This window comes from Podarcis pityusensis (genome assembly GCF_964106645.2).
Source record: "Podarcis pityusensis genome assembly, chromosome: 1".
Lineage (NCBI taxonomy): Eukaryota > Metazoa > Chordata > Lepidosauria > Squamata > Lacertidae > Podarcis > Podarcis pityusensis.
Window position 1 is genome coordinate 108,656,372 of NC_138028.1, and position 71,059 is coordinate 108,727,430.

At 47.0% G+C, this 71,059-nt stretch overlaps 2 protein-coding genes and 1 long non-coding RNA gene across 10 annotated transcripts in view; all 3 read left to right on the forward strand.

Moving 5' to 3' along the window:
• The first annotated feature begins 404 nt into the window (after positions 1-404).
• TBR1 (T-box brain transcription factor 1) lies at positions 405-14,579 on the forward strand. 2 transcript variants are annotated; one of them, XM_081022738.1, is made up of 7 exons: positions 1,312-1,678; positions 2,926-3,080; positions 3,566-3,687; positions 4,360-4,518; positions 5,693-5,754; positions 8,855-8,935; positions 10,959-14,579. In XM_081022738.1, exons 1-7 carry the CDS (start codon positions 1,353-1,355, stop codon positions 11,923-11,925), a joined length of 1,872 nt encoding a protein of 623 aa, XP_080878864.1. In that variant the 5' UTR covers positions 1,312-1,352; the 3' UTR covers positions 11,926-14,579. The 2 variants fall into 2 exon arrangements, with proteins under 2 accessions (XP_080878863.1, XP_080878864.1); XM_081022737.1 differs by lacking the exon at positions 8,855-8,935 and having other exon boundaries at positions 405-1,678.
• A 3,554-nt stretch (positions 14,580-18,133) lies between these two features.
• Positions 18,134-23,150, forward strand: LOC308474811. 2 transcript variants are annotated; one of them, XR_013984976.1, is made up of 4 exons: positions 19,743-19,791; positions 20,026-20,164; positions 22,125-22,201; positions 22,708-23,150. It is a non-coding gene; the product is annotated as an uncharacterized lncRNA (long non-coding RNA). The 2 variants fall into 2 exon arrangements; XR_013984975.1 differs by lacking the exons at positions 22,125-22,201; positions 22,708-23,150 and adding an exon at positions 18,134-19,190 and having other exon boundaries at positions 19,745-19,791; positions 20,026-20,144.
• Positions 23,151-66,133: 42,983 nt separating this feature from the next.
• Positions 66,134-71,059, forward strand: part of SLC4A10 (solute carrier family 4 member 10) — a 165,934-nt gene continuing 161,008 nt past the window's right edge. For 2 of the 6 annotated variants that reach the window (XM_081005915.1, XM_081005919.1), the window contains exon 1: positions 66,134-66,530. In XM_081005915.1, the coding sequence (XP_080862041.1) occupies positions 66,483-66,530 (48 nt within the window). In that variant the 5' untranslated portion in view covers positions 66,134-66,482. The remainder of the gene's footprint in view (positions 66,531-71,059) is intronic. The other 4 variants (XM_081005916.1, XM_081005920.1, XM_081005918.1 and 1 more) reach the window with 2 other exon arrangements.

A 71,059-nucleotide genomic window follows, 5' to 3' on the forward strand; every position in this document is an offset into this window, starting at 1 on the left:
AAGGGAGCCGAAACTTGCGGTGGAAACACATTGTTAGGAGTCAGGACATCGCGGGTGGGCGCTTGGACCCCTGGCCTGTATGGCGTCAGGTGGGGACTGACCCTAAAGCCCAAATTCTCTCCCTCTCTCCATCTCTCCTCCTTAAGGTGCTCTTGAGTGTCTTTTCCTCCTCGTCCCCCCAACAAAAAAGGTCACACAGTTATGACAAACACAAACAACCTCTCACCACAGCCTTCCTATCCCCTTCCCACCCCCGCAATCATATTAATAATATTTATTTTATTTTATTTTTAAAAGTCTCTCTCCATCCATTTGCCTTGCTCGTCGCGACCGGGAGCCAGGTGATTATCCTAATTAATGTCTATCTAATTAAATTACAGTCAGCGGTGAACCAATGGCAGGAGCCGTTTCATGCGCTCCGCAAGCAGGGAGATCAAAAGTGTGGCTTGGCTGATTGCTGCGCGGTGTCAATTGGCCAATCTCTCCTCCCGGGGAGAAATCCGGGAGAAGGAGAAGAAGAAGGAGAAGAGGAAGAAGGAGGGAGCGTGGTGGTGGTGGGGGCCCCGAGAAAAGAGACTGCAATCGTGGCTTCAGTTTGGGACCAGCCTTGGGTGGTGGGAGAAGCGTCTCTGGATACCTCGCCGAGGAGGGGCCCCAGGATGAGGGCCCGGCGGTGGTGGCCTTAAGAAAGCAAAGAAAAAACCCAAGCACCACCGCTTGCTTTTTTTGGGGGGGGGGGGAGGCGGGCAGGCAAATCGAGAGCGCGGGCTGGGTCTGGAGCGATGCAGCTGGAGCATTGTCTGTCGCCTCCGTCGATGATGCTCTCCAAGAAATTTCTCCATGTGAGCGGCGGCGGCGGCGCTTACGCGTCGGGCGGATCCGAGCTTGCCTTGCACGAGCATCCGCACCATCACCATCCGCACCACCACCATCCCGCCGCCGCCGCCATCCTGTCGTCGAGCGCTGACAACCTGGAGAGGAGTTCACCTCTGAAAAAACTCGCCAGGGGGGGGATGACGAATCAGGCCGAGGCAGACAATTTCTCTGACTCCAAAGACCCGCCAGGGGACGCGCAACAGCAGCCACCGCCACAGCAGCCTCAGCCTCCGCAGCAGCAGCAACAGCGCGCCAAACTCTCGCCCGTCGTCTTGGACGGCGGCGGCGGTGGTGGCGCCGCGGAGCAGTTGCGCCCCTCCTTCGATGGAGCGGCCGCGGCTGCGGCAGCGGCAGCAGCAGCAGCAGCAGCGGCGGCGGCGGCCGCGGCCGATCGCTACCTGCTCTCGTCGCCCTCGGCCGCAGCCGCGTCCAGCGCGCCTCCGGCCGCCGCGTCGGCTCCCCCGACGGCCGCCAGCATGTTCCCCTACCCGGGCCAGCACAACCCGCACGCGGCCGCCTTCTCCATCGCCAGCCCCAGCCGATACATGGCGCACCACCCGGTCATCGCCAACGGAGCCTACAACAGCCTGCTGTCCAACTCGGCCCCGCAGGGCTACCCGGCCGCCGGCTACCCTTACCCTCAGCAGTACGGCCCCTCGTACCAGGGCTCTCCCTTCTATCAGTTCCCCTCGGCGCAAGCCGGGCTTGTCCCGGGAAAGGCGCAGGTCTACCTATGCAACAGGCCGCTCTGGCTGAAGTTCCACCGGCACCAGACCGAGATGATCATAACCAAGCAAGGCAGGTAAGCGGCGGCGGCGGCGCCCGGAGGAGAGCGGGAGCGGCGGGATGGGGAGGGCGGGAAAGAAATGCCAGCGAGGCGCAAGGCAAAGGCGGCGGGGAGGGTGGAAGATGGAATAAAAGACGCAAAGGCAAAAACCAAAACAACCCCTTCGAACTCCAAGAACCTTTCCGCTGGAAGAGCTTCCTTAGCTCCAACCGACTTTCCTTCCTTCCTTTGGGGTTTGCTCAAAACTTTTCTCGTTCTTCTTTACGCACACGCCTTCTGCGTTTTTCTTTCCTTTTGGACAACGCACCGAGTACCAGGAACTCGTCGAGGAGTTCACACCAGCGGCTTTTTCTTTTTTTCTTTTTAAGGCAGAAAACAAAAAAGAAGTGATCTCCTTCTTACTTTTTTTTTTTTTAACCTTCCGGGCGCTTCTTATTTTAGTACGCACCTTTTATCGTGCAGACCTCAATTGTTTTCTCCCTCGCTACAAAAATCTATTATTATTATTATTATTATTATTATTATTATTATTATTATAGTCTTCATTCTACTTCATTTTTTAGCGGGCGCTGCGCTCCGCTGCCGCTCGTTTCCTCGCTTTCCTCTGGCGACCTGAGAAGCGGCTTGTGCCTTAGGGAGAGCGGGAGCCCGGTGGCCAGCAGTTTAGGACAGGAGCAAGACATTTTGCAACCGGGATCGCGCTCGACCGGTTGCATATTTTCCCCGCGCTCCGTCCGGATCAGAAACAGCACGGCCTGAAAGTAAGCTCCACTGAAATCACCGGGATTTGTTTCCGAGCAAATCTATTTCGAAACAAGGGTAGCTACTATTTATTAAAGCCATCGCGGTTCGGACCAGAGTCTGACTGCCTGGTGGCAACCCTGTTTCCTCGGAAGGAGGTCTCCTCCATTTCAGCCGGCTTTACTTGGAAGCGTGCGCTTTAGCCTTGTGGCTTAAGGAGAAATACGCAGGAAGCTGTTACTGCCTTGGGCACACGATCCGAGAGAGGGAGAGAGAAAAGATCACAAATGTGCTCATTCAAAACTGAGGTTCCGTCCCGGTCCGATGAGGTCCGTTTAGACACTATGGGGAAACTACAGTCTGCAACTCCCTAAAGCGGAGAGCAAGATCGACGCTGGCTTGGAAGAAATCTAGTGAGAGGTGTGGTGCGTGCTAGGGCATCCAAATGTATTTTTAAAATATTGTTATTGTGATTATTTTTCCTCCATGTAAAATCTCTTTCCTCCCCCTCTTCCAAACAGGCGAATGTTCCCTTTCTTAAGTTTTAACATATCTGGTCTGGATCCCACGGCTCACTACAATATTTTTGTGGATGTCATCCTGGCCGATCCAAACCACTGGAGATTTCAAGGCGGCAAATGGGTGCCTTGCGGCAAAGCGGACACCAATGTACAAGGCGAGTCCTTCCCCAATTAACACGTTCGCTCCCCCCGTCTCTCTCTTCTCCCTCTCCGCATCCACACGCGCGCACGTAGCTTAGGTGAGAAGGCTTAATTGGAGCCTGGCTGGACTGCCTTAGACCGAGGAAGCGACGCCAAGGAGGGCGGGTGGGGTGGGGGACCTGGAAAGCCTGGTGAGGAAAGACAGAGTGGATTTATTCTCTCGTGTGTGTGTGTGTGTGTGTGTGTGTGTGTGTGTGTAGAATGGCTATTTTAATCCTTCCCCGCGTTGAGATTTTTAAAATCAAATAAAGATGAAGCGAAGGGGAGTCGCCGCGGCTCCTGAGCGCTGTCAATTTCCACTGGGGAATTGAATGGAGCCATCTGTGAAGGGCTTGGGGAGGGGGCGCAGGAAAGAGGCGCACCTCGTGTCTTGCTTTCCAAAGTGGTCTCTCTCTCTTGTTGTTTTGTTTTCAAACGTGTCCCTTCTGCCTGCCTTCAGGAAATCGAGTTTATATGCACCCAGACTCCCCCAACACAGGAGCCCACTGGATGCGCCAGGAAATCTCCTTCGGGAAGCTGAAATTGACTAACAATAAAGGCGCCTCGAACAACAACGGGCAGGTCAGTTGTTGCGCCCGAGAGCCAGAGAAAAGGAGGAGGAGGAGGAGGAGGAGGAGGAGGAGGAAAGAGGGACTTTGATTTCTTTCATCCCTTTGCAACCTCGCCCCATGCCGATCTGCAGCTCTGACTTGGGACTGCCTTAGAACCCGATCGACTTCTCGCTTGTGGATCCTAAGGGATCCCCAACACCACCTTCATTCGCTTTCCAATTGAGCCACCTCACCCACACCTTAAGGGCGGCGGATCATAGCATCCCCGCACCTTCGCCCAGAAGCCGAGTAAGAGCGGATCTGGTTTCAGTTTCAAAAGAACTGAGCGGATCCACCGAGCCACCGCGAGGGAAAGGAAAAGGCAAATAGGCGGGATCAGGGAGAACAAAGAGGGGTATTGGGAAAGGCGAAGGAATCCGCGGTGGATCTCCGAAGGTGAGCTGGGTAGGTGCGCGAAATTACTAGTGCGATTGGGGGGGGGGGGGTTGAGCGGGAAAGAAAGATTTCGGATCAAAGCTTGCTCCTACACTGCTGGCTCCCAGACGCTGCAAGATCCCCGGTGGATCTTGCTTCCCCTTTCTTGTTCCTCTTATTTTCCTTAAAAACAACCGCGGTCAAGCCTGGGCTCTTGTCTCCCGCACCCACCCGCTCCAACCCACCCTTTCTCTCTCTCCGCCCGCAGATGGTGGTCTTGCAATCCCTCCACAAGTACCAGCCCCGCTTGCACGTGGTGGAGGTGAACGAGGACGGCACGGAGGACACCAGCCAGCCCGGCAGGGTGCAAACCTTCACTTTCCCGGAGACGCAGTTTATCGCCGTCACCGCCTACCAGAACACCGATGTAAAGAGCTTTTCGTCTGTTCGCTCCGAATCCCGCTCTGAATTCGGGACAGAGGCCCGCGGTGGAGGGGTTGGCAGGAAGACAGGGATCTCGGAGGGCGAAGTGGTGGCGTGGGTTCTCCATAGCTGAGCTCAGTTATTGTGTCCCTAACTCTGAAGAGCATCTTCAGGGATCGCAGGGCAGCCAGTTCCGCGATTTTAATATATATATATTATTTTAAAATGCTAAAAATCTTCCCTCATCCCAAAGTAGGGAGAATAATTAGATGTTCCAAGGAAGTAAAACAAACAAACAAACACCAGCTTCAAAAGACCAAAAATAGATTTCAGCGTTTGTCACCCTGCATTGGCCACTTGATAAGTATTATGGCAATTCTTGTATGTACAGTTTTAAGACACAAACACACATTTGAACTGGCTTTGCCCGTGTCTGTATGCGTAAGAGAAAGCGGTAGGTGTCATATTGCTGGGGCGCTTTAGTAAACAGCTTTCTTTAGGCTGCAGTCCAACCCCCACTTCCTTGGGATGAAGCCCCATTGTACTCAATGGAACTTGCTTCTGAGTAGACGCGGCTAGGAGGCCGCTGTTCGCGCGTCCACCAGCTCTGCTTGAATGGCTCGGGTTTTTGTTTTCGTGCCAGTCTGTTGGGTCCTGGCGCTGTAAATAAAGCACGTGGCTCGAAGTGAGCTGCCTTTGCAGCCCGATCCTGAGCCGAGTTTACTGGGAAGTCAGTCCCCCTGAGTTCAGCGGGGCACTTGCTGAAGTGAGGGAGCCCGCATCCGCGCGCGAAGATAAGTCGTTTGAACGGCTGGATCACACCGGTTGAAAAAAAGGGAAGTGTAGCGTTTCTAGGCTGAGTTGCAAAAATAACTGCATTTGAAAGTTAATTTAGAACATTTTAGCCCATCAGGGTAATGAAATTCATCGGTGGGAGGATATGTACGCGTGTTGGCGTGTTCTGTAGTGCTGCTGATACTATATTATTACCATTGCTATGACTATTATTCCTGTTAGGGTGGCAATCCCAGAATGAAACAACAGAACCCCCCCCCCCCCCGCTTTAAATGATGGTGGTGTTGGGTGGGATTTATATTTATTAGTAGTACTAATCCTCAAGTGTGAAATGTGCTATCCAAGGAAGCACCTCTGACTCTTGCTTTCCCTCCCCTCCACAGATCACACAGCTGAAAATAGATCACAACCCTTTTGCAAAAGGCTTCCGAGATAACTATGACACGTAAGTCAACTGTGGACTTGAGTCTTTTTATTGTCTGCTGGCTAGTAGTAGGGAAATGTTTAGATCGGGGTAGCCTTCTTCATCTCCCTTGAAAAGAACGGCTCCGATAAATGTTCGTTGCCTTTTTCCGGCTTCCCCAAAGAGGAACTAACCCTGGGCTCCTGGAATCCACTCCGTTTCTCTCCCCCTCCCCTTTGGCGAGGCTGCTGTATAACTAGGACTTTGGGAGTCTTCCGCACCCCTAGCAGGCGCTGGCAGAGTAGGTCGTGCGAATGATGCTCCCAGAAGTGCGCGCAGGTGGGCACACGCAGTTTGGTCGTCCAGCTCATATTTTGGTGCATGACGAAGCGGGGGGGGGGGAGGAGTAGGGAGTGCAGGCTCATCTCCTTTGCTTACCCGATTCCCAATTGTAACAGTTGCACTTTTGGAGGCGTGACTTCAGTTCTGTGGGTTTACTCGCAGGAGGGTGCGCTGTGCCTATTGACACAAGACTTGTGAAAGAAGGGGCAGGTTACTTGTGCGAAGAAATGGCTCTTTAAACGACCCCGAGTGCTTTGGGTTAGAAATAAATATTGACCTAACTACCTTCGTATCCCGCTCTTCCTCCAATCACACAACAACCTTGTGAGGCAGGTTAGGCAAGGAGATCACGATCTTAGGGAATTCACCGGCTCTGCGTGATCCTAAAGTTTCACTTGAGCCAAATGCAGTGATCGCAAGCTTCCTTTCCATAGAATAAGTCAGTCAAATAGGACTTACTTAGAATCGAAGTAAACGCGCTTGCAGGCGCGCTTTTAAAACCCGAAAAGTTGTCACCTGTCTTTAAAACAACACCCCCATCCTCTGACACTTCTTGGATTTTGCTGTCTAAAACAGCTGACTGTAGTCATTGCTTTGAGATTTGGCTGATAGCGGAGTGCCCCTTGTACAGACAAATTGGTCAGGTGTGCGACGTATTCATTTCCAAACAAAAGGAGAGGATAAGGAAAGTTCGGCAGACCCAGTACTAGAATTTTATCTAATCAGAAGTTTGCCAAGCAAGACGGTCCCTACTCCCCCCACCCCCACCTAACTACAAGTCAAAGGAAAAGGAGTGTTAACAGAAGCGAAAGAAGAAATGGCTACCAAATAGGTGATGCGCTTAGCCAGGTTTTCGAGTTATCCAGAATTTCTCAGCCGGCGGCCCTGAAGAATAGCTTTAGGTGCGCCTGTTCCCACAGGGACAAAGGCTGCCCCCGGGAGAAGACCTTCGGCTGATGTTTGCTTGTCTCTCTTCCTAGAGCCACCAATTATCCCCCGTTTTGCCTCAAATTGTGAGATGTGCTTTTTTAGACTTTTCGCAAAACTGTCGGTGATTTCCCAGACGCCCTGATTTCACCTCTAGGCTTCGCACCAGCGAAATCGATTTTAGAAGCAACCTGACTCTTTGCTGCTTCCTGTGACCCACTCCTCCCCTCTCCAAAAACAGCACCCCCCTTCCTCAAGATCCTGACTCATCCTCGACCTTCCTCCTCTGTCGGGAAGACACCAACCACACGCAGATCTGTGGACTGGTGTTGGTAAAGGGGGCAATGTTGCGAGAGGGGCTGCCATTGCCATTAGACCCTTGGGAAAGGAAAAGCACCATCTGTGCTGGGAGAAGGCCGTCTGGGGCTGATGCTAGAGACCCAAGAGGACCCCGTAAGGCCAGCAGCGCAGCCCCATGTGTGCGCGCGTGCGTGTTACTCGGGAGTAATTCCCGCTGTGCGCAGTGGGGTTTCTCCCAGGTAAACGTGCAAAGGATGGCAGGCTGATGGAGGCTAGTCACCAGGTGGCCCCGAGGTCCTCAGGGCTGTAGAGGAAAAAGTATGCTGACCCTGCCTGTGTTCCCTGGGCCTGGCTTTTGGAAAGGTTTACCCAGCCTTCCAGACATGTGTTGGAGAAACGTGCCTTGTCTGGGGCCTGAAGGGACTCTTTCCTCGGCTTCTTCGTCCTGCTTCAGTGGCGATTTAGAAGCAACCTTTTTAGCTCGCAATCCACAAACAGCTTCCAAGAGGGCGTGCAAATCCGGATGGGTAAAGTCAATGGGGGAGCTAGCACAGTGCAAGCAACACTGAAGTCACTCTCCAAGGTACTGAAATTTGTTGGAAACAGATGCTGCATCGCTCCTTTCTGGGCGGAGCAGGAAGTTCCCTAAAGCCCAAATCTGACCTAGAATGTACAAACAGTTCCCTACATATGATGAAGGGTATTTGCCACTAAAGGCTTTATTTCCCCTTCCTCCAGGCGCGCAATAGCAATTTCCCGCAGCGGCAGGGGACAACTATCCCTTAACGCGCTCCAACCACCCCGCTCTCTCCTCTCCTCCAGCTTACAATGCAGGATTTATTTCGAAAGTTCCTAGAGATTTAAATCCATGCGTAATGTAAACAGCCTCGACCGCAGGGTCATCCAAAGAAACAGGTGGCAAGTTAGCAAGAGTTAATCAGTGCGGGCCCTTCCCTCAATTACGGCGACAGAGTCGTGCACAAAGCCATCATACAGGCGCAACAGCACCGCGCGGAACTCGGTTCTTGCTGGCTTCCCGCGCTATAGATCTCCTCGTTTTCCGTTGCGCGGCGATCCACCGTTTCTTATTAGCAACCTCGGGAAGAGAATAAAAGGGTGTGATCGTGTGCCTGCCCCCTCAGATGATCGGAGCGGTTGCAATTGAACGCCGCCTGGCTGGTCTCTGCTCGCACAGCCGCTGGCGCTTAGCTCGTTAAGCAGCCTATTCAGGGAACCGCTCAGAGGCTGCCTCGCCTGCTGTTTGCTACAAATGGCCCCGGAGTACCTGTTGCGTGTATTTGGGCCTGCGTCGATTTACCCCACTGGCAGGCTTATTCTTGCAGGACGGGTGGGGTGCCTTGTTTAAAATAAAATGAAAAACCGGACTTAACCTTTTGCACGCTGTTGGTTTCCTTTTTATGGTAATAAATAAATCTGGCCAGGGGAAAAAAAAGCCCAGTCTAGTTCTCCCCACCCTACCCGCCCTCTTTAAAAAAGGACGCCTTTTAAAACAAAAGTCGTACGTGTACTTTAGTGAATCTGACGTAATCCAATGTTTCCTTGTCTGGGTTAGTTATCAAGCAGACGAGGACTCAGTTGATTGGATTCTGGGCTCCAAGCCAGGCAGCGATCCTCTTCCTCTCTGGATCTCCAGGTGCGCTGCCTTGTCTGAAGCTCTAGGCTTCTCCTTATCCACGGGGCTCCGTTGATTTAAGGGGTTAGGAATGCTGCCTTTTCGTGGGGTGGTTCCAGGTTATTTTAAGGGTTCTGGGTCCCTTGGGTTTTGTTTAGTTTCTTGGATCCAAGGGGCAGAAATGTAGACTTCCCTTGTGCTAGTTTCTCTCCGCGAAATAACCCCACTGGATCCCCTCTCCCAAGCATTTGACTGTCCAGTGAAGTTGCTGGATCCAGTGAAGTTGCAGGGATGTCCTGAAACACCGTTTTCTGGAAAGGGAGATTCCTTGCACTGTATAAAATTGTGGTGTTTTGCAGTAAAAAATTACCCTTAAGAGTAATCTGGTCACGTCACTTATCTAGTCCCTTCTGACCCTGCAGTTTTCAGCACTGACTCTTCCTGGGCTCGTCTGTCCAGCTGTTGCTTACTGCAATCCTCAGAACTAAGTCCCGTTGAGTTTCAGGTTCTCGAATCAAATGTTTTTGGATTGTTCATTTCCTGAATCCTCTGTATTATGACTATAATAGAATAGAAAAACAGGTGCTTTCTTAGAGCTCGTGTAGTCGATTCCTCCTTAATCTCCTGGACCTCCCAATAATCTAGCTCTACCACAGGCGAATGGTTATAGAACTATTGCCCCTGGATACATCCTGAGGTTTAATCTCTGGTCTCCTTGATTCCCAAGGACACATATTTTGTTCTGCCGATACCTCGCTCAGAGCCTTAGACTTGTCAAGAGTCTAGAGACAAGAGGGCCTTATCCAAGGTCCTGAAGATATTGCAGTCTTACTATCCCTTATTTGTGGTCCTTATTTGCTAGGACAGCCACTTCCAGATGCTTTGGACTACAACTCTCATCAGCCTTAGGTTGAGCAAGGCTGCCCTAGGAATTATAGCGGTGAACTCCCCCATCCTTCCCAAGACCCTCCTGTTATCTGCAGCCCAACCATCATTTACAGGGAATTTGGGGAGTGGGGACCCAATCATTCCAAGATCTGTTCATTTTATTTATTTCTTTTTGGAACCTAACGGTTCTTAACTGGCCCGAATTCTTCATTTTAGAGCAGAGTCTGGTGTTTGACTTTTATAACTTAAGAAGGCTCCTGAGCTGCAGCCCCACATATTTTTCTCTCTCCTTTTTAAGCCAGATGGGAAGAAATGAGCGTTACCCCCCATTTACTGCTGTGGGACAGAGGTTGATTGTCCTCCCCTTGTTAAAAGGGAGGAGAGTGGCAACCCTAGCACAAAGCCCGCCTAGGAAGTCAGGTTGTCACCTAGCTGCTCTTCTCCTTTATGTGCGTGGTGGGGGTGTGGCTGCAGAGAAACTTGACGCATGCTCAGATGCCTTGACGACTTGATTTAGGAGATTAACTTAATCCAGGGATTGGAAACCTGTGACACCCCCCCCCCCCCAATTTTCATCAGTGCTGACCAATGGCCACGCTGGCTGGGACTGATAGGAATTGGGAGTCTTGGAGCACCTGAAGGGCTGCTACCTCCCTAACTACAGGAGGGACACTAGAATCCCATAGGTTGAACACTAGTCATGCATACGATGCTTATCATTAAGACTTCAGAGAGGCGTGCACACGACCCCCCCCCTTTAACCACCACAGTCCCGTGAGGTAGGCCTGAGGTGCCACGACAGGAATATGAGTCAACGCCTAGGAGCTGAGGGGTCTTCACCCACCAAAAAAAATATTTGAGGGGGCCACTTCTCCAAAATTGATGGACATTGCCATTTAAATGCTGTGCATGCACCATGTTCACATGATCGATTATGCAGGGCCCTCAATATTTTATTCAAGTTGGTACCCCTGACGAAAGTAACGCCCAGTGAGTTGAGCAAGGATTGGAGGCCCGAAGCGGCTCTCTTGACGTTGTTTTTTTGGGGAGGGCGGCGGTTAAAGGGCGGCCACGTTGCTCTGCGTCCTCTCTCCCGCCGACTGACCAGTCACCCACACGTCTCCCTTCCTCCTTCCCGCTCTCCCCTTCCCCTCAGGATCTACACGGGCTGCGACATGGACCGCCTGACCCCGTCGCCCAACGACTCCCCTCGCTCGCAGATCGTGCCGGGCGCCCGCTACGCCATGGCGGCCGCGGCGGCCGGCTCTTTCCTGCAGGACCAGTTCGTCAGCAACTACGCCAAGTCCCGCGGCTTCCACCACCACCATCACCACCACCCGGGGGCCGGCGCGGGAGCCGGCGTGGGCCCCGGAGGGCCGGTTCCGGAGCGGGGGGTGCCTCACCCCAACGGGCTGCTGTCCCCTCAGCAAGCCGAGGAGCCCGGCGCTCCCTCCCCTCAGCGTTGGTTCGTCACGCCCGCCAACAACAGGCTGGACTTCGCCGCCGCAGCGGCAGCCTCGGCCTACGACCCGGCGGGCGATTTGGCGGGAAACGCCGCCACCCTGTTGTCCTACGCGGCGGCCGGAGTCAAGGCGCTCCCGCTGCAGGCCGCCGGCTGCACCGCGCGGCCCCTCAGCTACTACCCGGACCCGTCGGGCTGGGGAGCGCGCAGCCCGCCTCAGTATTGCGCCAAGGCCTTGTCGTGCTGGCCCAACGGCGGCGGAGGCGGAGGGAGCAGCTCCCGCGCGGGGGGCAACCCCTATTTGCCCACAGGGGCCGGCGGCGGCGGCGAGGAGCCTGACAGCCTGGCTCCCCCCGAGCGCTCCCCCTTGGTGGCGCCTCCGCCGCCGCCCCCCTCGGCCGGGCAGCCCCCCGAGGACTCGAAGCCCCCGAAGGACTTGTCCGACTCGAGCTGGATCGAGACGCCGTCGTCCATCAAGTCCATCGATTCGACCGACTCTGGGATTTACGAGCAGGCCAAACGCCGGCGGCTCTCCCCGGCGGGCACGCCGGCTTCCGAGAGCTCCTCGCCGCTCAAGAGCGAGCCCGCCCTGGCGCCCAGGGACTGCGACAAGACCTGCGCCAAGGACATCGGCTACTACGGCTTCTACTCGCACAGCTAGAGAGGCGGCCCTTTACCCCCTCCACCCTTCACCACACATACATACCCCTCCCCCTCCCCTCAACGGTTCTCCTTTCCCGCCAATTCCTTCCCGCCAAGCTTCGGCGCCTGCGCGAGAGGCTGGGCGCTTAGTTAGGCGCGTCACTCGAGCGCCTCGCTTTCTCCGGGAACCTGCGCACGCGCAGTCAAAGCACCCTCTCTTTCGCTGCCCTTCCGCCTTTTCTCACTCACGCACGCGCGTTAGGGCGCGAGCGGCACATCGGCGCACGGAACCCACTTTAGCTTCGCAGTCGGGGGGGGGGGGAATCGGCACCCCCGACGAGAAATCGTTGTTTTTCTCTCTCCATCTCTCTTTCCCATCTGAAGTGGTGATTTTAATCGCCTCGCCCCTGGCAAAGGCAAAGGGAACATAGGGAACGCTCCCCAGCTCCCACCCGCCATGTTGTTTGTACCCAGGTCCCCAAACTCCTGCAGGGAGAGGTCAGAGGTTTCCTTGATTCGTATTAAGTCACTCCACTTAAGGGGTAACCCATTCGGATCAAGGCAACGAGAATCGTGATCCCGTTTAGCCATCTCAACTGGTCCTTGCAGTGAAGATGGTTAAAGGCTGAGAGTGCGGATCCTAACCTTCATCCTAAAACTGCAGTCCTAGGCATACAGCTTTGTTTGGGAGGAAACCCCTTCCTCGCCGCTCGAGCCTAGGACTATTTTGTTCGGAAGTCAGTACACTGTTCTCATTTGGCTTACTCCCAAGTGGCTGCGAACTGGTCTGCATCCTAAGTTAGGATCGCACTGGCAGAGGTTTGGCTATCAACCCGCCCAGTTAACAGTTATTCTGCGGAGCACAATGGGACCTTTTCAGCGCCATGAAAGCTAACTTCTGTTAGGGTTCGCACAGCGCCCTCCAGTTGCTTATCCAAATTTAATTCTGTTAAGGCTGCAATCCTAAGCGTCCTTACTAAATGTCCTGGTACTTTACCCGGCAAACGCGGATGAAAAGAGAGACTTGCCGATAGTTTTGAGTCTGCAGACTAAGCCCACCAGTTTAGCCTATTTCGTAACGTTATTTCGCGCTCTCTCACTGTAAAAGAAAAAGAAAAGGGACTCAAAACTTTCTAGAAGGATGTTAGTGGATTTAGTGGGAAACTTCTTGTCCTTAGTTGAGACATAAATAGGCGCATACTTGCCTGTATTTAATATCCTGACAAATTGATTTTTAAATATTAAAAAGGCATCTTCCTCTTTTCTAATGTGAGCTGGAAGCGGATTCCCAAAACAGTGTTAAGGGAATTAAACTACAACAATGAAATGAACACAACTAGGCATTAATTAAAGTTAATATGAATGGATCCAGAAATTCAGTTAACACTTCTGTGGAAGTAAGTTTCGCAGAAAAGAAAAGGACTCGTCGCCTATTACACTTGCATAAGAATGGTGTGTGAATTCCACTTACCTCCGTTTTTCTAGATTGTGGATTGGTGGTTTAATTGGCACCTTAGTCTCAAAGGGGTTAAGAAATTGAGTCCTTTGCGCATGATCCATTCTAAAGTTAAACACTTTTAACGCCCTGTATGAGATCGTTAAGCGAATATTTCGCACATTCGCAGTGAAATGAAGGGGGGAGTGTAGTGTGTAATTTTGCATGCACTACCATTTTAGGGGAATTTGAATTCAAGTATACGTGGCTAATTGCTACAATTTCGCAGTTGAGAAATTATGTGACGATCGACCGTAAGCTTATTTAGAAGCAGAGCCTACTGTGAATTTGCAGTGGGACCCTATCGAATTTATAGGACTGCAATATTGGTGGGAGATGCATAATAACTTCTTTGGGAGCGATCTAGTCACGTTTACAGCGCAATCCTAGTTATACTTACTCGGGTGTAAATTTCAAACCCCCCCCCCCCTTGTGGAGGTGCATAGGCTGCAAAGAATAATTCGCTTAAATCCCTCTAATTGAAATCAATGGGGCTCTTTAGTTCGCGATCCTATGTGCACTTACTTGGAAGTAAGACCCATTGAATTTAGCGATATTTCCTTTCGTGTAACTACGCACAGGATGTGGATGGATGGATCTAAAGTGTGCCTACAACCCATCTATTCTCTGTTGCAGAAGTTGCACTCGGATCATGAACAGCTTGACTAGTAAATCCCACCGATTTCCAAAGAGTTTTCTCCGATTCTGTGTCACTAGGATCGCTGTTTGCAAAGCGTTATGTACACAGGTGGCCAAATCACAACAATACCAACCACCACCAAATGTATAATACTAATTATAAAAAGTATCAGTGGGGCTTCCTTTCACATAGTGAGTGCAGTCTCGAAACAGTTGTTAGGTGCTTTCAAGCCTCGTTTAATAAATCAATGGGTCTAACAACAGCCAGAGCCTATACTCTATTCCTTAGAAAGCAACAGTGCAGTCTAATACGGTGTCTATCCAGAAATAAGTCCCAAGGAGGTCAATGAAACCTACTTCCAGGCAAGTGTGTATGTATAGGATTATAGTCGGCAAATTCCTCTTCAGTCCAAAGCATTCTAACTCCGTAATAAGCATGTTTAGGATTGCAGCATTTATAAACAGCCCCAGATTTCAATCTTGAGCGCGCTTCTCCCCGAATTTCTTTCGCTGGGCATGTTTAGGACTAGGATACTGGATACAGGAAGCATTCTAACTCCGTAATAAGCATGTTTAGGATTGTAGCATTTATAAACAGCCCCAGATTTCAAACTTGAGCGCGCTTCTCCCCGAATTTCTTTCGCTGGGCATGTTTAGGACTAGGATACTGGAAATAAAGATTGAGAACACGATTCAGCTCAAGGCTATTGTTTTGCGCACCCTTACACGGGAGCAAATGTTTATTTGAAATCGGTGGGATTTCTGTCTTGTAGCGATGGATATGAGTGTGCTGTAAATTAAATCAACTGTTTAACATCCAGTTGATTCTAACTCGCGGGGAGGGGCGAGTTAAGCATGTGATTACTGGCTAAGCATGTGCTTAACTCTGTCAGTGAAATCTTTGGGATCTACGGCGTAATCCAACGCCTGGACATAAGCCCTATTAAGATTTTAGTTTGTTTAGGCAGCGCTTTGTAAGTGTGAGCACTCATTCAAGAAAAGTTAGCTCAGATTAAGACCGATCTAAATGCCCACTTTTCAAGCAGACAATCAGTGAATGAATGGGGGGATTCGTTGCAAACTTATCCCACTGATCCTCTTGGTTTTAATCCATATTTACATGCACCACTATTCTTTTCTCTGTCTGCTTCCTCTGCCTGCTCTCCCTCCCGAGTCCATTGCTGGTTCGCCTAGAGAGGCCATTCAGTTTCTCTCTCTCCCTCTCTCTCTCCATTCTCGTCGTCCCCTCACCCCGCTCCAGTTGATTTCTATTGCTGTAAATCTTTGTAATGAACAAGCTACAACCGATAATAGACGACTGACTTGTTGGTACCCATAGTGTAGTCCAGTGAAGATGACTTCGTGAGCTGTACATTTTAAAATTGCATTTAGTTTGGATTTTTTTTTATTTTAATTTAATTTATATTTTTAATGGAAAAGTAAGTACCTGAAAACAGCCTTCCTGGGGAATAATAGACTAGGTGGTGCCAGTTAAGAGTGGTTTTCTTTTATTTTAAAAGAAAAAATCCTGTTAATTCGAGCATTTAATACCTGACCGAGTCCCACCCACCCACCCACCTAAGACCCTTGTTGATGTAGAGTAGCCAGTCTTCGAATTTTGTGTAGGAAATCTATACCTTTTTTTTTTAATATGGGGGTGGGAAGGGAAAGAACCTTGAAATATGCATCAGGCAAAATTATGTACTTTAGATTTCAATCGACAGAGGGGCGGGAAAAGTTCCCAAATAGAAATTCAGGGTTTTAACCGTGTGTATATTTTTTTGCTCTTCTGTAAATGATTGTTGTGATTTTTTTAAAAAAAACAAGCAAACAAAAAAAGGAAAGAAAACAAAAACAATATTTGTTCCTGTTATGTCTGTGCACTTGAATACTTATTTCTACAAGTTGCGAACTCCACTGGAAAAAAAATGTTTTGGTTTTTCGCCCGTTTGTATTGTCTGTGTATACAACAAGCATAATAAAACCTGGCAAAACGTTAAGACGGTCTTTGAACACAACACGCTGCCCTTTTAGGAAATTTTGGGAAGTCGAGCAAGGAAAGGTGTAGCAGAGGCGTCCGATCTCTGCTCCCCTCAAGTTGTTTCCTATCCCACCTCCGGCCTCTTTTTCGACATCGAAAATTAACTTGTTTTTGTCCTTCTCACTTCTACAGTCTCAGTTTTACGTGCTGCTTCTTGGGCTTGGTTTCCTGCCCCGCCGCGCAAGTAATTTTTCCTGCAGTTAGGAAAAGAGTGGTGGGGTTTGATATGAATCAGGAAGTCAGTGACTTTTAGGGGAAAGTATGATTCTGATGTTGCTGCCGGATGTTTTATTTGCTTGTCTTTAAATAGAATGCCAGGAGCCATTGAACTCAGTTGCCATTGGCTCCATCCAGCAGGATGCAGATTTTGTTGGTGGGGTAACGCTGCTTGGATAAGAGAGCGTGGTGCAAAGGTTGTTAGTGAGCAATCTGTCTCGGTTTTCCCTTCTATATCCCACTGGTTGGAAGCAGTTTCGTTCGTTTAGACTAGAGTCGTCTTCTTACACCCTTTTCCTATGCTAGAGACACCGCCGACTCCTCTGGCTCAAAAGTCTCTCCGCCCAAGGCTCCAAGAAGGCAAAAGGTGTGTCTATTTATATCTATGCAGATTTTTGAACCACACTCAGGAAGCATCTGAAAAGGCCCGGACCCGTCTCCTTCCATCCATTGCGCATCCCCTTCCGAGAGTTATAAATATCCTCAACAACTTGAGGCTATCATGCTGCTTCACCGATTAGCAAACCTACCTGGTTTCCTAGATTTCAGGCCACCTGAATACTCCCAGGAACTATTTGTCTTATATAAACCAGAGAACTCTAGCATTTGAGGAAATATATATAATCAAAGATGTAAACAGAACCTCGAGCGAGTCAGACTCCGGCTGCTGGGAAGTTTCCAGCGATGCTACGACTGGCCACTAGGCGGCTCTGCATGGTTAATATAGCTAGTTTGTCACGAAGCGCAGGATGTTATTACTGTTAATGAAAGGGCATATTTAAATAGAGGAACAGTGGAACACTCTCCCCACACCCTGCTTAAAAATGTGTTATATTATTTCCCAGAGACCAGGTATTCTAAACCGTCACAGATATTTCAGGAAAGTATTTTCTGCAGTCCAGAAGCGACAGAAAACAGGGAGCGCCACAGCTGTTTAGAATTATACCGTTGCAGTTGTTACATTATTAACAATAATTATATTCAGCAATTCGCTTAACTGCTATTATTGATACTTATTCTGTGGTCGTCTAGCCATCTCTCAAGGGCTAAGGACAGTTTGTGATAGGATCTCTCTCACACAGCATTCTTAAATTGCACATCGCTTGAACTTAATAAATCCTATTGCAGCAGGTGACTCGTGCGCAAAAGCACTACGAGGCTTTATCTTGTATGTCCTTACGATGAAGTAAGCGACCTTTGTTCCACTTTGTCAATAAGCCCAGAGGAAGCGGCTTTTATAAAATGCGCCTCCTACTTCCAGGTCTGAAGCGCTTGTCGGAATCCAGCTTCACTCTTGCTCAAACACTCCGGCTCTCCAAATTGCAGGCCACACGCTGGAAGAGGAGGTGGTGGTGAGGTGGCTGCCTGCTTTGTTAGTGACGCTGGCATTGCGGGTAGCATTAAAGAGGAAAAGCAGGAGCCTTTGGGGTTCTGATTTGTTGTTGTTAACAAAAATCCAAACTAACAAGATGCACTTATTTAGTTCAACAGATGTTCAGACTCAGATCATACGTGTTTGTGGTAGTATATGGTAGCCTGTTGCAGCAAATGTGCCTAACGTGTTGCCATTTGCTGTTTGGCCAGTAATACCCAAATGAAATTCATACCTTGAGGGAGGCACACAAGAGAGAATAGTTCTAGTTACAGGTAGGTAGCCGTGTTGGTCTGCCGTAATCGAAACAAAATAAAAAATAAAAAAATTCCTTCCAGTAGCACCTTAGAGACCAACTAAGTTTGTTATTGGTATGAGCTTTTGTGTACATGCACACGAAAGCTCATACCAATAACAAACTTAGTTAGTCTCTAAAGTGCTACTGGAAGGAATTTTTATTATTTTTTATTTTGTTTCAAGAGAGAATAGGTTCACCTTTAAGAATGAGTACATGATTGTTATATAACAAATGTTTATCTTTGTTAATGAGTAAAACAATTGCTACAATGAATGGTTGCACAGCATCGTGAAATCCATTTTTGTCTGAGACTTGGTGTTTTTCGTTGTTTTCTTGTTACTGTTTTTAAAATGAAAGGAGTGCGACTTCGAAGGCGGGCGCAGTCAGTTTTCCTGCTCCTCCTTTTTCTTAGCTATAGACCTGAATCCAAAGCAAATTGCCCTTAACTGGCTTTTCTCCGAATAAGAGCTCTGTGCTCTGGGCAGAGAAGAGTGCTTAAAAATAAATAAACGGGGGGCGGTGGCGGCAGTTTATTTCAAGGAGTTGGGCGGATTCAGATCAGGAAGGACCAGCAAATAAGAACGGGGAGAGGAGGGCAAAGAAAGAGAGTTGCCCGCTTTTTGCGAGTGCTCCAAAATGTCTGGCTAGGCGGAATCTTCCCAAGGCAAATAATATGGGGTTGAGGGAGATGTCTTTTCGCTGCGGCAGGATAAAGAGACGCAGACCTGATATTTCCCTCGTCTTGAAATGTTGCTCTCCTAAACTTCCGGGGGAGGATGGCAGCTGTCTTGCGAAATATGCATCACAGTGCAAGCTGTAGGGCAACAATTGGAAAGGGTCCTTGGCCTCCTGCTACACACAGGCCTAGAGTGTGTTGTGCTGATCCACCTGGCCTGTCCTTTTCCCCGGGCAACTGTCCTTTCCTCACCCCAGTTCAGCTGGAGGTAGTTGGATTTTTGTCGTTGTTGTTGCTCAGCTGGGTTGTAGATCACAGGAACCTTTGAATTAGAAGGTACCCCAGATTCCCTATACACCTAACATCGGTTAAACCAGTGCTTCTCCAACTATCAGACGTGGTGGCAATTTCCCACACCCCTGTGTGCCAGGGCCGCTAATGTATTTGGTCCCTGAAGCGTCCCAGCCACCCGGAGCTGTGGTGGAATCGCCAGTGACAGTAGGTGAAAGTTCATAAAGCGGTACTGATCCGCAGACCAGCATTTCGAGTAAGCATTGCGCCAAACTATATCTTAACCTTAGACATCCAGCTGCTCTCTCAAGGACAGAATTTGTGCCCTTGTGCATTGCCGACTTTGCACAGGCCAGAAAGGGTCTATTCTTTGCCTTAAGAAGAATTTCAGGACCTGGGACAGCGCAGTGCCAGACGCAATGGGCAATACAGCAATACGCAAAACAGCTTAGCGAAATTAGTGCACCGCTCCGCCAGTCTCTTTAGACCAGTAACCCGTTTCACTGTGTTTTAGAAGCAATTCCACCCCTTCCTTTTCGTTTCGAAGCCAGAGAAGTATCCTGCCAAGTTCCCGCAGATCCTGGAGGCTTCACGGCAATTTCTATCTTGGAAGGGACGATTCTTAACTTTCTGGTCTGTTACTAGGCGGATAGAAAGGGCTGAAGTGTTGGGTCACGGGATATCCAGGGCCTCACTGGGCACGTGGTCAGCATAATAACGCCAGGGCCCACTGCATGGGCGAGCTTACCTTGCCCCTGATGCGGTCCTCAACTTTGTAGGTTTTCTTACTTTCCCTCTTTTCCGCCCTAGGACAATGTAAAGCTCCCATATGCGCTTGAAGGTTGGAGATACTGTAGGTAGGTGGAACTGGCATGGGCAAGAATTAAACAACATAAACGCAGGGGGGTGGCGATCTTCCCAGCAATAAAGGTCCTACCAACTTTTTTATACAGTATATAAAAAAATCAAGTGGTTACAATAATAAGCTTTGTAAATCTGTGGAACATCCCTATGTCAGAAAAGAATTATTTTGAATATGTAATCAGTCCACTGGCGTATAGCCCTCTCATATCCAATCTCTTGTTAAACAGAACCTAAATCGGGGTTTCTGCCTTTTCAAAACAAAAACTCACCCCGGGTTCAAGCAGCGTTTCCGCTTTCAGCAAAAGAGCAAGACTGTTTACGGGGAATGGCTGAAAGAGACACCAGCATACTAGAAAGAATGGCTGGGTAAGTAAATTACGCCTAATGAGTTGGCAGCAGCTGCTGGGCCAGGAGAGTTTATAGACTTCTGTTTAGATTGTCGATTTGTGTGTGACCTTAACTGTACAGGTGTACAAAACTGTACATTGGCAATTGTCAAGTGTTTGGATTATTTTTATTTTCCACTATTTTTTATGCACATCTGTTATTTCCTGATAACAACTGCGTCTGCAATCCTATACACACCTCGGAATGAGTCCAAATGAACTCAGTCGGACTTATTTCTCGGTAGTGGCTTAGAGGATTGTAGTGCGGGGCGGCGATCCTATGCACATTAACCTGAAAGCCTCCAACCCCAAATAGATTTTAATGGCACTTCCTCCCTAGTAAATGTGCAGGGGCTTGCAACTCGAGTATGAGCAGTTTTCAAATTTACTTATTCCTGCACTTAGTCCATTCATATCCCGAATGCTCAGCCCCAATGAGTATTAAAATATATAGACGTGGCTATGCCTGCTTGGTGAATGCAAAGCCGGTGATGTGTCCGGGATTTCCGAGGCAAGAAACAGATCCCTTGGATTTTGCCTAAAACTGCCTGAACAGAACTCAATCCGGGCTCAGTTTGATTTATTGTCCAACTGTTCCGGGGTAGGGGGTGCGTGGGTGGGGTGATGTTCAACCCCCCCTCCAACAGGACTAAAATAAACTAAAGCAGAAACACCGCCTGAAACTGACAAGGCCCCCTCGCAAAACAAACAGCTGCAAGTAGTGACGGGCTGCCTGGAGATCTCATTTCACGTGAATAATGCTCTTACAAGTCTAAGGCTCACACACACACACACCGGCCTTTGTGCGTCTTGGAGAAGAACCCGCATATTTTTGGAAGGCTTTTTGAATCACCGATGAAAAAGGCGAAGTGATGCTCTTGAATGTCGGCGTCTTGGGTGGGAGAGGAGGAGGGGCAGGAGGCTAAGTTGACACATCATTGACATCTACCGGTGAAGGGGCGGTGACTGCTGGTAGCAAGGAGCCTGGTGTGGGGGAGAGAAAGATATATTTGGCACTGTTTAAAGCAGCCCTTTTTGTCCCCTGCCCCTGCCACCCCTTCCGTCAGCCTTGCCACGGATTATGCGCTTCCTACCCAGCCCTGTTCTCTCGATCCTTCTGATGCGATTCCTCACAGAATCTGTAAATCAGATGCGAAGTTATCTAGGGAAGAAGAACGAGGGTGACCTTTGAGTCGTGCTCCTGTTATCGATACGGGCCTCTTTCTTTGCATTTAAAATGGGAGCCCCGAGAGGCTCATTTCCTGCGCCTTTAACAGCAAAGCATATAGACAAAAGACATTGGCCGTATTTTTTGGGGTGTGTGGGGGAGAGTGATGTAGTTAAGAGAGAGAAAGAAGGAAGGAAGGAAGGAAGGAAGGAAGGAAGGAAGGAAGAGAAGGTTGAAGGTATACCGTTTAGCATTACTCTATTGGCTTGTGGTCCACTGGGCTACTCAAATGACACAGCCTGAGCTGCAGCGAGCAGGGTCCGTACCACAGGCAACGATGCCTAGTATGTTTGCTTATACACTTACTTAAAGAATTTGCTTCCCACCCCTTCCCAAGAAGGCTCGCAGAGATTTACAGACCTTAAGGCCCACAATCTAAAGCAACATAACACAGAAGGAAAAAGGTTCGGGAGAGAGGAGGAGGAGGCAAGAAAGCTCAAGCCCCAGTTAAGTTAGAAGAAATTCAGATATTATCATGACACCTCCAGCTCTCTGAAATTAGGAGAGTCTTAGCTCTGGAGGAAGTTGAATAGATGCTTTTCTAGCTTGGCGTCGGAAATAGGTCTTCTCTCGTTCCTAATAATTCTCATTTCTATTAATTAATTAATAATAATTAATTAACAATTACCTGCACCCCAGTCCTATGGACATTTGCTCGGGAATAGGCCCCGCGGTGTAAGGCCTTTGAACACCCCTATCCACCCTTTTTCAGGGTCCTCCTTATCACATCTCCACTCAACTCCTGGTGCAGGATTATTGACATGAAGGCGATTTATAGCTCGAGCCGAGGTAGGTTTCCTCGAAAGTAAGGCCAGTTGCATTTCGTAGGGCCTACCCGCAAGTGATTGCTGCTATGCTTGCAGCCTTAATTTCCAGGAAAAGGGGATTTAGAGGAGCACATTGTGGGATCACCGGGATATTCACCGGGATATTCCCACCTCTCAGGGTAAAATTGTCACGGAATAATTCGCACCCTCAAAATAGGGCTAGTGGGGCAATGCTATGCTTAGGAATAAGTCCCATTAAATTAGGGGGGGGGGGGACTCCGTAAATAGACTCAGGAGCTGGCCACAGCTACAGCAGCACATGGCCTGGATTAAAGAAGAACGTAAAGTACGCGGTAGGAACCGTTGAGCAAAGGGACAGGACTTCTGCCAGTCGCCCCTTCCGCATAATCAGCGCGCTGGACGAAATGTTAGGCTTGTCTGTCTGGCGAGTCTGTCCCGCGAGTCGCTGATTGGCATTTCTGAAAGCATACGCCACGCTTCGTCGTTTCACGCTGTGCAAAATTTTAGGCTGATCGCAGAACGAGCATTTCTCGGAGCAGCAAAACTCTTCAATGACTGGAGAAGTCTAAGAGCAGGTTCGCATGTGCGTCACTCCGAGACGGGAGCATCAAATTACGACTTGCACGTGTGAACGCGCCATCACTGATTAAACTGCTGCAAATTCAATTTTTATATTTTCTCACTCCTAACACAATCCTAGTAAAGGCAGGTCTCAGTTCCGCTGTCCACCGATCAAGTGCTGAATAGCCTGGTTCTAATAATTAGCATGCTATAAAATGCAATTATATACGTACTTACTCAGAAGCAAGTCCACTGAGTTCTAGGGCCTTTACTCCCAGGTAAACGAGTACAGTATTGCAGCCACAGACCCCAGTCTCCAGTGACCCATATACACGCTACTTCAGTTATAGGAAGTGGTTAAAAATATATATATTCTTAGTGTATGTTTTTCAATCCAGGAAAGTTTAAAATGTGAATAACAAAGATATTAGAGACTAACTTGAACTCCATCTCCTGGGAGCCCAAGCCAGCCCAGAAGATTGGTTCGGTAGCACTCAACTGATGACTGCCTCCTTTTGTTTGTTGACCTACAAATGTGGCAGGGACAGAAATGGCTCTGACCATCACTCCACAGGCTGCCATGAAGAAATATACTTCAGATTCTGCAATGACCAAGTCAACTTGGCTGTGGGGCCCCTCACTGTTTGATAAGGAGAAAGAAAGAGATACCATTACAGAAGGGGAGGAGAAGCTCTTCCAACTAGAGGCCCACATTCCCTTCTGGGGGCCACCTGTCAGTGGTGGGCAGTCCCAGAGGCAAAAATGGGTGAAGCAACAAAGGTAGAATTTTGCCTTTGTTCAGTAGGCTAGTTTCTACACAGACTCACACACTCTCTATCCTCGCATCAGTCAAGCAAGAGGCATAATCAGACTTCAAGGACACATTCCAGCCAGGCAAAAGCATTTCTGGTGTGAAACAGAATCAGTGAGCAGTGTGGTCAGGGGAGAATCCCAAGGGCCAGATAGAGATCACTAAGTAGAGAGGCTCCCAGGTGTAGTTCTCCACCTCTAGGTTACAGGATACGAGCTAATATAGGAGACAACTCTTAGGAGCTGATGTCCCTTTGCACCCCCAATAAAATATTTGAGCCCCCCCCCCAGTTGACAGGCATTGTCATTCAAATGGTGTGTGTGCGTGCCACATTTTGTGATTGATTATGTGGGGCAGGGCTTACTTGCTCCCCCCAATATTTTATTCAAGTTGGTACCCCTGGGGGCTAAAGCGAAATGTATGTATTTGGGGTGAGAAACAGGGTTCAAACTTTGCTGAATATCCAGCATAGTCAAAAGGTTAATTTCAGATACAGTGAAATCTCGGGTTACATATGCTTCAGGTTACATACGCTTCAGGTTACACACTCCGCTAACCTAGAAATAGTGCTTCAGGTTAAGAACTTTGCTTCAGGATAAGAACAGAAATCAGGCTCCGGCGGCGTGGCAGCAGCAGGAGGCCCTATTAGCTAAAGTGGTGCTTCAGATTAAGAACAGTTTCAGGTTAAGTACGGACCTCCAGAACGAATTAAGTACTTAACCCGAGGTACCACTGTACTCTAGATGAAGACAACCCCCATATTAGCAAAACACACAGGATGTGGGAGACAGGCCTATTTTAGTGTGTGTGATGCATTTCCAGAAATCTTTGAAAAAACTGACAGGAGGAGTGCTTTCTATCAAAGTCAGGTGGATCCCAGCCCTGTGGAAAATACTGTATGGGTGTGCTGAATTTACATTGTTTTGCATCCAAGTAATTACACCACACACACACACAATGTCCAATACACTACAGACATATTATCCAATGGTTATGTAATCTGGACCTATATTGTTATTATACCCATTTTGCAGATGGGTAGGCTGAGCCCAAGAGAATTTGGGCTTGCCTAAGGCCATCTAATGAGTTCATGGCTGAGGTGAGATTTGAACCGTTATATTCCATCTCATAGCTTATATTAACAAATACACTTCACCAACTTTGGGCTTCAGTTTTCTCTTCTCATTAACACTCATGGCGGAAGGTGCTGTGTTCTTAATGTTAATGTTTTAATTTAATTTCTTGGGAGCAATTTGCTATTAATTACATGTGTGTAAGTAACATTGAATTCACTTGGATTTATGCCTGAGTAACTGCAATCTGAATTTCAGCCTTAAATGGTTATTGCCATTTACAGTACTTTCGATGCAGTGATGATAAGGAGGCTGTATGGTAACAATTAAAGCAGATCTTAGCTATCCTTTTTCATGTTAATCACATGAGATTTCAATGCTTTTTTCTTTTAAAAAAGCTCATTAATAAAGACAAATAGCTGTTTTGTCAGGTCTTCCTCTGTCCCGTGTCTTATGGTACTCTGCATCTGAAGAATAAGGTGGAACAGACATTAAAGTAAGTCACACATCTTTAAGGTCTGTGATCAGCAGTGTGAGCTATGGGGCAGGAAGTCCCTGAATTCTGCCATAGATTCTTCAACCGAGACCTCACTAGGACTAAGAGACCTCAGGCAGGTACAGTCCCAATACAACCCTTACTGGCACTTCTGGTATTTGCTTGAAATCCTATGAAATCGAACTATTTGCTACTCTAATAACACATGCAAGGCATATAGGACTTTCAGCCATAGAGATATAGAGACAGGAGCTCAGAATGTAATGGCAAATGGTAGCTCTCAGTTTAATACAGTACTGCTCATTCAGGTTGGGTGGGACTGCAGTGCTTTAAAATTTGAGTGGGTGTCCTTAGACAAACCTTATATTTGGCCCCCTGCTTCTACAATGTGGGGATGACAGTACCGAGTTCCCATAAGAATGACTTAGATAATGTATGCACATTGCTGCACACACTCTATTTGCTTCAGTGCAAGACAGTTGTTCCCCAGGACCACCCCTTTGTTGGGTGATAACACCTAGGCCTGGTGCCTCCCCCCAACGCAGCGTCCCCCAGGATTCATCACTCCGGTCTCCCATCACGCTGATGCGGCCCATATCCCATATCACCTCCAGGCTTGACCACTGTAATTTGCTCTATGCTTGGCTGCCCTTGAAGCTGTCCCAGAAACTCCAGCGGGTGCAGAATGCTGCAGCGAGGCTCCTCACGGGGTCTCTGCCATGGGAGCATATTCACCCAGTGCTTTTCCAGCTGCACTGGCTCCCGGTGGAGTACAGGGTCAGATTTAAGGTGCTGGTTTTGACCTTTAAAGCCCTTCACGGCCTAGGACCCTCGTACCTATGGGACTGCCTCTCCTGGTATGCCCCACGGAGGACCTTAAGGTTCATAAATAGCAACACTCTAGAGGTCCCAGGCCCTAAGGAAGTTAGATTAGCCTCAACCAGAGCCAGGGCTTTTTCAACACTGGCTCCAGCCTGGTGGAACGCTCTGTTTCATGAGACCAGGGCCCTGCAGGTTCTGATTTCTTTCCGCAGGGCCTGTAAGACAGAGTTGTTCTGCCTGGCCTTTGGCTTGGAGTCAATTTGACCCCCCCCCCCTTTCTTTTTCCTTTCTCCTCCTGTGATAAGGCTGCATTTTAATTGTTTTAATGTTTTAATGTTGTATTTTAATCTTGTTTTTAAGTTGTATTCATTCAACTCATTTTTATTATTGGTTGTTAGCTGCCCTGAGCCCGGCCTTGGCTGGGGAGGGCGGGGTATAAATAATTTTATTTTATTTTATTATTATTATTATTATTATCCAGGAACATGAGCACACGACAGGCAGAGTTCAAAGCAGAAGCTCAGCCTTGAGGAGTAACATCTGAGCCTAATTTATTGCAAATGAAATCAAACGTAACAGAACAAAGAAAACATGGTTCCTCTCTCTGTCTTTCTTCCTCAGAGAGAGGCTGCAAAAGCAAAAGCTATACAGAGCGGAAACAGCGTATCTCAATTTCCTCTCACAAGACTCCAGCAATCAGTGCTGGAATGTAAACAGACATGTGACATGTAACAATCCCACACATCTGTCTGCAGCACGGGAGGAATGGAATTCCCAACACCCTTATCTTGCCCTCACTCCTGATCCGTACAACTAGTCCTCTGTAATGGGCCCAGAGACTTGTAGCCAGTAGGAGAAAGGTGGCGGCAGCAGCACATGACTCAAGTCGCTTCCAAATCATTGTTATATAGCCTATGGAGAAGTGGAGGGCGGTCCATTAGGACTTCCCTCTGCCAGTCCTACCTGTCTGCCTTCATACAACCAGTCCAGAAGGGGGACACTGGCTGTCTGCTTCCTCCTTTTCAAGTCTCAAAGATGCCCTTGTGGAACTAAGCAGGGAGAAGGAAGATGGGGACAAAACTAGAATTATCTGGCTCTGCCTGTCTTTGGCATTGGCTCTGCCTTTCACCAGTCACAATGGGCACCAGCCGGCGCTGCTATGGAGAATAAGGCTATTGATGGTTAATAGCCACAGGGGCTAAGCTCCACCTCCACCTTGGGATGCAGTCTGCTTCTGAACACCAGTTGCTGGGAGCTACAGGTGTCAAGAATGCCCTTGTGCTTGGAAGCTGCTTGGGCGCTTCCCATAGGTATCTGGTTAGAACAGGATGCTGGACTAGACGGGCCTTTGGTCCGATCCAGCTGGGCATTTCTTATGTTTGTAGGCCACCAACAGAGGAGCTTTGATGTCAGGGACGGGCATTGATAATGAAGAGTGGTGGGAGAAGCCTGCCCAAGAATCCCCCAGGGATGATACAGAGGAAGGAGACTTAGACCCAGGACAGTGGTGGTGGGACACTGAGGAATAGTCTGTGGAAGGGACAAGCTAGGAGGTGATAGAAGCAGGAGGTTTGAGTGGACACTGGGAGTCTGAAGTAGAAAGCTATTCCAGGACAGGACTGTATGCCAAGGGTCACATTGTGAGTGCAGACACTGACAGAGGTGTTGTGGGGATGATTAGGGAGGCAGGAGAGGATATATTATTTAATGATATCCTTCCTAACTTGGGCTAGCAAGTTCCATATCCCCCCTTTTAAATTACACAGTGGTTAGCTTGTTGCTGGCTTGTTTGAGTCTCACTACTTAAGATTCCTGGCAAGATCCCTTTTCTATCCCTCCTAAAAGAATAGACACAACTATTTGATTAAAGTTAACATAAAACTAGTTTACTTACAATCATCCAGTTCACAATAAGATCCCTGAAGGCAGGCTTAGGTTACATAACTATATATCTACATGAACTGTCCCATAAGGGAATTAGTCCCAAGTGACTGCGACTGAGCAGTCACGTCTCCTAACACACAGGAACGCAAAATGGAGAACAAGAAGAGCAGAACATGGAGGCCATGTGCTCCTCTGTCCAAGAACAGGCCACACCCACATTAAGTCACATGCAAAGGAAGTTTGTACCAGCTCAGGAGGAACTAGCAAGTTTTCTCCTGAGTGATACAAAGCATTCCCCAGCATGTGTATTGTAGGAATGTTGTGTTTGACTGCAATCCCACAGGTGTTACTTCATTTGCCCAGCAGCAGGACAGCCTCTCTTCAGCTAGCTCTCCTCCTCCACTAACACCCACATCATGAAGAGCCTTGCACGTCAGAATTCACGGCTTCTTGGGAGGAGTCCAGAGAGAGAGGGCCAGAGAGGGAAGGAGGGGCCAGACGTCAGTCCCAGCAACATCTTCAACTAGGGCAGATTAGCCTAGATGAACTCTGTTGTGTTTTATTTACTATTGTGAATAAAGCTGATTGTACTTCATGTCTTGAGTCCTCTTACTGACCTGAGGATGAATCTGTATTCCTGACAGCCCCTTGAAACTTGGCTAGGCTTTTCCTTCCAGTGGGGCACACAGCCTGACCCAGAAGTATGGAAAACTGTCTGGGGCTCTAGACAAGGAGGCACCTTGTGAAAAAGTGAGAACACAGCTGAGGGTCCCCTTGTGATACACATGCCATTTAAAAGTGCCCTGGTCCACCAAGGTCTGAAGTGTGAAGGGCTTTACCTGGCATCATTATCATCAGTTTGTTGTATCTTTGCCATCATGACTACAAGAGGTTGGGCAAAGTTGCGATGAGTGACCACCCTAACTCTCTATGAAGCAAGCATACAGTCCTGTTGCTTAGAATTCAGTGATTTCTATGAGCACAGTGACCAGAATAGTGGTGTGGATGGCTACACATATGCCCGGGTAATTTTAATAGAAAGTTTCAGAGCCTCATTCCAGTGACTCAGTGCGCAGGAGGAAGCTGCCTAAGACAGCTCAGCATCAGTGGTGGGAGTCTCTGTGCCAAAAGGCTAAGGGCACCACATGCTTGGGAAGGTCTCCTAAGAAAGCCTACTTTCCACAGCTGTCTCCCTCAGGCTTGCAGAACCCATGGCTCTGGAGAGGACTCCAGCTTCCATCAGACCCAGCCAGTCAAGGGTAATAGGAGTTGTTGTCCAGTAACACCTGCAGGGTCAAGATTCCCAATCCTTGGTTTGCCTTACCTGGATGCTTCTTGGTTTGTCTCTGCTCTGATTTTGATGATATATCCCATGCCTCATCTTGCATAGTCTTAGGAAGCCTTCTGCTGCCATAACAGCTGCATCTTCCCAAGGCTCAAGGACAAATACAACTGGCATTTATGCTGCAACTCAACTCCAGTCCACGACAGTCATTAAGCTTGTTTACCTTGTTTACACATTAGACTGAAGGTTGGCATGAACTGTCTCTGCACAGGTACAAGTGTCTGCATGGAAGAGTCTACATGTGTCAGAATTTTCAGGCTGTACGCTCTTTGAATCTTACATTTGAGTAACTGTATGAAGGTGCAGCCCAGTGGTTTGTGTACACAGATCCATAGACTGTACACTCTTTGGAACAACAACAACAACCATTTATATCCTGAACATAGTGTGTGAACATCCCTATCATCATAGCTGCACTGGTGAGGGATGACTGTTGTGGTCCTGATGTTACATTACACAGTTAAGGAAGGGGACAGGGCAATTGGCAGCTTCGTTACAATCAAATGAGGCATGGTCTTGTTTTTCCCCATATGGAGGGAAGGGCAAGCAAAAACTACCTCAGAGTCTGCTCCAGCTGGACTAACCACCCAACTTCCCTGCTCCGGGGATTGTGGGAAGGAAGCTTGTGACTTTTTATATTTTTATATTATATATTGTCGTGTTTATTTGTTTGTTTGAAGTCAGTTTATTGCTTCTTCTCAGTTACCTTGGAAATATTTCTATCTTGAAAGGTGAGATATAAATAAGTGTAATAAACACATAAAGTAAGACTGTAAGGGTTGAAGAGTGAAGGTTTTGATTTGCTGAATGAACAGAGAGCTATTATTATTACTGATTAAATTTATTAGTTATTTCTTACCAGGCTCTCTAAGTGACATACATTTAAAAACATAAACATACTGTAAATACAACTGCATCTGAATTTCTCATTCTCAGGTACTAAAGCATTTTGGGCTAATATTGTCCATCTACCTTCCTGAACTGGCAAATGATACACAAGCCATCTCACATTTTTCACCTTCCTCTGATGTTGCAAGATGTGCATTATCACAGTCTGAACGTGTGGTCCTTATTCCACAAAACGGATTCCTTGCTGAACATAATGGAAGCTCCTTCTTTCATAACCCAACAGCCCCAATAATATCGATCCAATCCACAAATCTAGTTGCATTCCTTAGTTTTTACACGGTGAGGCTTGGAACTGCAATATAAGCAGAAAAGTGTTAAGTTGCTAAGAATTATTTTTAAAGCTTCAACTCCCCCCCTTTTTTTAAATTAAGGAAATCATTCTTCATATTTACTTTAAAATGCTAATAAACTATTAAATGAACAAGTAACACAATATGCAACAATTTTTGCACCATCCCTCTAGTGCCTAAAAATTGCAGGATAAAGTTGGTGTATACTTGATAACAATTTACATGTTTATTTTACCATCTGGTAAATGTGTAAATGATATTTTGGGAAGCACATTTCAAATTCACTTTAACAACTTCTCCTCGACAATATGTATCCTATCTTATGTATCGACTGGTAGATTATTATTTTTTAGGGGGGTTATACATAAGGGAAAAAAATATCTATCTAGAAACATGAACTCAGTAGGAGATGGGGGTGTGCAGGGAAGACTGATATGGAAAGATTAATTTATCTGTTGTTTTTTTAGTGTGTGGTTAAGCCTCATTTAAAATGGATGGAATTTCTGTGGTGTTGCAAGTATTCTAACCATTCAATCAGTTTGCCTGTCTTAGAGCATTTCTGTGTGTCATGGTTCAGAGATGATCATATCAAGTTTCCTATGGACACCAAGGGGGGACTTCTAGGTACCAACAAAGCGGCAGGCAGCGTCATGTGTGATGTTCTGCAGCTCTATCACATTCTTTCCGAGGGGTTTGAATTTGCCGTCCAATGTGTCTAAATATGGGAGGCTCATTATTGGATGTGTTACAGCAAACCTCAAGCGGATTTCCTTGCATTATGTACTTCAACAGCATTTTGACCCTTTATCTGTCTGACTCCCTTCCACCCCCACACCCTGCTTCCATTCCAGTTTACTGGTCTCACGAGAGTAGATCACAAGCAGTTTTCATGATTGTTACAAAGGAGGGGTCTGACTTAAAAAAAACAACCCAAACCCAAACCTTATTTACCCTTTCCTAACTGGCAACAATCTCCTTTGGTAAAATGCAACCTGTCCTCTAAGGAAAGCTGCGCAGAGTACACCTCCACAGTAATTGCCATCTGGCTGATTTGCAAATTAAGTTTGGGAACACATTTCCAATGTAGGCTTTAAACTAATGCAGCTTTACATTATACCAGCCCTTCCTAACCTGCTGTATGCAGGCAGCCGTGATGCTTTTCTTTCAAGCCTGGAAGTCCTGGTTAACAAAGGACATCCCATTTGCACGGTGATGGTGTAGTGTAGCATCTCAAGGAGCTTCCAGACTGCCACTCTTTTTGGATGTGATTCAATCACACGCTAGAAAATCCAGGATGTGCAATTACTGTTCATTGAGGGGTCTTGCACAGCAAACCTGCTCCACCAAAATATTAAACTGTTTGCAGTAATGAAAGTGATGGGGAAAATGCACTAGAAAGTGTGAGCTGCATGCACTAGAAATTATGGGAGAGCTAGGGTGGGGTAGTGGTTAAGAATGCTGGACTAGCACCGGGGAGACTAGGGTTCAAATCCCCACTGAGCCATGAAGCCTACTGGGTGATTTTGAGCCTGTTACTGTATCTCAGCCTAACCTACCCCACAGGGTTGTTGTGAGGAAAAAAGGAGAGGGGGAAAAGCATGTACACTGCCTTGAATTCCTTTGAGAAAAGTATAATCATCATCATAATGATAACAACACATTTGCTCAATGCAGCATCATGTAATCTCCCACCAACAAATCAGGATGAATGAACAATAAGCAGGTTGTCTCAAAGTATCCTCAGTGAATCTAGAGTTAACCCATCAAATTTTGTTCCTATCACTTTCATCCAGCGCTTCATGTGCACCACAAAGCACACATGGATCTCTTCTCTGCTTAGGCTTTCCCAGTCACTTAAGATGGACAGGAAGAGCATCACTTTCTAGATAAATAATAGCTTAAACTTTTATCCCCAAACAGTATAATACTAAGCATACATACCTATGATCTACCCACTTGTATAAAAGTTATTATGGAGAGATGGTGATATACCTTTTATGCCAGAAGAGTATGCCTAGGTTTCCATTTTTGCCGCTGTGATTAATTCTACTATCCCATAGCGGGACTATTCCAATTAATGGAGAACACCCCATTAGCAAGATTCATCTATCAAATAATTAGTATCCGATGTTTCCTGATCAATTGCTTTCCTATTTGAATTAATGGGAGGCCACCCCTCTAAACATGTTCCCTGTGCTGGTTCAGGTTTCGCTGAAATGACCCTTTCCTTCCTCATGTGATCGCCCACTGGAGTGCATGTAGACTTGCAACCTGATCAAAATTTCATGAAGTTGTACCTCTCCCTCCTTATGCTGGTCTATGACCATAATAAAGTGTTGATTGGTTGATTTTATGAAGATGACTGTATCAACTGATCAACTTCTATGGCTTTTGTGCTTCACATATTCATGGTGGTCATTACCACAAATCATAGTGGTCATGAATATATGTTCCTCCCTCTGGAGATGCAACTTCAAAGGACAATTGAGAATCTGAATTGAGACTCATAAGGAGAATGAAGAAAAATCTCAAGTGAACCAATAATTACTTGGATGAAGCAATGGTTTATCAAAAGCAGCCTGCAAGCTCCTTGCTAATCAGATAATCCAACAACATAATCAATGGATTGTGCTTCAAACTTACAACTCATTATTTGTAAAATAACTACCAGAATTTAAGGCCAATAGGTTTCAGAGCAGTGAAGCTCATACCATAATTTTCAGATCACTATAACCCTTCTAGAATTTGAATCTATTTGTGTTCAACATTTTATTTTATATAATACAGTGGTACCTTGGGTTAAGTACTTAATTCGTTCCGGAGGTCCGTTCTTAACCTGAAACGGTTCTTAACCACTTTAACTAATGTGGCCTCCTGCTGCCGCCGCGCCGCCAAAGCACGATTTCTGTTCTCATCCTGAAGCAAAGTTCTTAACCCGAGGTAATATTTCTGGGTTAGCAGAGTCTGTAACCTGAAGCATATGTAACCTGAAGCGTATGTAACCCGAGGTACCACTGTAGTGACAGGGCAGTTTATGACACATTTCCTTAAGAGTGTAGTGGCTGAGGCTGATGTGAGCTGCTGTCTAAAATATCTGAAGGGCACCTTACGGTCAAGCATTCCATGAATTTGGTAATTAAATCATAAATCTTCATCCACATCTTAATTGTGTTTGAAGTTCCTAAATCCTCCAAGCGGATCTTTGAAAGAATTTTTCTTTTTAAAGTAGTGGTGAGGAAACCTGTGGCCTTCCAGATGCTGTTGAATGAAAAACCTCATAATCCATGTTAATTGGCCATAGTGGCTAAGGCTGATGGAAATTAGAGCTAAAGAACATCTGAAGGAACATAGGTTCCTCACACTGAGTTCAAAACTATAGAGGTACTTCATTTTCACAACAGTTTTATACACTAGATAGATAGATGATAGAGATAGATAGATGGATAGATAGATGATAGATAGATAGATAGATAGATAGATAGATAGATAGATAGATGATAGATAGATAGTGTCGATAGGTGGATAGACAGACAGATGATACAGACACACACACACACACACACACACACACACACACACACACGAACACTTGCCAGTTCAAAATGAATGGATCCTTTGGTGCTAATTCCTGGCAGAAGGCTAGTTTGGTCTCTAATTGCTTTGTTTTTTTCTTCAGCCATGGTACTGCATTCGGATCTACTTCTCAAATTAAGGGTGTTGAGACAGGAGACAGCCAAGTAAATATTTCTATGTATGCAGTTGATGTTATGTTACTCTTCAAACCAACTTGAGTAATCTGTTTGTTTTAGTTATGCTTGGAGGCAGCAATTCTTCTGAACACCAGTTGCTGGAGGCCACAGGAGGGGAGAGTGCTCTTGTGCTCTGGTCCTGCATGTGAGTTCCTCCCATGCATCTGTTTAGCCACCGTGAGAATGGGAAGTTGGACGGGATGGGTCATTGGCCTGATCCAGCAGGCTCTTTGTAGTGAGTTCTTAATAGAAGAATTTCACCTTGTTTCTGGATACAAAGGTAAATACCAAATACTTGATTTGTATATATACTAATTGCACAGATCATTGAGCAATTCAGTCTTACAAGTTCTAGAAAACTAATCAGATATCTTGGAATTAGTCTGGTTTGGGCCCAGTGTTTCATACATTTTGCATCTTAAAAATCACCACTTGATATAATCACTGAGTTGCTGGTAGACAAACCAGTGCCACCTCTTGGATCTATTCCCACCCACCCATTCTTTCTTGAATCATATATTCACTGTAAATCTAATAAGTAGCAATAGAAGTAACACTATCTCCTCCACCCCTCTCTCACACACATTTGCATAAACACACACACACACACACACACACGGCCGTCTTAAGCATATCTGGCGCCATGGTGCAAAGATCCCTCCAGTGCCCGCTGCCTGTTTCCCAGAGTTGTCAACCTTTTTTAAAGGAGGGAACACCAGCAGAGGTGGAGGAATCCTCTTTGGATGGGACGGTGCTGCCAGTGACGCACCCAGCTTTGCAGGGCTAGAGGAGGTGGGCATCGGCTGGAGGGCGGCTCCTCTGGCAGGGAAGAGGTGGAGGCTGGACACGGCGCCTCCTGGCTCAGCTGGCTGCTTCGTACCACGGTGGCCATGGCAGGTAGAGGCTCCGGGCGCGGTGCGGCCTCGGTGTGGCATGGTGGAGGCGGGCGAGGGCAGCAAGTGGGCCAGGGGAGCCGGCCCCATGGAGATCCGCAGCGCCTGGTGCTGGATTCGAAGATGAAGATGGCTAGCAGGAGGGGCGCTGCACACGCCTGCGCCTCAACCCGTTGGGCGAGCGAGCACACCGAGCAAGCAGGCCTGCGCCGAGTGAGCAAGGGCACGTGCACCACTCCCGCCAGGCGTCGGCTCGGTTTTTTCCCTTTTAGCCTTCTGGCACCCACAGAATTTGGTGCCTGCAGGCTAAAAGGGAAAAAACCGAGCCGGCGCTTGGCGGGAGTGGCGCACGCACCCTCACTCACTTAGCGTGCTTGTTCGGTTTCCCCCGAACTCTCGCCTGGTGCCCTCCAGAACTTGGCTCCCCGGTGCCCCGCACCACTAGCGTCTATGGGTAAGACGGCCCTACACAAACACACACACACACATGAGAGAACAGGCCCTTCCATTTAGCTATCCATCTTCCAGTTATCTGTCACTTCCCCCATTCATTCTGAGCTCTAAGACATTTTAATTTAAGCATTTCCATTCCCCGCCCCCCTCATTCCTTTTCATTCAGTTTGTTCGGTTGTAATTTTTGTTGGCAACACTCAGCAATTCTTCTTGCCTATCTTCTCTGGTCTAATCAGGAAGCCTTTTAACTTTGCCTTTGAGCTACTCGTGGGATGAGATTCAGTGACCACTCAGGTCCTTCCATTAACCTTTCAGTAGATCATCAGATTCTTTCTTTGAGGAAATACTGATATTATATTCCATGCAGTATGCCTGTGCATGCAGCATTTTTATTTTTTATTTTTTAGATACAAGTTCTGATATACCAGACTTGCCCAAACAGCAGGTTATAAAAGGAAAAATACCGTATTTTTTGCACCATAACACTCACTTTTTTCCTCCTAGAAAGTAAGGGGAAATGTCTGTGCATGTTATGGAGCGAATGCCTGCGGGTGGCGGGGGGGATCTGCTGCAGTCGTGAGCAGAGGATCCATGGTTCCCCTTCCTTCCCTCCTCCGTGGTTACAAAGCATGGATCCACATGGATCCTCAGGATTTTTGCATTGGGCTACTCCAAACTCACTGTCAGATCACATGTCTGTGGCCACAGCATGAACCACAAAAATCATATATCCACTATTTCGTTTAGAATATTTTTTTTTCTTGTTTTCCTCCTCTAAAAACTACGTGCGTGTTATGGTTTGGTGCGTGTTATAGAGCGAAAAATACGGTATATGTATGTTCTACCCAGCTCCACCAACATTCCACCAATTGAAGTAAGGTATGTGCAGATAGATGGCACCCAGAAAAAGATCATTAATATATTGGGGGGAAATCCCCCATCTCACACAATGCACTTCAGTATGTTCACAGATTGGTAACATATGCTCAGGGGCGTAGCATGGGGAGGGTGGGGGAGGGCTACAGCCTCGGGTGCATGATTTTGAGGGGGTGTGAGCCAGGTGGCTTCACACAGAGATCTCTGTCCTGCCTGCTGCTGGGGGTCTCTAGGCCCCAGAACCCAGCCTTGCCTTGCCACCGTGCCTCTGGCCTCCTCCCTGGCCAGTGTTGGGGAGATGCGCCTGCTAAGGGACATGTCAGCCAGATGGGCCCCCAACTGCATGGGTGGGGTGGGTAGGCAGCGAACCACAACATGGCTGCATGAATCCTCCATGCCCCGTGTCTGTCTGTAGGTGGTGAGGGTTGGGTTTTCAGGGCAGGTTTTGTTTACCCTTCACACCCAGCCCTTAGTCCAGACTGGTGTGCACATGTAACACCCCAGGAACTGTCAAAGGACGCAATACTGCTGCATGTAAGATGGATTTTCCACCCCTTATAGTATTATCCATGGATTAGGAAAATCCTATCACATCATGTGGATCAGAAAAATCCACAGCATCACGTGGACAACACGAAAAAGCATGCATACTTGGGGTGTCTGCATGTTTGTAAACAATCCATAATCTGTATGCAATAAGAAACAATCCATATTCTATATACAATGAGCAAACAATCAAACATTGCATAGCAACCTTCAACTGTCAGCAGCTCATGCAGGCCAAGAAACCATTTTATTACTTCCTGTCTTAAGAACCATATAATCAAGAAATGATAAGCTTTGGTGGGTGTGATTCTGTATTAATAAACTTTGAATGGAGGGAACTTTCACTTGGTATGGTGGGTACGGTGGATGGTCTTGGACTTGAAAGACATTGTTTTATGCCAAAGTTATATAGAGCTTCATTTGATTCACATTTCGTAAAAGGTAAATGGCAGCACAGGTTCCTGCTTAAGTAGCTTACGGAGTAGATGAGGGGCTGCCAATGTGGTACCCTCAGGCACTGCCGAAGGAAGGGGTGCGGGGGTGCGGTCTGCCCCAGGTGTCATACCGGGGGGGGGGTTGACATAATCACACTGCCCCCCTGGGATGCTCGCCATGGGCGGCACCCCCCTGGGATGCTATCCCCGCCCCCGGGTGCACAGCATGTGTGCCACTCCTGGTGCTGGAGCAGCTAACTCTCCCTCTGCCTTCAGGATGTTGTTGGCTGGAGCTGATGGGAGTCAGTGTCCAACAACATCCGGGTGGCCATGACTTCTCCTGTTTTAAACAGTCTAGGATCAGGGTTTCTAAAAGGTCACATGTTCTCACATGAATCTGATTACCGATGCTACCATCTTAGGCTCTACTGTGCGTTCTGCCTTCTTTAGAGGGTAGGTGAATGGCCTGGAAGAACAGATCTTTTTCTGTGGTGGCCCCATGACTCTGCCAGACCCTCTTCCAGGAAGATCTATCAGGTACCCCCTCTCCACTCCTTCAAGAAACAATAATAATAAAAAATTGTTTTCCACGGTTCTTTTGAAGGGGATAGGATTTGCAAATTGTTGTGCTGTTGTGGGGTACATGTCTTTATTTATTTACTTAATGTCATGCAGTTTTTCCCTAGAACTCAAAGCAGTTTATGTAGGGTTCCTAGGCAACCTCCCAACTGAGCACTGACAAGACTCAGAGCTGCCTAGCTTCAGCAAGGTGGATAAATCTTGGCAAGATCTTGGTCCCATGCCTTTCTTGGTGATGTGTTTGGGCTCATCCACAGTGCAATTTAATGTGGATGGGAAGCTTCCTTTACCTCCATTCATTCTCTGTTGTCATTCTGGTGCTTTCTTCCACATCACTGTCTTCCCACAAATTTCCCTCCCTCAAACCAGATTTTCTCATACCAGAGATACTTCAAAAAGGAGAGAGTATGAGAAAATCAGGACTGAGGGAGGCAGAAGTGTGGGAAGGCAATGATGTGGAGGAGAATGTCATATGGACAATGCAGAATGAATGGAGATACAGGAAGCTTGCAATCCACATTAAGCAACAGTATGGGTGAGGCCTGTGCCTCTTATGGTGATGATGATGATGATGTGTGTGTGTGTGTGTGTGTGTGTGTGTGTGTGTGTGTGTGTCCATCCATAAAATTTATATCACACATTCTTACTAAGTGGACCAAGAAGCCATACAGGGGGTTGGATGTGGGTTTGCATGGAACTCCATGAACCAGATGCTCCTACAGGTGGCATGATGAGGCAAGTTTTGTAGATTCCTCTCCCCTCTGCAGCCCTACCTGCAGTGGCAGATTTAGGGCAGCATGACTGGTTCCGCCACACTGGACATTAAGCCTAGGGGGCCCTGCAAGGCATCACAACTATGGTGTAAGGAATTGAGCAGAATGGAAGGAAGAAGGCTGGGGTGGGACGCTAAATTTTGGCCTTGCACAGGGCACCACTGAAATTTGAAAGACCAAAATCTGCCCTGCCACCAGGCCTGGAAGATCTGGCCCAGAGACTTGTGGGACCTTCTAGAATAGCATGAGAGGTGGTGCTGAAGGGAAACTTGGAGAGAATCACCTAATCCCCTTTCACCCCCAGGAGGTCCTCCTTGTGGAGTGAGAGTCTCCACTTGATCTGACTCACTTCCACTAATGGAAGGAGCTCTTATGTTTATGGAACAGCAGATCCAACACAGGGTTCTTCTCCTTTACCCTTTCTTGCAGGTTTCACAATCTTTGGATTTGTTTCTGTATCTTTATGTGTTTATGGATTGTTAGCCATCTCAAATGCTTCTTCATGTCTTTCAAAGACTGAATGGTGTGGTATTGATGTTTTCAATGATTAAAATCCAAATAAACAAGGCAGAACCAAAAAATACAGTGCAGCAGCATGCAAGAGGAGAATTCCAAATGCATGCAGGAGGTACCAAAAAGGATCGAGCGGAAAGCTGGAAGATGGAACCTGAGGCCTCATGACAAGAAGGGAATCTGCACAGAGTGATGCTGAATAGATGGAAAGATCCCTTTGCTGCATTCAAGCTGAAAGGGAGGCAGCCCCATGCAATGGCAGGAGCCCAGGCAAAACTGCAAGTGCACAGTCTCTGGGGATGGAAGTAGGCTAATTAGTGTAGGAGGCATAAGGGTTACAGAGAGCACTAGGTGTAAGAATGACACGGCAGAGTGGGAAGCTAGCAGCTGAGGGCAGATGGTAAAGTGATGTGACCTTCTGGAAAAGAGGCTCTTAAAATAAACGAGAACAAATTCATTTCCTGAAGACGGAAAAAAAAGCAACAGCGATGGCTGATTTCCTCCTTAATTATGCATTTTCAAACATTAAGATGAGCATTGTTTCACTGCAGGAGTAGAATTTTGTTTGGGGAAATGGGTCACCACAAAACAGCATTAAAGAATTCTCTCCCCGTGCCCCATGTTCTTCCACTCCTTGTAGCTATGGGATGTGCCAGAGGATGGGCAACTCAAGTTGTGCTGGATCAGGCTGCAATGGCTGAATTCCTAAGAAGCATCCTAACCCCATATGTTAACTTTTGTGACCCACAGCTGTAGTTCCCGACGTGGCTAAGTTCTGCCAGGGACAGGGCACTGTCAAATAGGAGTAAGGTAAAGGTAAAGGGACCCCTGAACATTAGGTCCAGTCGTGGCCGACTCTGGGGTTGCGGTGCTCATCTCACTTTATTGGCTGAGGGAGCTGGCGTACAGCTTCCGGGTCATGTGGCCAGCATGTCTAAGCCGCTTCTGGCAAACCAGAGCAGCGCACGGAAACGCCGTTTACCTTCTCGCCGGAGCGGTACCTATTTATCTACTTGCACTTTGACGTGCTTTCGAACTGCTAGGTTGGCAGGAGCAGGGACCTCGCAACGGGAGCTCACTCGTCGCGGGGATTCGAACCACCGACCTTCTGATTGGCAAGTCCTAGGCTCTGTGGTTTAACCCACAGCGCCACCCACGTCAAATAGGAGTACATTCCAACAAAGGCTACTGCATCTGAGCAACGTCATGCTGGTGCAACAGAGTAGGTCTGCTCTGTGCAAGAGCTTTAGGCACTACCACCACTAGATGAGGCAGAAAGGTGTGTGGAGCGCCTATGATGCATTCTAAAGGCATTTTGGAAACCACAGTGGGAGCTGCATCAAGCCTGTTCACCTGATCCATAGTTCAACAGGGGTTCTGCTCTGAAAGAATGGATTTGCTTCACTGCCTTTACACAGCTTGCCAACGCAGCGGCTGAGGCCTTCCTTGGCACCATTGTGACACACCCCTGTTAGGATCAGTGTGTGACAGAATGGTCATCTTGGGATAACTGACCCACAGCTAAATAATAATAATGTTAAAGCTGAGTCAGTGTCTGTTGCTCCCCCAAATCCTACTGAGAATCTGTGGGAGCTGGGTCTGTTTATCGGGTTTCTTTGAAAACATGGCAGCATCGGGGCCAGACCTGTTGAGACATGGGAGATCTGTGATTGTGTATCCCAAAGTCTTTTTATATGTTTAAAATCACCTCTTTTTAACAAGTGGGGAGGATTGGTCAGGGTCACAGTCCTGTGGGAGGGGGACTGTAACTATTTCCTGTGCGCAGTGTCCCCAATTAGAAATGTTTTCCCCAAAGCGGCTATTAACATCAGAGGCATAAAAACAAAGGTTCCTGTATCTTTCCCATCTTTCCTCCACTTTGTGGCTGGCAATGGCTTTGGAGGGCAGGTACATGCAATTCTAATTGGGGGGGGGGGGGCGTGCACAGGTGGAGAGAGTTAAATCTCTTCACCAGCAGCTGGATCCTGTTTGACTTCCATTACCAGCACCTGCTTTTAAACCTGGGGTGGGCGATCTGCAAGCAGAGAGTTAAAGGTAAAGGTAAAGGAACCCCTGACCATTAGGTCCAGTTGTGACCAACTCTGGGGTTGCGGCGCTCATCTCACTTTATTGGCCGAGGGAGCCAGCGTACAGCTTCCGGGTCATGTGGCCAGCATGACTAAGCCCCTTCTGGCGAACCAGAGCAGCGCACAGAAGCGCCGTTTACCTTCCCGCCGGAGTGGTACCTATTTATCTACTTGCATTTTGACATGCTTTCGAACTGCTAGGTTGGCAGGAGCAGGGACGGAGCGATGGGAGCTCACCCCGTTGTGGGGATTCAAACTGCCGCTAAGCAGAGAGTTACATGGGCCTAATTTGATGCAGCCCTTAGCATCATTCAGCATTCTGGATTCTGGCATACTCACCTTGGCCCTACTGTTCCTCTTGGAACCATATCCTCTTGGGGTGGGGGTTCTGCATCACACCATTATGGGGGCCACTGTAGCAACGGGGAGCCTTGCAACCCAGGGTGCTGTGCAGAAAAGGAGCTATTTGGAAACCTTTTCTGTACGTAATCTATCCCAGCTCATGAGCATGTAAGACAATGACTGCCAATCTCGTTGTTTCCTAATTAGGAATTCAGTTTTCGCTCCCATATTAGGGCGGATAAAATATTCTTACTGGGGTGTGTGTGAGTCACCAGCAATCTTCCTCCCCACTCTCTCTGTGATGTCAAAGTAGAGAACCAGGAATCGTGGAAGCCTCAGCATCCATGGCCAGTGTCAACCTATGAAGAATAAATCACTGCTTTTTTCTTATCATATTACCGTACTGTGTTCCCTGTTATTATTCCATGCAAATCTCTCATGTAGCACAGCAGCCTGCCCTCTGGTGGACCAAGTTATCTTTAATATTTTTTTATTTCGGGATCAAGGCAATCTAACAGAAGCTTTATAAAACAAAAGTTGAGAGTTTCGCATGTTTTAATGTTTATCGAAGGTTCTCTAGTATATACTGAATCCTGCAAATGTACGCATCAGTCTTTCAATCCATGGGTGGAAAGTTTCCTCTGACTTGTGGTACATTCCCACCCCCTGCCCCCCGACATCAGATATTATGACTGCATCAAGCAAGTCCATTCTAGGAAGTACATAAGTACATAAGTAGAGGTAGCCAAATTGGCCCATAAGAAAGATACCAAAATCCATATTGGAGCAATACCTTTATTTGGATTCCCAAAACTCTCTCTTACACACACCTCTCTCTAATCTGCATCCAGGCAAGAGGCATTATCAAAGATTAAGGACACCACAATGCAGCTCCTTCCAATGCCAGTGCTGCTCTGGTTTCTGGGAGAAGCAACCCCTGAATGGGAACAACCTGCACCCCTGGTTCCCTGCAGGTGATATTGTACTCCAGATATTATCAAAACTGTGCAGGGAACACAATCCCATGCCACCAAAGCAGTACCAGTCCAAGACATCTAGATGCTTGAAGGGGAAGCCTAAACAGCACCTTCAACTCTGCTAAAAGTCACATTGTACCATTCAGATCCCCCTTTTTTTGCCTTCATCTATCCCCCAGTGATGAGCACGCCTCCATGCTGTGTAGCAGCGTCACCCAGAGTGTTGCAATGGTTAGGCTAGGCTCTGGAAGACTATGATTCAGATCCCCACTGGTTCATGAAGCTCACTCTGTGACCTTGGGCCAATAACCTTCTCTCAGACCAACTGGGAAAAGTTGGGAGTAGGATAACCATGTAGACAACCCTGAGTTCTATGGAGGGACGGTGGGAATCATCTTAAAATAAGTATCATCTCAGAAGGGGTCCAAGGTATGCACATCTATAGAGAGACGTATCTGAAACTCTTTCTCCACTGAGAATTGAATGATGCGAGTGCATTGCAAGGAAACTCCAATGCCTGAAAATGATGATTAATGAAGCGATTCTCATACTCTATGCCAATGTAGTGGCCTGCAGATGTTGCTGGACTACTGTTCCTGTGGTCCCTGGCCATCAGCCATCCTGGCAGGGACTGATGGGACTTGCAGTACAACAATTTGGGAAGGCTATCACATTGACCAGCTCTGTAGTCTTGAGTCTAAAACCAGAGTTGAAAGGACAGGCAAAAAAAGAAAGAAAAGAAAAGGTGTGTATTACGCATAAAAACTGAAGCAACTCATCTGCTGTGTCCTTTTTCTTGGGAAGGTTTCAAGAAGTTCCTTCTAGACCCTTGGCCCTTCTTCTCCGTCACTTGGAGGCCTAGGAAAGAACCCATGGTGGCAGTGGATCCCCATCGGGAGCCCAGCTGGCTCCATTTTTTGCTTTTCTGCTACCTCCGCCTCTCCACCCAAAAGTGACTTCTTCTGTCAACCCTTTCCAACTGGATACAGATTTCTCTTTGTTTGAGTGCACGCCGACCCTCGGTGACCTGAGTGAGCTGAAACAGTTGCCAGTGCATATTAATAGCAGTCAAATTCATTCAGTGCTAGTAAAAGAACCTCATGCGTGAATTTTAAGTCCAGTTGGCAAGGTAAGCTAGGATCTGAAATGTTGTTGGCTCCGCCGCAGCTGTCATTCTGTGCCAATCCGCTCCATCCGATACTAAGCAGGTGGCTCACACATATTGTTTTTACTACATAGCATTTAAATTTTGCGAAATCTCACTGAAATAAATAGGACATTTGTGCTATTTATTGGGAGGCATTTTCCTTTCCTTTCCTTTCTTTCTTTCTTTTTTTTAATGCAAGAATTCTGCATTTGAGCGTGCAGAAATATGACTTCCTATGTGGAATATAGCAGCTGGTGAACCTGTTTATTCCCTTTGGCTGCAGTTGCATACTACCCTAAAATATAACTAATTAACTCGTATTAATTAGGAAGGGGGGTTTACACAAATGTGCTCAAGGAGAAATACAAGTTGAAGCCCGTCTTTGCTTAAGCAAGCTACTCTAATTGCCTATTGGAGGGTTTTCATTTCTTTCATGTCAGAAAGTATTCCAAGGCTATATGCCCCCTTGGTTTTCTAAAATCTGGTGTCATAGGAGTATTGGAAGAAACAAATCTGTTGTAAATAGAACAACAGTATGTGAGACAACTATATTCCTATCCAAAACTGCAGTGTGCATTATAAAAAAGTTGTATCATGTGAAAACAGACAGCCACATATCATAGGAACAACACAGAAACATAGGATGCTGCCTTGCACTGAGTCAGATCATTGGTCCATCCAATGTCTGCAGCGTTTGGCAGTGGCTCTCCAGGGGTTCAGGCAGGGGTGTCTCCCAGCCCTACCTAAAGATGTGAAGGATGCAAACTGGGACCTTCTACACACAAGGCTCTATTATTGAACTATGGCTCTTTCCTACCATGGGGTTGGTGTGTTCTAATATGACATCAGGGACTCTTCTCCAGCAACAGGGTGAAGGGACCGGCTTTAGCTGTCATCATCTTTCGAAATTTGCACTTCTCTGGATTTTACAGTGCTGTTCTCCAGCCAAGTCATGTGTACAAAAATGAATTTACTAGGGTAAACTGTGTATTAAAATGCACATAATGCTGCAAATAATGTACAAGAATATTTACCCTGGCTTTGAATAGTTGAGGTGTGTATTTTTAGACCTACCTTATATTTGTGATTAAAGGTAAAGGGACCCCTGAACATTAGTTCCAGTCGTGGCCGACTCTGGGGTTGCGGCGCTCATCTCGCTTTATTGTCCAAGGGAGCCGGCGTACAGCTTCAGTGTTATGTGGCCAGCATGACTAAGCTGCTTCTGGCGAACCAGAGCAGCGCACGGAAACGCCGTTTACCTTCTTGCCGGAGTGGTACCTATTTATCTACTTGCACTTTGATATGCTTTCGAACTGCTAGGTTGGCAGGAGCAGGGACGGAGCAACGGGAGCTCACGCCATCACGGGGATTCGAACCACCGACCTTCTGATCGGCAAGTCCTAGGCTCTGTGGTTTAGCCCACAGCGCCACCCGCGTCCCTTCTCATATTTGTGATTGCAAGTGGTTTAAAACTGTTTTTAAGATTGTGTTTTAATGTTGTAACCCGATATACATATATATGACTTTTAGAAGACATCTGAAGGCAGCCCTGTTTAGGGAAGTTTTTAATGTTTGATGTTTGATCGCTTTTTATTTTTATTATTAATATTCTGTTGGGAGCCACCCAGAGCGGCTGGGGAAACCCAGCTACATGGGCGGGGAATGAGTGAATGAATGTGTGTGTGTGTGTGTGTGTGTGTGTGTGTAAAATAAATACATTATGCAAAATCACATGCAAATGTTTATATTAAAGATAAATTCTCACTGAAATGCTGGTAAATTTTTATGTGCAAATTTTTAAAAATTGCATGCTGGTGTGGAAATGTGAGGAAGCGAGCTTATGACTGGAAAATGAGACATAGAGGAAACAAAATAGACAGATTCACCCCTCCCTGCTCCTAGGTCAAGTCTGCACAGGTTCTGCCATTGAGCACCTCTTACCTGTGGCATCCCCTTTCTTTTCTCATTGGGACTAACATTGCCACAGGCTTAAATCCAGTATAGGTGGGTCCATTAGGACAAATGCAGCTCTGCCCTACCAACCTCAGCCTGCCTCAACCAGCCTCCACCTGCTTGGCTTCTTACAACCAGCTGGGATGGTGGCACTACCTGCCAATTTCCTCTTTCTTCATCTCAGTGTTAGCCTTGTAGGGAGGAGGGTGGGGATAAAACTAAAATGAGTTGGTGCCACCTGTCATTGGATCTGGCTCCACCTGCTCTTTACCCCACAGAGCCTGGAGATTGCTGGTCGGATGACAATGAGTGGAAAGACGGAGCAGACTGGAGGTTTTGGAAGCTGAAGAGCTAACAGGGTTTAGTGAGCGGGAAGAGGTGGTGGCCGAGAGCAGTCCAGAATCAGAGGCAGAATCAGAGGCTGGAGAGGAGAGGGGCCAAGAGGCTGGCGAGGAAGCCAAGGTGTCTCCCCCTTCTGTGACGGGCAGCTCCCCTTTCCCCTGGTCTCCCAGAACCCAAAGAGGTATGAAGAGGGCAAAGTCAGGCAAGAAAACAAAGCCTCAGATTGTAGGAAGGTATTGGGGAAGAAGAGACTTAGGGAGCTGTGGGAAGGCAAGAATCTCCAGTCCTTGCAACTGTCTCATTGGGGCAAGACCTGCTACGAAGAGTTGCTGTGTTCCCTAGGTGTGAGCTGTTTTTGTTTGTTGAACAAATAGTTAACTTCACTGATACCTTGTGAGTTATTGCTGGCCTGCTCCTGAATCCCACCTTGAAAGCTGACTCTGGGCTTAATAGTCACTCTTTTCTCCACAGCCTTTCTCAACCTGTGGGTCCCCAGATGTTGTTGAACTACAACTCCCATCACCCCTAGCTAGCAAGGCCAGAGCTCAGGTATGATGGGAGTTGTAGTCCAACAACGGCTGGGGACCCACAGGTTGAGAACCGCTGTAAGGGAATTTTGGAGTCCTTCTTTCTATCAGGGGGGAGAAAATGGGGGGGGCACAAAGAACTATGACACAGAAGAGGGCAAAGACTTATTCTCTGCTGCCCCAGAAAGGAGGAATTGATCTAATGGAATTGAATACCAGGAGGGTATATTTTGGTTGAGCATTGGAGAAACTTTTGACATTAAGAGCTGTAGGGATGTAGATTCAAAAAAAACAAAAATACACCACAAACAGATAAAAACAAATCCATCATTCTCGAATCCTCAACTTTCATTACCTTCTTTCTTTGACCTCCTCCTCCTCCCTTTTTTTGTATCCTAGTTATTAATTATCGCAGCAAATCCTTTCCATATTTCATAATATTCTGTCATTACATTACCTTAATCTATTTTCATCTTATCTTATAGAAAACCTTAAAACTTAAAACTTAACTCTTATTTTTACCAACTTCTCATAACCATAATATTCTTACCTAATTCTTTACACATTTTTGCTAGAGCCAAGTAATTTCGTTCCAACATTTTTCTAACATTCATCAATTTTATAAAACAATCCTAGTAATAAAAAGAAAGAAATAAAAACAATCCAATCTTCATCCAGCGTCCCTTCCTCCTGGTCCCGGGTTTTGTCAGTCCTCTTTATCTCATTGATCTAGCGCATTAACCTGGTAACCTTATATACGAAGCCCTTAAGTCTCTTCCTTGTCCCTTCCGCAGCTCTTCTTCATATTCTCCTTTCACTCGTGGGAACTCCAGCTTGGTAATGTTTTTGACCCTTTTCAACAAATCAGCCCCTTTTCCAAAGTCCAGACTAAACTCCATGTGGTATTTAAAAACATGTTTCAGAATCCCTCCAAGATTAAGAGCCCCCACAGCCCCAAACATCTCACGGCCCATTGCCAGACTTGGAAAGTCCAAACATCCCTGCATAGGGGGGTCAATCCAGCCCCCCATTTCCAAACCAGTCCAAACCTTATCTTTCCAAATCTGGCTTTTTCCAAGTTCATTTGTCAAATCCAAAAGCTCATGCTCCTGCAGGGCCACAGCTCCCTCCATCTCTGGCGCCCAAGATTCAGCAACATCCTCTTCTCTCATCTGTTCTGTCAGGGCACACTCCTGATTTAATTCCTGGGTGGGCTCCATATAATTTCCCACTGCCTGTTCAAAAATTCTGACCGCATTAGTCATCAAATCCGTATTCTCATTTAACTGTTCCAGTAGGGCATTTGTTTTACAGAGAGCACACAACAGAGCTTCTGAATACATTGTCCTGTTGGGTTTGGAACTTAACTGGTTAAGTTGTTCCCATGATGCCTCAACATTCTGACGTCAGCTTTCGAAGCTGGGAGGAGCTGGGAGGAGTTACGTTTCTGTTCCCCTCTGGTCTTTGAGGGAGGAAAGTCGCAGTTTGTCATGGCTGCGGTGAGCCCAGGAGATCCCTGGGGAATGTCGGAATAAAGAACTGAAATGGACAAACCTGGACTCTGTGTGTGTTTGTCTGAAGCTAAGTGAAGCTACGTGACAGTTTCGACGCTGTGTTAACTCTGCTGAGGCGTGACTGAGAGCTCGGAGCAGAGGCGCGCAGTGGAAGCGTGCCGGGCGGCCATAAAGAGCTAATTGGGGATCGCAAATCAATTAGCGGGGGTCACGTCAAACCAATCAATCAATTCCACAGGTTATGGACCCTTAATCACCGATCGTAAAACTGTCACAGGAACGCTTTGAAGTTGCGGTTCAGAGCAACGGAAGTGCCGGAATGCGTTTGAAGTTGCGGCAGGAGGTGGTGAGATTTTTGCCTGTTGCTAGGAGGCAAAGGAGTAGCTGCGGAGCTAAGAGAGCAGCTGGAAAATCGTTTCTCCACGGAGAAGGGAGAGCCGGAGAAGCTGAAACTGATTGTAAGTAAGCTTGGGCCCCTTGGGAGAACGGAAGACAATGGCAGGCAGCCAGGTCTTGGAGGACATTGCGTTTCAAAGGCTCACTCTAAGAAGTTGAGCAAGGGCTATCTGGGGATGTGCTGCGTTTGCTGTGAAGCTTCAGCAGGAGGCCAGAGCCCCGGAGAAGTATTGCCAAAGTCTAGAGATGGCTGCAGCCCCTGTTCCTGACGATTTAGCCTCAAGGAGTGCTAGTGAGCAGGTCGGGGGGGGGCGAAGGATTCCAAAGGCCACTTTGAAAAGTTTTTCCATTGTACGTGCTGGAATGAAACGGCGGTTCAAAGGGGGCGGAGCTGGCAAGGAGTGCTTTTCCGGAAGAAGGAGAAGGAGGCCAGCTGGGAGGAGCCCCGGGCAGTGTTTTTCCACTGGAGTTCGTGGTTGCTACGTGTGTAATGCAACGGGACACTTGCGTCGCTGCTGCCCATGGAGAGCGGAGACAGCTGGGCAGGAAGAAGGTCCCAAGGTCAACCAGCTGAGTTCTCATGGGAACCAGTCTCGGAGAGGAGGCCAGCGTGGGAACGCAAGGGAAGGACGTGGCTCAGACGCTGGGGAGGGTTGTTTTCTTATCACTGCTTCTATGGCAACTGTGAAGAACAACTCCAGCCAGGACACGGTGACGCGCTGGGTTTTGGATACGACTATTGGTCGTCACCTGCTAAGCGAGCCTGCTGGCGAAATGCGGAACTGCAGGGCTGTTTCAACAGGAACAACTGTGATGTTAGCAGACGGAATGAGAAAGTCGGTTTCTGCTGTGGCTAACATGTCTTTTTCTCCTTTACAGGAGGAGCTAGAGGTCTACGTTGTGCCGGGTCTGAATTGTTGTTTGTTATCTGTATCAGCTCTAATGAAGCAGGGATACAAAATTTGCTTTGAAAATGACACCTGTTCCATTTTCAGAGGGGGGAAACAAGTGGCCAACGTGAAAAGGGGGCAGAACAATCTCTTTGTTCTGGAGTCACCTCTGGAGGGTGGTGGGAATGCTGGTAAAGCACAGGCGCAGTGTGCTAAGGTTCCCAGTCATGTGCAAAAGCTGCACAGGTGCACAAAAGGGTACAAACTCCGGAAATGTGGGAGGTCCCTAGGGTGCAGGGCATGCAAGGGTGCACAGGTACATGGTTTTCCCGGGTTTGGGAGGGTAGCCAAAGAGCCCTTTGAGCTCTTTGAGGCAGGTGGTCCAAAGGTTCAGGAAATGATCTCCTGTGGATATGATCCTGCAACCAATGGGTGGAAGTTTGCATACCCAGAGGGTGATCAAACCAAGCTGCTGGTCAGTAAGCAGGCTGAGTTCTGTGAACAGGATGGGTGTTCAAGGCTCAGGGATAGTCCTGATTTTCTCTCAGAATGTCTGTCTGATTCTGAGGAGGAAAGGGAGGCAGAAGCTGATCCCGGTGATGGGGACCAGGTCCAGGATCAGGGTTCAGAACCCGGTGATGGGGACCAGGTCCAAGATCAGGGTTCAGGGCAGGTCTGGGCATCTCCAAAGGTTGTGAAAGGAGTGTCCAGGTGTGAGGCTTCATCTCCGGTTAGTGTAATGGAGAAAGCTCACAAACAGGGTGTCAAGTCAGAGGGGGAAGAGTCGGACGGAGAAGACACAACTGCTGGCCCAAATGGGTCAGTAGGGTATCAGGTCACAAGTGCGTGGAAAAGTGTCGCACAGTGTGATTCTGGGAGTGTTGAAGGGGTTCAACAGGTGCCTGGGAAAGATGCCGGGAAGTGGCATAAGGCAAAGGGGAAGGTGTTGAACTCAAAAAGGTCTTGTCAGAATTTTCGGCAAGAGGGGGTGTTGGGTTTGGAACTTAACTGGTTAAGTTGTTCCCATGATGCCTCAACATTCTGACGTCAGCTTTCGAAGCTGGGAGGAGCTGGGAGGAGTTACGTTTCTGTTCCCCTCTGGTCTTTGAGGGAGGAAAGTCGCAGTTTGTCATGGCTGCGGTGAGCCCAGGAGATCCCTGGGGAATGTCGGAATAAAGAACTGAAATGGACAAACCTGGACTCTGTGTGTGTTTGTCTGAAGCTAAGTGAAGCTACGTGACAGTTTCGACGCTGTGTTAACTCTGCTGAGGCGTGACTGAGAGCTCGGAGCAGAGGCGCGCAGTGGAAGCGTGCCGGGCGGCCATAAAGAGCTAATTGGGGATCGCAAATCAATTAGCGGGGGTCACGTCAAACCAATCAATCAATTCCACATGTCCTACAAGGTCACAAGTCTATTTCCCACGATTGTAATCTGTAACAGCTGCAAGCTCCCTGGAATTAGTTACAGTTTCACAGTCTCCCTCTAGGGGGAAAACTTCTATTTGTTCTTTCTTTTAAGGACGAATCTAGCAACAAAGTTTCCTTTTTGAGATATTTTGTCAATATTTGTTCCTTTAAAATGCGAAAGGGAACAGTGGAATCACTATGTTTCTCTTCTTTTAGCTATCTGTCAAAAGCGTTTGTCTCTGGTCAATGAGCTTCAAACGTCAGTCCTGACACCCCGCTCCAGGATCAGGACGGTGGAAAGTTACTTTACTTTAAACTCACTTCTGCAGGTTTAAACAGACCGAAAAAGATCCCCCTTCTTCTCCTGCTTCCGAAGGGGGGTTCAACAATTTTAAATGATGAAAGTTAATCTTTTAGAAGCGATTTTCTGAGCTCTAGTTGTCTTTGCTTTATTCTGTCTACAAAGAAACGGAAGGCTGACTTCCTGTTTAGACCTTCCCGTTTCAGTGCCAAATTGAAGTAAATTTTTAAGTCCAATTCCTTTCTGCTCGCAAGTCCTTATTTAAAGTCCAATTGTCCGAAATTTAAGTACTCACGGGTGATTATTTTAGAAGCCAAATTGTCCCAGGAAAAAGGCAGCGCTCTCCGGCAATGGCTATGCGGCTTCGCTCCACGGAAAAAGCAGTTGACTCTCAGCACCGCGCCACTTCCCCCTCTTCGCTTCGGAGCCCGTTAGTGGGTTCCTTTGCGGGTTGGGGGGGGGGTTTGATGTGGTTTGTTTTCTCTTTGTTTTCTCTTTTTTCTTTTTCTGCTGTGTTCTTTTCTGTAATTCTAAAAAACTTTCAATAAATATCATTAAAAAAAAAAAAAGAGCTGTAGGGATGATCGCTGGGTCTGAAGCACACTCCCCACCTGCAGGCAGCCTCAACCTGCCTGCACGCGTGACCTTGAGGTGCGGGGCACACTCCCCCTCACAGACAAAGCCACAGCTGTCTGAACATCGTGCCCTCTGTCTAACCTTTTGCGGTCTCAGTAGTCTGCGGTGCCCTGTCTGCAACCTTTGTCTCTGAGACTTTTTGTCTAATTCGTCATACACTGTGCAAGAGGAAAATGACGCGGTGGAAACAGGTGCCAAAATAGCTTTGTACCACCCCACGAACTTGGGACTGGAAGATGTGTAAAGGTCACAGCCCAAAATGTATCTGCCTGGGTTTGCATATTTGTGTCAATAAAAGGAGGCTCCATAGAGCTGGCTGGCAGCTTGCTTGCAGCTCACCTGTGCACAGCTCAACTGCATTATCAACTCCTGCCTCATGTCCTTCACTTCAAAGAGCAGCTTGAGTGGTGGTTGGCTCCCACTAGAGGTCTTCAAGTCAAGGCTAGGAAGCAATCTGTGCAGGATGCTCTTATTAATCAGTCAATTCATAGACTAGTAGATTGCCCTTCACGAAGAATTCCTGGTTAAGATTTCCTGTGCTGGTTCACTTACTCACCCTACTCCAACACTATGATTCTTTGAATCTAAAGCCATGCTATACCTTTAAATCACACGGCCTCTCCCAAATAATCATAGGAACTATAGTTTAACACCCCCCATGGAACTGCATTTCCTAGCAGCTTTAACACCTTACAGTTCCCAGGATTTTTGGGTGAGGCGGAAGCCGTGTGATTTAAATGGGCTTTAAATGGATGGGGCGGCTATGACTATGGATCACTTAAAAGGCCAACAATGCAATCCTGTACATTTCAACTCAGAAATAAGTACCGTTGTTTTTAGCAGCCTGACAGGAGGAGAGACACTTGTCAAATAGGAAGCAGGAAGGCGGTTGTTCCAGGCCCAGGAAGTAGCACAGCTGAAGACAGAGAGATGGGACAGCAGAATTTGGTTGTGACCTAGGCAGTGGTGAGAGCTTCATTCATTTGGGGGTGGGGAAAACAGATGATTGGTATTATGACTATTTCCCAATTAAAATATCTTTACTGAGAATGGTGCATGCAAAGTTGGGCGGGGGGGTAACTAGAAGAGGCATTTATTTATTTGTTAAAACAAAGAACCAACTATGTAATCCATAAAACATCAGAGCCTGGAAGAAAAAAAGTACAAAAATACAGTGTAGCTTCCAAAAGGACAATAAAGTAATAACTCATGCAAAGGTCCCGTTTACCAATAAGAAAGATATATAAAAATAAAAGTATTCTCAACCTGTGAGTTCAATAGTCTTAAATGAGCCAGACATTTGCAGATACTGGTGGCACACAGTGACCATGCGGCTCAATATTGATACAAGAAATAAAATCACACCATATGCCCCCAAAATGGCCCTTTCACGCTCTGCCCTTTGTGAGATACCTTCTCAACCAGGTGCTGCACCCAGTATTAGGGCGTGCTCCCAAACCCTGTCACTCAAGTAAATTAAACACAAAAACACTCTGCATGAGGAGAGGATCACAAGTCCTAGCAGCGAACACAGTTATTTGAGTGCCAGTCTTTATGCAGCCAAAATAGCACCATCCGCAGACAAGAGAGAGCCATCAACAGGCTTGGGAGGATGCCAAGGTTTGCAGAAGTAGGAAAATAAAAATAGGGAGGAAATCAAGGCGGTGGGGGAATCTCCCAAAGCAGTCTGGATTAAGATGGAGAATGCTCAGCAACCATAGACTGTTGAGCTGGGGGTGGGGAGGCAGTGGAATGCAAGATCCTGAGAAATGGCAAAGCAGATTGGCTGCAACTCTGAACAAGTCCCACTTGTGCAATCTTAGCATAAATCAGTTGTGCAGTTGTGCCTAGTGTCCACCAAGTGGCACTGCAGCCCTGGCAACCAAAACGTTAAGACTTGTTCCAAAGTAGGATGAAGTTTTCTGAAGGCGTCTCTTTGATAGCGTTAAGTAGTGGGTCAAGAAACAAATATTATCTGAGGCAGAGAATGCAGCCTGATAGAAATGCTGCTTCCATATCCCTTTCATGTAGGCTCAGCTGTATGAGAAATGAAATAACACAATAACAGTACTTAGCTTTTATATACAGCTGTGCTTCACATACACGAAACATAGTCTTACTTACAATAGCAGGGCAGTACTATGACGTGGGTGGTGCTGTGAGTTAAACCACAGAGCCTAGGACTTGCCCATCAGGTTAGCGGTTCGAAACCCTGTGACGGGGTGAGCTCCTGTTGCTCGGTCCCAGCTCCTGCCAACCTAGCAGTTCGAAAGCACATCAGTGCAAGTAGATAAATAGGTACCACTCCAGCGGGAAGGTAAACGGCGTTTCCGTGCACTTCTCTGGTTTGCCAGAAGTGGCTTAGTCATGCTGGCCACATGACCCGGAAGCTGTACACCGGCTCCCTCGGCCAATAAAGCGAGATGAGCGCTGCAACCCCAGAGTCGGCCACGACTGGACCTAATGGTCATGGGTCCCTTTACCTTTACCTTTACTATGACTTGCATTTTGCAGATAGGCAGCTGATACCATGAGGTTGTCGAAGGCCACCCCCTGAATGTAATGTAATAAATGATCAGTGATAAATAAGCATTGAGGGAGAAGATCTCTTTGGGTGCTTCCTGGTGGTTGCTGTTTTGTGGGTGGGATTCACAGTGGCACACTTAGATTGTGCAATAAGGTGGATTTGGAGCTCTACAGCAACAAACCAACTCCCCCCCTCCACCTTTGCACTGGAAAGCGGTGGAATAATGACTGCTTGATGCAACTCTCATATAACCTCCCTGGGAACAAATCAGAAGTAATGCTCGGCAGCAGATGGTGTAGTGAGGTGGTGACACTCACCTGACCTCTAGTCAGTTGCATCAGGGGGGCAGTGAAATTAGTGTAGTGGAACTGCACTGGCAGGAGCACTGGATTGGTTCCACTGCTGCTTTTGCACTGCACCAACACTTGCTGCCACCTCACCCTTCACCTTCTCCCTCCCAGTGAGCAGAAGCACCACAATCAACCAGAGGTCGGGTGAGCACAGGGGTCTTCCTATGCTTGTGATGGTGACATCTGGGGCACAAGCAAGCTTGCGAACATTGAACCAAGCCAGTTGTGATGATAAGCAGACTGAATGAATTCCTCCTCCATCTAGGCACCACTGCCGGGAGGTGCACAGAGCCCTTCTCCAGTTTAAAGATACCACACCTCCCTGACTTGGGCTGTCACGGGAAACTGTGGATAGATAAACCCCAGAAACTTCCAATTTCCCCCTCACAGTCACATGAGGGGAGCATGGGAGTCTGAAGCTCATGCAGTCTCATGCGGGTGGTGCAAAATTGCCTTCCTGTTGTGCTTGAACTGGCCCATACCTTGCTCTTCCAAAAGCAGGGTAACGAAACAAGAAGCATCTGTGGCTGGATTTCTCCTATGGGATATTATTTCTTTCATTTCTAACTAAAACTTTGTTCCTGTAGCAGGCCAAAAGATATTAATAGCCTGGCCAATTACCATACCCAAGCACATCCTGAGTGTCCTAGATTCAGACCAGTCTGAATTTGTCACAAAGCTGGTATATTCATTGTTATTGGTTATTAATTTCCTATAAAAGGACAGAACCAGAGTGTCCATGCTGTGCTTGTTAGATTACTCTTCTTCCTTCTAAGCCACCGGCCGAGAGAAGTCATTAAGTGGCTTGACACACAGTACAGTGGCGGCTGGAAGCATTTGGGACTGATTCCGCCCACTTATGGAAATCAAAGGAAATGTTTGCTCCTGAGTGCAGAATCTGACCATCAAATCAGGTATGCAGGCCTGAAGAGACACCATACAGATGCTGCTCAAATATAAGCTTCTGTCTGTGGTCTCCATGCTGGGTTTGTAAAGATTAAAATGCAGCACTTTAAAGGAATGCTTACAGCATAATAATGACATGCCTCCATTTAGAACACATCAAGGCATTGGGATTTGGCCCCAGCATTTTGGACAGCTTTACCTGCGCTGATTCCTTACCAGCTGCATCTGAAAAGCAGCAGCAGCCACAACCATCAGTGGTGAAACCTGGGATCTGGAGCCACTCAGTTCCCACTCAGAGAAGGGCCAGAGCTCAGTGGTACAGTCCCAGGTCCAATTCCTGGCATCTCCAGGTAGGGCTGAAAGAGGACCATGCATGAAACCATGGAGACCTGCTGCTAGTCATTGTAGACATCACTTAGCTAAATGGACCAATGGTCTCGCTTGGTGCTATGCTGCCTAGAGGAGATGGCAGGCAAGTGAAATTGTGGAGGGTGTGGCTGTTCCTAGCCAATGTATTTTGCTGCCTTGGGTGGGCTATGAAGGAGGTAACAGAAGGAAAAAGAAGAAGAACAGGGGTACCAAGGGCATGTTTCTGATCCTTCACATTGGGCATGCATTGAGGGAATGTTTTCAAGAGTGGGTAATGGAAGAGGCAGGTTCTGTATCTATATCCATCCTTCTATCTGCCTGTCTCTGTAGTTGTCCCAGTATAACTCTTGGTCAGTTTCTCCTGTGCCAGGGCAGGCTTGTCTTTATGACATTGGAATCTAGGGGTCATACACCTCCAAGTGTTTTAAGCATCAACATTATAATCACAGTCTGGCCATAATAATGGACTATGTCCAGAGGAGGCTGACCAGAATGGTGAGAGGTCTGGAAACCCGGTCCTCTGTGAATTGTGGTTGAAAAAACTGGGTTTGTATAATCCAAAGAAGAGAAAATCAAGGGGACACAAGATAGTGGTCTCCAAATATCTGAGGGGCTGTCATGCAGAAGATGGGCAAACCTGTTCTCTGCTGTTCAAAAGAGCAGGTCTGGAACCTACTCAATGGGAATTTCAAGGAAACTGGGTGAAATGTTAGGGGACACTTCCTATCAGCAAGAACTACAGTGATACCTCCGGTTGCGGACGGGATCCATTCCTGAGGTCCAGTTGGATCCTGAGGACCACTTCCTGCACATGCACGAGGGGCAAAACCCAGTAAACCAGAGGGTTACGTAAATGGAGGTTCGACTGTATTTGGTAGAGGAACAGACCATCTTGGGAGGTGGTGGATTCTCCTACATTGAAAGTGCTTAAGCAAAGGCTGGACTGTTATCCATTAGGGATGCTGTGGGTCTTGCAGTGAGCAGGGCAGGGGGTGGATTAGATGTCATCCAAGATCCCCTCCAATGCCATGTTTGTTTGTTTGTCTTTTGAGACAGATGCCAACAATTATTTATTATAAGGTTCTACCAATGTGTATTTGGAATGGAGACAGATGTTTGTGGACTACAGCTCCCATCAGCTTCGGCATGGACAATGATAAGGAATGATGGGGATTGTAGTCCAACTACAGCTGCAGAGCATGAGGCTGACTATCCCTGGCTTAGCCATGAGTCCCGTTGACTTCAAGGGCAGGTACTGTCTAATAAATAAGCTTTCCACCTTAAAGTTATGACTTAGGGGAGTGATTTACAAACTTAGGTTGCTAATGAGGGGTTTCTTAGAAGTTTGCTGGGGGCTCCATTGAAGAGTTAGGAGAGCAACATACAATTGCAGCTTCAGTAGACTAGTTGGGTGAACAGCCCATTAGTGTGTCCTCTACCAGTCCATTCATGTGGTTGGCTTTCTGGAGCGTCTTGCTTAGTCAGGTCCACTTCCTGGTGGGGCCGGGTTGCGGTCCGGTCCCCCTAGCCACTGCTCCTCAGCGTCAGGGCAGGACAGCACCTGTGTCACCCTGGGCTGGGGGAGACCCCGGCCACATCAGGATGCCAGGCGGCCAATCCGGACGCTTGAAGGCGTGGCCGGGGACAATTTAATCCTCAGCACAACTCTGAGGCTTCCTCTTTCAGCCTTGCAAGGTAGGCAGAAGTCAGTTATAGTCTGTTGATGCCAATGCCTAAGCCAATACCACGCACATTCTGTAATCAATAAAGTTGTGGCCTAAATTTTGCCCATTAACATTTAACCTAAAATTTGGTGTCCCTGTGTCTTTATTCTCCTGGGGGGGGGGGCTTGGGGGCCTTGACACGCAACTCATTGCTACGAGAATCTGGGAGACTCCAGTGCGGTTTTAAATTCCGAGCAACTTCTTCAGTTGATTCACAGTAGACACACCTAGGCAAAATTGTGTTAGTCATATGGTAGGTAATTGCTCCGTTCCTTCTATAAATAAATTATCAGGATCTCTTTGTTAGTTTACACTCACCTTTGTCACTGTATCAGGCAGCTGCTAATGGTATAGCTGTGAATAGAAACGTCAGAAGGTATCACATAATGATTACAGCTTTCTGGAGATGTGTCTTTTTGGAGTAGGTTTTCCCTCCATGGTTAGTTTACTGCATGTTTCAAAGCAAAGGCTACATTTCCCAAAAAATCTACTCAGAAAAAGCATTTGTTAATGATGGCTTTAAACTTGTTTCTGGAGAATTTAATGCAATACTTTACAAAGCTGTGACCAAGAAAAAACAATGGATTGTATTTGACTAAGAGCAGAGTTCCTTACAAATTCATTGCTTTCATTGGGTTTACTGTGAATATGACTAAAGCCGTAATCCAACACACACAGATGCCAATACATCAAGCTGTTGTGAGTCTGGATTTTAATTATTGTATTTATTATTGCATTTCTCTCCTAAGGAGACCAGGCCAGGAAACGCCAAAATGTCGAAACGAAACAATTTAATGTAAAATAAAAAATAATTAAAAGCAATTAAAAAGTAGCCACATGCCATCACAGTTACAAATTTACAGGTTGCCATGGCCAGTATCTTTCAGGCATCAAATGCTCCACTTTGGTCCTTGGTTGGGGTTTTATCCTGATGTTTTGCATACATCTGCTAAACATAACACAATTCAGGGCAATGGAACATGAAGGAGCTAGGAAAGGAGAATGCAAAGGGTGCTGCAGAAGGATGAAGAGAAGAGGCAAAACCTAGTGAGAAAATAAACAGTAATGGGAGGTGTAAATCGTTAGGAGCTGCAGAAGAGAGGAACGATGGAGTTTACATATTGATTTAAAATACCAGATCTTTGGCTGTGGAACTCCTGTTCATAGAAAAAATCTCTTGCTTTTCTAGGAGTCTTGTTAAAATATCACATGACGAGAGTTTGCGTGATCAAGCTCTTGAACATTCTTGTTTTCATTGGTTTTCGTTTTCTCTCTCCCCCACCCCCACCCCAACACACATTTGGCTGGAATAAAGGCGGACTTACTCTAATTAAATTGTGAAAGGATTACCTACTTGTAGTTTCAATCTTCCTTACTGAGTAAAAGAATTGAGGACTTAGCATCCAAATAAGCTATGCTCCAAGTAAACGAAAACCCACTTTGTGATCCAACTTTCTGCTTTAACTAAAAAACAAAATAGCGCTTAGTATCACAATAATCTGAGAGGGAGTCCAATGGCCACCATACATTGTAAGTGACAAAACAGGCCCGAGCACCTTAGCTACTTACCTCAGCATTCACATTAAAAGACATCAGAAAACAGAGCTGCAAATCTGGTAGCATTAAAGTACAATTTTCTATCACTCAATCCCTTTCTCGGGAGAAAAAGGGATGCAGAAGATGTAAAAAGAATGGTCACGGTGAAGTCTAGGAAGGAAAGTGCAGCTAAAGAAAATTAGAGTATGGGGATGAAAGCTGGCCAATTTTCTTTTCCACATCCAGGATTTTATACATCTATTTTCAGATTAGGGGCAGTACACAAATTGTACATACATTAGTTCTAGTTACAGGTAGGTAGCTTTGTTGGTCTGCCGTAGTCGAAGCAAAATAAAAAAATTCCTTCCAGTAGCACCTTAGAGACCAACTAAGTTTGTTATTGGGATGAGCTTTCGTGTGCATGCACACCTCTTCAGATACCGCATGCACACGAAAGCTCATACCAATAACAAACTTAGTTGGTCTCTAAGGTGCTACTGGAAGGAATTTTTTAATTTTGCTTGTACATACATTGTGTTTTGTTAGCTCAGGGGTAGCCAATGAGACACACACTAGATGCTGCTGAACTCCAGTGCCAGTCAGCTCCACCCCATATGGTCACTGTTGGGAGATATAGTTCTGCAATATCTGCAAGGCACCACATTAGCCACCCCTGACTTAGCTGCTAGGAAAGCTAGTTCTGGTTGTTTGTGCACAAGCAATATTTCAAGAGTTCTTTATGTTACTAGCATATAAAAAGTTTTGTCTCATTATTTCCACATATGTACACATTTGGAATTTAGTTTTTTGAAGTCGTTGTTGTCATGTGTACCTGTGTTCTCAGACCCTCCAAGTGTCCCTATTTTCCAGGAACAGTCCTGGACTTACAGAAGCTGTCCTGGTTTCTGATTTGATCCCAAAATGTCCCGCTTTTCCGTAGGACATCCCTATTTTCACTGGAGAAATGTCAGAAGGTATGGAGTTATCTGATCCCCAAACCATTTGAAGGCAGCCTTATATAGGGAAGTTTTTTTATGTTTAATGTTTAATTACGTTTTTATATATGTTGGAAGCTGCCCAGAGTGGCTGGGGCAACCCAGTCAGATGGGCGGGATATAAATAGTTATAGTAACAACAACAACAACAACAACAACAACAACAACAACAACAGTAGTTATGGAATAGGACGTTCCTATTTTCATCAGAGGGTATGTGTTCTAAAGCATGCTTGCATATTTAGCTTGTGGCATGCATGGAGAACACCTTTGCAAGTCATGCTAAACTGCATGGTAAAGGTAAAGGTAAAGGGACCCCTGACCATTAGGTCCCGTCATGACCGACTCTGGGGTTGCGGCGCTCATCTCGCTTTATTGGCTGAGGGAGCCAGCATACAGCTTCCAGGTCATGTGGCCAGCATGACTAAGCCGCTTCTGGCGAACCAGAGCAGCGCATGGAAACGCCGTTTACCTTCCCGCTGGAGCAGTACCTATTTATCTACTTGCACTTTGACGTGCTTTCGAACTGCTAGGTTGGCAGGAGCAGGGACCGAGCAATGGAAGCTCACCCCATCGTGGGGATTCTGGTCGGCAGGTCCTAGGCTCTGTGGTTTAACCCACAGCGCCACCTGCGTCCCTTTGGGGTACAGTAGTAAAAGCTATTATTCACTAAGAAATCACTGACCTAAATGTCAAATATGTCCTGTAATCAGCATAAAGAAAAATGTGTATGAACCAAATGGTACCATAAATCACATCCATTTCACTGATTCCCACATGCCTATTGATGTGGTGCATTTAATTCCAAGTGGAAATGTCCGTTTGCAACAGACATTGGGCAAATGGGCCTATCTTTAAGCCTCTATAACAAAGATTCAAGTCAGCTATAAAGAACACACACACACACACACACACACACACACACACAAAAACCACCCCAGTGGCTAATAATGTCAGTCTCTGTGGACAGTGTTGCAAATGTCACAGTTACTCTTAGTAAGGTCAAAGCACATGGCTGCATGGAACATGTATGAAATTCATACAGTAATTGGACCATATTAATTTAGGATTTGAGAGATTATAATTTTCTTGCACTTTTAATTTATAACCTGTACTGTTACTACTCCTTTAAGAACTATAGAATGTTTTCCACCACTCAGCTTTCAGTTTGCTTTCCCACTAAAAGTTCCAGCTCAGATCTGAAGAAGCAGGCTGTTGCCTAGAAAAGCTCATTTTGTAATAAAAATCTTATTAAAAATTAGTCTCAAGGTGCCGTCAAACGCATTTATGACAGAAAATGAACATGGTTTTCACATTATGTTACGGTAATAGTTTCAGACTTACATAGGTTGCACAGCTTTTTGGCTTTACAGATACTTATGTTGATTGCATATGTTCAGCATGATGTCCATATTTACCACTTCAAACAATTTTATTTTAAAAATAAGGTGGCATACAATTTGAATCCTACAAAAGCCACAAAGAAAGAACAGGAAACAAAGAGGGTGCACACTAAACTCTGGTTGGATAATTCCTAGAGGCTATAGGCAATAAAAGTGTTTGTGATTCGAGGACCCGCCACCCGCTTGAGGATAAGAAAGACACTTGGACACAGTATATTAGGTTAATGGGCTGAAAAAGGCCACAACTTTATTGATTACAGCATGTGAGAGGTATTGGCTTAGGCATTGGATAAAACAACAGAGCTTGACTCCATCCCCTCAGTAAGGGGTGAGTCTAACAAGGGTTAACCTCCAGTAGGAGAAGCCTGTTGATGCAAATACAACTGAAAGCTCCCTCTGATGTCACTGGGGTCATGCCATGGCCCTAGCCACCAGCAAGGGCATCGGACAGGATCCACGATCGCTGGATTCCTTTAACGGAATACCCATAAAGTGGAGGGGTAGGCGATGGCCACACCCTGCCCTCCAATACACAAACATATTCCAATGCCTAACCGCCAATACCTAAAAGTTGTGATGATTTGCTACGAGGTAGGCAAAAAACCAAGTGGCTGGCGCCAATTTGCCAGTTGCATAAAAAGTCCTACCAGGCCCCTTGGACAACCAAGGAGACCAACCACAGGTCCATAGCAAGGTCAAGAACGAAGCAATGAACTAAAGGGAGGGTAGGTGGGTGAGCCATCGAAACCCAGCAGCGCAATGAGGGGGAAGCACTGCCACGACTGCATTTGAGCGGCTAAACCCCGCCCCCAAGCCTCCCCCTGATTGGTTGGCTGCCAGGGGGCGCGGCGCGGCAGCAGGGACAGCTGAGCAGGGGCCGGAACGCCCCCTGTCAAACGCGGGAAACGGCTCCCGCTCACAACTCCTCCCCTCTGGAAGGAGGAGAGGCTTTAACAGTGTAATTCTAAGCTTACTCAGAAAGCATTTTCATTGAGTTCAATGGGACTTACTTCTAGGTAAATGGTTATAGGACTGAATCACAAATTGCCTTGCTTTTGAAAAAGAGGAAACACCAACGTTTCTTATGAATAGGAAAACTGGTGGTGATAGGGGCTCTGGAAAATGGAATATAGCTATGGTTGCCTGTTTAAATTCCTTTTTTTGTATCAGAACTGATTAAGGATGCTTCCAGCAGAACACAGTAGGAGTGAAAATAGAAGAGCAATGTGAGGGATGCAATCTGAGCATAACCACTGGATTGCTTAGTTCCTGTCTGTACATCATGTTATGTTCATTGCCTGATGACTGGAGCTGATCGAACACCACAGACGGAGGCTTCATGGTACCAGGAAAAGCAGGGAAAGACTGAAACTGAGCACTGAAATCCTGGATTTGCAGATATGAAGAACAGGCAGCCCTGTTTAGGGAAGTGTTTAAATGACTGATGTTTTAATGTATTTTTAATCTACTGTTGGAAGCCGCCCAGAGTGGCTGGGGAAACCCAGCCAGATGGGTGGGGTATAAGTTGTTGTTGTTGTTGTTGTTGTTGTTGTTGTTGTTGTTAATCAATTCATGCAGCATGATCCTATGCAATCAGAAGCAAGTCTCATGGAATTCAACAGGCTGTTTTTCATTCCCTCCCCCCATTTATTTATTTATTTCCATTTCCAAAATTACAGGAGAAATTTCTGATGTAGTCGTAATAATAATCCATAAGAATTCAGATGTAAGCCATAATGATCCCTGCAATAACAACCTGTCACATTCATCACATTCTAATCATTCCTAAATATTATAACATATGCCTTTAACTAGAAATAGGCAAGCATGCTATTAAGTTTATGTTTAGGATTATAGCCTTAATATTATATTCCTAGTTGTAAGTGTCCCATTTGATGTGATTATCATTGGGCCTTTGTGAGGTATATCAACTTGAATTTTGCACTTCTATAGGTACTTTCTGATTGTTTAGTTGCACAACGTAAAGCACACACATTATTTCAATCGCACATGCAAACCATTAGAAAAATAGGCATTGTTTTAAAAGATCCGTTTCATGGGTGTATATTCAGCTATGGGAAATAGTGTTTTCTTTAAAATATTTAACAAGCCATGCCTTGGAAATGGTTGAAAATGTTGGCTGCCTTGCCAAGCCACTGCCCCATACTGCCAACTGCTACTGTCCAGAGGATGGCATTCTCCCAAAATGGTGTCAGCCCCCCCACATAGGTGTGTCCAGAATCATCGCTGTGTAGCTCCTGCTCTATGCTGAAGACCTACCTCTTTACCCTGGCCATTGACAGCTGAGAGACAGAGAGAGATTTTAGGACCCACCCTGTTCTTTTTGTAAATTGTTTTAATTGATTTTAACATTGCACTCTTACATTGCTGAAACTCGCCCTGGGATCTTGTGGTGAAAGATGGGTAATAGAGGGACCCCTGACCATTAGGTCCAGTCGTGACCGACTCTGGGGTTGCGGCACTCATCTCGCTTTATTGGCTGAGGGAGCTGGCGTACAGCTTCCGGGTCATGTGGCCAGCATGACTAAGCCGCTTCTGGTGAACCAGAGCAGCGCACGGAAACGCTGTTTACCTTCCCGCCAGAGCGGTACCTATTTATCTACTTGCACTTTGACTTTCTTTCGAACTGCTAATAAATACATAACATCTTCCTCTTTTTCTTCCTCTTCTTTTTCATTAGATTTATATATCAACCTTCATCATAAGATCTCAGGGCGGTTAACAGAATAAAATACAGGATAAAAACATGTAAATAAGTAAACAAAATAGCAAAACAATATTGAAAACGCTAACTAGGCTTTGAGAAGGAATAGGGAGGACTCTAGGACCCTGTCAGAGCCTCATGGCACCATTTTATGGTTTGCCTCAGGTGTCAAAACGTCTTGGGCTGGCCCTCAGAGGAGTACAGTAATATGTGGAGGGCTGCAAGTTCCACATCCCTGCTTTACAGGCTGACTGGTCTTTCAAGCTTCCAAACACGTGCTGTTACAAAGGAAATTCAAGTGAGAAAAATTAAAGATGGAGTAGACTTATCCCCAAAAATGTTGGAGTCACTTGATTTGGTGCAAAGTGCGTGCTCTTCTTTGTTATGGTACATTTTCTGGGTCTGAATCTGGAATCTTGCAGTTTTGGCAACAATAGCATGTGTTGTGCCTTGAAATATAATTGTGTCACAAAATGAGCGACAGATGTGGAAATTTGAGAACAGAGATAGGAGAGGAATCTTGCTGGGTTGTGACTTTCCTAAACCAGTGGTTCCCAACCTTCTTGGTACGCTGACCTACAACTCTAAATTTACTTGTGACCGAAGGTCGCGGTTCGAATCCCTGCGATGGGGTGAGCTCCCGTTGCTCGGTTCCTGCTCCTGCCAACCTAGCAGTTCAAAAGCATGTCAAAGTGCAAGTAGATAAATAGGTACCGCTCCAGCGGGAAGGTAAACGGCGTTTCCGTGTGCTGCTCTGGTTCGCCCAAAGCGGCTTAGTCATGCTGGCCACATGACCCAGAAGCTGTACGCCGGCTCCCTCGGCCAATAAAGCGAGATGAGCGCCGCAACCCCAGAGTTGGCCTCGACTGGACCTAATGGTCAGGGGTCCCTTTACCTTTTACAACCATTCATTGCCTCATTAATTTTGCACCTTAGGTTTTTGGCACCTTTTGGTTTCATGCATTGTAATGGCAGGTTTGTCTATTTTATAACCATGACTTAGCACCATACAAGCACAATTATAAAGCCTAGGACCCACTTTCACAGCCTTCATGAACCACATGTTGGGAAACACTGTCTTAGACCACTTGGCTACCCCCCCTCCAAATGTGGATGGATACACTTTCCTTCCTCCATGGGCCTAAAGTTGCAAAACCTAAAGACTGCTATGGATCAAATCTGGCAGGATCCTTCAATGTTCCTGTTTTTACATCAGGATAAAATTGGGAACTTTTGGGCTATGGAAGATTGTTTCTTTGACGTGGGTTAGAACTGCGTTTCAAACCTTCTGGATGCAATGTGTCGTGCAGTGTAGTGGTTAGAGTGTCAGACTAGGACCTTGGGCCAGTCACTGCTTCTCAGCACATCCTACCTCACAGGGTTGTTATGGGGAATTAAATGGGATGGGGAGAGAACCATGTACTGTACGCCCCCTTGAGCAAAATGGAGAGAAGCAGTGCTGGACTTAGAACACCAAGCTAAGGGGGGGGGGGTGCAAAACTGAAAAGATCTAAAATTGAGAAGATCTATTTAGGGAGTCAAAGTTTGGCCTCACTCAGTGCACCATATTACCAAAGATTGCCAAAGTCTGCCCTTGAGAGCAAGGTGGGTTATAAAGGCATCAAATCCATAAATAATTTCAGGGGTGAAAACTTGAATAAAATATTTGGGTGGCAGGTAAGCCCCCCTTCCCATGACAGGGAACATCCACACCATTTGATCACATGATGGGGCGCACCCACACCATTTGAGTGGCAATGCCCATCAATTTGTGTGTGTGTGTGTGTGTAAATGCTGCAATAATAGTCATCGACTTGGGCTGAATTGGGCGGGGTGGGGGAAGAGAAATTCCTCCTCCTCTACTCCTCCACCTCCAGGATCCCGGAAGCCGGTCTCTCCACTTTTTACCTTTCTCCGTCCTGCAATCTGGGTTCCCACCGGCAGCCCTGGAGGCAGCCGCCGCCTCTCGGGGTGTGAGTGGGAGCCATGTGACTCGCCGGTGAGTCGGGGCGTGCGGCTGCCTCCTGCTTCAGAGCTACCTGATCCGAATACTAAGCAGAGAGAGGCGAGCGAGCGAGCGAGCGGCGCTGCCTCTGGTTGTGCCAGAGACACGCCGAAGGAAAGAACAGCAGCCGCCGCCGCCACTGCAGAGAGCGAGCGAGAAAGCGAGGCGGCGAGGGCGCGCGCGCGAGAGAGGTGCCCGTTCCCAAGAGCGCAGAAGATGGAGATTAAAGACCAAGGGGCGCAAATGGAGCCGCTGCTGCCCACGGTAAGGAGCTGCGGATTGCGGAAGGCGATGGAGGGAGGGTTGCGGGGACGGCGGTGCCGCAAAGGCCAGTCGTCGCAACTGCGCGTGGATGATGCTCTACAGGCCGGCGACGCGGAGTTGGAGAGCCCTCTACTCGTCACGGCTGGGAAGGGGGGGGGGGACACCCCGCGCTGGGCCCAGGCTGCGCCCGCAATGCTCTTCTTTGCTGCCTTCCAAGAGGAGAGGGGAAGGGGGAGAGGGAGGCCTAGAGGGTCGGAGAGGGGGGCATCCTTTGGCCGGGTAAGGCGAGGAGTTGGTTGCATCCTGTAAGGAAGCGGCGAGTCCACGACTGCTTTCTCTCTCCCACACCTGTGATGTGGGCAGTTCCCCCTGCTCTCGCTCTCGCGCACAGGTTGGAGACAGCGGTGGTGGTGGTGATGAGGAGTCTCTCATTCTCTGCCTCTGGCACACTGGTTGCCTCATGAGAGTCCTGCAAGGCACGCGCAGGGGCGCACACAGGCAGTCTTCAGAGAATTTCTGTGTGCGTGTTCTCCCTCTCCTCTCTTTCTCTTGGGTTTCTTCTCTTTCTTTCTCTCTGGGTTTCTTCTCTCAGTCTCTCTCAGTCTCTCTCTCTCTCTCTCTCTCTCTCTCTCTCACACACACACACACACTCCCCCCCCCCCCACAGATTGCCAGTGTGGTGCTCCCTCACTCGCCAAGACTGGGTTCTCTTGCTCTCACACAGGTGTACATTTTAGGTTGAGTTTGCTGCTGGGGTTCTGATTCTCTCACGCACAGGCCATCTGTTGAGGGGCTCTCTCCTGCACACCTGCATGGACTGGCTGTTGGGGTTCCATCTTTCTCTCACTCTCTCTCTCTCTCTCTCTCTCTCACACACACACACACACTCTCTCTCTCTCTCACACACACACAGCTGTATGGTGGGGGATTCTCATGGTCAAGCACACAGTCTGGCTGGCTGGCTAACCATTGGGGTTCTTTCTCTTTAGCACACATGCATGGGCTGGCTGCTGGGGTTGTCTCTGCATGTCACACACATGCACACACACTGGCTCTTGGGGTTCTCGCTCTTTCTCTCTCTCTCTCTCACACACACACACACCACACACATGGATTAGCTCATGAGTTTCTGCTCCCCTCAGTCACACATACAGACACACAAGCAGAGCAGCTGTTGGGATGGTTGCTTGCCTCTGTTGTATACATACAAGATGCCTCTTTCTCTCTCTCATCACTTGTGGGTGAAGGTTTCATTCTTATAAGTTCTGTAGAACTTTAAATTGAGGTATGTCCCTTTTCTATAGGCATAGGCGTATCTGTATAATTAGAGAGGAAGTCTCCCGTAATAACACCTGAACATTATCAAATCAATATAATTTAGCCCCCATAGTATGGAAAAATGGCATAGACGAGTAAGGATTATAAGGTGTCCAACAACATTAAAAGTGCAGAAGACCCATCTTTCTGACTCCTTTTGCACACCCATAACATACATTCAGTTCTCCTTTCCCCCCAGTTTAAATTCTCTCTTTAGAAAAGGGTATTACACTTTCTTACTCTTCATGATTTGATGGGGGGGGGGAAGGGTTATATATTGAATAAAGATATCAGATGGTAAAGTTCTCTCTTGAAAGACTATTTACATACATTTATTTAAGGGCAAGTTATTTCACACATGCTCACTGCAAGACGTTGTTTCCTGCATGGACCCTCTTCCCTAAAGAAAAATGGTTGCTGCCAGCCTGCTAATGCTTGTGGAAGATAGTAGGTGGAAGAGGGAAGGGGGTGACTGCATCTGTGTATGAGTCAGTGTGTGAGAGAGAGGGAGAGAGAATTTACTTTAATTATTGTATATCCCTATCTGTAGGATGTGCAGATGTTTTCTACAGGTTTAATTCTTTGACCATGTACTTCATATGATGACTTCAACTGTAGCCTTCCATTTGACTTACTTCTGCAAGTGACCCGCTCTCTGTTTTGAGATCTCTGCTGTATTAACTTGATTTGCAGCCTTTGATGATAACAGATGGCTACATTCAACAGTTGTCACCAAGCCACACCATTGCAGCTTTCTCTTAACTTTTCCTTGGGGCAATATGGGAAGAACAGTGACAGATTACATGGTTTGCTGTGCTCACTGTTTGAACCAGCGGGCACACCAGGAGATAAAACCAGAGACAACATGGGGATGGTAGTAAAAATGGCCTGCTGTACAGGACTAATGAAAAGATTACCGAGATAAATGCATGCAAAGTGCTTTTAAAACTTTCAAGTGCAGCATGAATGTTGACAGTTATAGAGTGGCAGCACAGTAACATCACCCAAGGAGGTGATGCAATTCAGTGAATTTCCTTTTAAAAAAATTAGACAGCCATGGGCTCAAAACCCTCCAGTGTAACAGAAAAATCGAGGCATTTACAAAGGAGTTCATATCCTGTGAAACATGAAAGTTGTAAGTTAAAGCATCTGTGTTTGCTGCTTATTTCAGGGACGGGGAACCTGTGGCTCTCCAGATGTGGTTGTACTGCAGCTCCCATCATGCAACTAAACAACATCTGGAGGGTCACAACTTCCCCATCCTCGAGTCACAGGATGCAGAATTATATGTTGTGCTCCCTTACAAGTTAGCTTCTAGAGCCCACACTCCCCCTTTTGACTGAGGTGGCAGTGGAGGTGGGGGTGGGTGGCTCAAAAAGCGATTGGAGCAAGTCCCAGCTTCATCATGAGGCCATGAAGTCAGCAAGAGAAAGGAGGAGGCAAGCAAGCCATCCGTTTGTGAGTAAACACGCAGAGGCCTCTGCAACATATTGACCCTCCTCTAAATGAATGAAAGAAATATCTAGGATTTGCAAAGATTTCCCAACCTGGGGGTTGACAAACCAATGACATGTGTGGGTACAGGGAGGCTAAAAAAGTGCAACACAAGCAGCCATAGGATAGGCATTGGGACGTGGTGCAAATGTTAAGGGCCTTGCGCTTTGTACATAAGGAGTGAAGTTAGTGTCTTAAGTGAGTGTGCTGCATCGTAAGACAAGAACTCTGCTAAAGCCTCTTTTACTGTTCACGCTGGAGAAGAAGGCGTTGGAGTCCTTTGCCTCTGAGTGCCATCATGGAATGGAGACAGTTGGCAACAAAAACAATTTTTGCCTTTCATTGTTCAATTTAAAATATATCCCGCCCGCCACAGTGGCAAGCCAGCAGATATAGACACACCACTATCTCAGGTTGGCTGGAGGTGATCTGTATTAATCCCCACACCTTACTTTTTTACTTGAAATGACCCATTAACATTTTGTGGCTGTTTCCTGTCAGGCAAAAGCTCCATAGCAATCCTTTCAAGTGAATAAGGTTGCACTTGCTTGCTGTTCATACCTGGAAGGAGGTTTCAAAATACCCGTTGCTGCGCTATGGTCAGTATTGTGCTCTCATGCAGGTAGCTTGCTTGGAGAATCCTTAATGCAAGATGTTTTCTTTCTTTCTTTCTTTTAACAGCCAGTGTGGTGCAGTGATTAGAGTGTCAGACTAGGAGAGGGGTAGGCAAAGTAAGGCCCTGGGGCCTGATGCGGCCCAATCGCCTTCTCAATCTGGCCCGCGGACAGTCTGGGAATCAGCGTGCTTTTACATGAGTAGAATGTGTCCTTTTATTTAAAATTCATTTCTGGGTTATTTGTGGGGCATAGGAATTTGTTCATTATTTCCCCCCCCCAAAATATAGTCTGGCTCACCACATGGTCTGAGGGACGGTGGACCAGCCCACAGCTGAAAAAGCTTGCTGACCCCTAGACTAGGATCTGGAATACCAGGGTTCAAATCCCTACTGGGTCATGAAACTCACTGGGTGACCTTGGGCCAGTCACTGCCTCTCAGCCTAACCTACCTCACAGGTTGTGGGGATTAATTGAGGAGAGGGAGAACCATATACACAGCCTTGCGCTCCTGTAGTGGGGGGAGGGGAGGCGGGATGTACAACATACTAAATAAATATATAATAAGACTGCTGGGGCCTATGATCTCATTGCAAATATGTCCAAATTAAATTTTACAAAGCCATAAGAACCTTTGGGGGACACGGGTGGCGCTGTGGGTTAAACCACAGAGCCTAGGACTTGCCGATCAGAAGGTCGGCGGTTCAAACCCCCGCGACGGAGTGAGCTCCTATTCCTCGGTCCCTGCTCCTGCCAACCTAGCAGTTCGAAAGCACGTCAAAGTGCAAGTAGATAAATAGGTACTGCTCCGGCGGGAAGGTAAACGGCGTTTCTGTGCACTGCTCTGGTTCACCAGAAGCGGCTTAGTCATGCTGGCCACATGACCCGGAAGCTGTACACCGCCTATAGAGCGAGATGAGCGCTGCAACCCCAGAGTCGGTCACGACTGGACCTAATGGTCAGGGGTCCCTTTACCTTTAAGAGCCTCTGGAGATCATGAGTAAGCTTAGCAGTCAAGGAAAGGTCCTCTTGTGAATCTTGAATGGGCTAAGATGCAGGAAGCAAAGAGTAGGAATAAATAGACCGTTCTACGAAGGGTTGTTT

What these genes read in the sequence shown, in the direction of transcription:
- TBR1 (XM_081022737.1), top strand. Translation starts at nt 783, where the DNA reads ATGCAGCTGGAGCATTGTCTGTCGCCTCCGTCGATGATGCTCTCCAAG. An exon ending in ATCATAACCAAGCAAGGCAG is followed by an intron (nt 1,679 to 2,925) that starts GTAAGCGGCGGC and finishes TCTTCCAAACAG; the next exon opens with GCGAATGTTCCCTTTCTTAA. An exon ending in CCTCGAACAACAACGGGCAG is followed by an intron (nt 3,688 to 4,359) that starts GTCAGTTGTTGC and finishes CTCCGCCCGCAG; the next exon opens with ATGGTGGTCTTGCAATCCCT.